Source organism: Gordionus sp. m RMFG-2023, chromosome 2, assembly GCF_954871325.1.
Source record: "Gordionus sp. m RMFG-2023 chromosome 2, tfGorSpeb1-WG-v2, whole genome shotgun sequence".
Lineage (NCBI taxonomy): Eukaryota > Metazoa > Nematomorpha > Gordioida > Chordodea > Parachordodidae > Gordionus > Gordionus sp. m RMFG-2023.
The window spans coordinates 6,348,700-6,420,788 of record NC_088776.1 but is presented as its reverse complement, the minus strand read 5'-3'; the positions used below and the strand labels follow the sequence as shown (position 1 = coordinate 6,420,788).

The 72,089-nt window shown below is 27.0% G+C and overlaps 6 protein-coding genes and 1 long non-coding RNA gene across 12 annotated transcripts in view; 4 read left to right on the top strand and 3 right to left on the bottom strand.

Annotated features, from left to right (window-relative positions):
- Positions 1-4,418: 4,418 nt before the first annotated feature.
- Positions 4,419-10,081, bottom strand: LOC135923331 (ubiquitin thioesterase OTU1-like). Its single transcript, XM_065458017.1, has 5 exons — positions 9,998-10,081; positions 9,576-9,742; positions 8,646-8,843; positions 8,151-8,442; positions 4,419-5,140 (listed from the first exon to the last, which is right to left on the bottom strand). Exons 2-5 carry the CDS (start codon positions 9,730-9,732, stop codon positions 4,654-4,656), a joined length of 1,134 nt encoding a protein of 377 aa, XP_065314089.1. The 5' UTR covers positions 9,733-9,742; positions 9,998-10,081; the 3' UTR covers positions 4,419-4,653.
- A 1,631-nt stretch (positions 10,082-11,712) lies between these two features.
- On the top strand, positions 11,713-32,645 carry LOC135924589 (6-phosphofructo-2-kinase/fructose-2,6-bisphosphatase 2-like). 4 transcript variants are annotated; one of them, XM_065459664.1, is made up of 13 exons: positions 11,713-11,853; positions 11,951-12,076; positions 19,087-19,183; positions 21,387-21,453; positions 22,052-22,186; positions 25,041-25,126; positions 25,208-25,305; positions 25,537-25,676; positions 26,106-26,279; positions 27,473-27,707; positions 32,128-32,255; positions 32,348-32,429; positions 32,489-32,645. In XM_065459664.1, exons 1-12 carry the CDS (start codon positions 11,778-11,780, stop codon positions 32,408-32,410), a joined length of 1,425 nt encoding a protein of 474 aa, XP_065315736.1. In that variant the 5' UTR covers positions 11,713-11,777; the 3' UTR covers positions 32,411-32,429; positions 32,489-32,645. The 4 variants fall into 4 exon arrangements, with proteins under 4 accessions (XP_065315736.1, XP_065315735.1, XP_065315734.1 ...); XM_065459663.1 differs by having other exon boundaries at positions 25,537-25,682; positions 32,489-32,643; XM_065459662.1 differs by having other exon boundaries at positions 25,537-25,688; positions 32,489-32,643.
- A 4,129-nt stretch (positions 32,646-36,774) lies between these two features.
- LOC135923373 (small ribosomal subunit protein uS12) lies at positions 36,775-37,655 on the bottom strand. The gene is made up of 4 exons (XM_065458073.1): positions 37,580-37,655; positions 37,375-37,534; positions 37,135-37,255; positions 36,775-37,004 (listed from the first exon to the last, which is right to left on the bottom strand). The coding sequence occupies exons 1-4, from the start codon at positions 37,581-37,583 to the stop codon at positions 36,858-36,860; spliced, it is 432 nt and encodes a 143-aa protein (XP_065314145.1). The 5' UTR covers positions 37,584-37,655; the 3' UTR covers positions 36,775-36,857.
- A 16,990-nt stretch (positions 37,656-54,645) lies between these two features.
- On the top strand, positions 54,646-56,551 carry LOC135923760 (uncharacterized). Of its 2 annotated transcripts, XM_065458686.1 has the most exons (5): positions 54,646-54,847; positions 54,969-55,042; positions 55,787-55,884; positions 55,931-56,076; positions 56,118-56,551. In XM_065458686.1, the coding sequence occupies exons 1-5, from the start codon at positions 54,766-54,768 to the stop codon at positions 56,426-56,428; spliced, it is 711 nt and encodes a 236-aa protein (XP_065314758.1). In that variant the 5' UTR covers positions 54,646-54,765; the 3' UTR covers positions 56,429-56,551. The 2 variants fall into 2 exon arrangements, with proteins under 2 accessions (XP_065314758.1, XP_065314759.1); XM_065458687.1 differs by lacking the exon at positions 54,969-55,042 and having other exon boundaries at positions 55,743-55,884.
- Positions 56,552-56,930: 379 nt separating this feature from the next.
- On the top strand, positions 56,931-57,340 carry LOC135925468 (uncharacterized). The gene is made up of 3 exons (XR_010571646.1): positions 56,931-57,071; positions 57,115-57,162; positions 57,201-57,340. It is a non-coding gene; the product is annotated as an uncharacterized LOC135925468 (long non-coding RNA).
- A 3,223-nt stretch (positions 57,341-60,563) lies between these two features.
- LOC135923325 (lipoyl synthase, mitochondrial-like) lies at positions 60,564-69,375 on the bottom strand. 2 transcript variants are annotated; one of them, XM_065458011.1, is made up of 11 exons: positions 69,294-69,375; positions 69,106-69,248; positions 69,034-69,068; positions 68,900-68,970; positions 67,272-67,428; positions 67,041-67,098; positions 63,991-64,119; positions 61,806-61,957; positions 61,331-61,401; positions 61,123-61,234; positions 60,564-60,796 (listed from the first exon to the last, which is right to left on the bottom strand). In XM_065458011.1, the coding sequence occupies exons 1-11, from the start codon at positions 69,306-69,308 to the stop codon at positions 60,723-60,725; spliced, it is 1,017 nt and encodes a 338-aa protein (XP_065314083.1). In that variant the 5' UTR covers positions 69,309-69,375; the 3' UTR covers positions 60,564-60,722. The 2 variants fall into 2 exon arrangements, with proteins under 2 accessions (XP_065314083.1, XP_065314082.1); XM_065458010.1 differs by having other exon boundaries at positions 68,900-69,068.
- A 521-nt stretch (positions 69,376-69,896) lies between these two features.
- The window catches only part of LOC135923274 (putative ZDHHC-type palmitoyltransferase 7), a 7,179-nt gene continuing 4,986 nt past the window's right edge, over positions 69,897-72,089 (top strand). The window contains exons 1-4 of the mRNA XM_065457937.1: positions 69,897-69,989; positions 70,035-70,185; positions 70,579-71,033; positions 71,154-71,250. Coding sequence (XP_065314009.1) covers positions 69,940-69,989; positions 70,035-70,185; positions 70,579-71,033; positions 71,154-71,250 — 753 coding nt within the window. The 5' untranslated portion in view covers positions 69,897-69,939. The remainder of the gene's footprint in view (positions 69,990-70,034; positions 70,186-70,578; positions 71,034-71,153; positions 71,251-72,089) is intronic.

Below are 72,089 nucleotides of genomic sequence, written 5' to 3'. Positions count from 1 at the left end.
ATATCACCCACACCAAAATACATAAGTATATACAGGCCAAGAAAAGAAAATACTGGATCCAAAAATTAATTTAGAAAAAATAATCATGCAGAAAAACTAAGTACAAAACCCCCTTCTGCTTTACATTTGTGAATTATAACAGAGCTATTGATAATGTTAACCATGCAGTTTTTTCAGAAAATAAGATAAATAAAAGCTGAAGTCAGTGAAGTAAGTAATTCACAGAAAAGGTGAAAGACAAAAATCAAGAGGTAAAATTGAGAGATGAATAAATTAAATAACCTGAAAAATACAGAAAAAAATTATGAGAGGTTTAGGTAGTTCGATTTAATTTTTAGTAGTTTTTTTATAGATTTTTTGTTTTTATTTAGCCTTAGGAATTGCTTCAAATTTAAGTTAAGATCCATTATGTCCTTCAAGGCTCTGTAGAACCATAATGTCTTATATTTGCAATATGTTTTCCCATTAAAGGGAGTATAACCAATTAATGGCATCAATAACAAGGCTATTGTTGCTATGATTTCTTAAAATATGGGCAAAGAAAGTAAGACGTTTCTTTTTTAAAGACACGTGAACCTGGGTATGGTTAGACTTCTTCCAAAGATTTTCATTTGAGATAATATTAGGGTAGAAGATTCCATTTATTATTCTAAGGCATTTATTTACAAACGTTTGTAATTTCCTAGTTTCGGTCTTGGTAATCTCCCATGTATCACCGCCATAAAAGAGAATCGGGATGATGGTTGAGTTGAAAATACAGAGTCTTGTGAAAACGGATATCTCTCTAGCTTTCCACAGTTTAAAAAATTTATAAAAAGCCGCCCTAGCATTTTGTAAACGAATTTTTAGTTCTTCTTTACAACTACCTTTATTGTCAATGGTTACACCTAGATATTTAAAAGATTCTACCACCTTAACCAACTTTCCCCCCACCACCAAATTATTCAAAAGAGGCGCCTGGGGCGAGGGCATTATCACTGTTTTATCAAAGTTAATATCCAAGCCAACCTTAAGACTAAAGGAGTTTAATATAGCGATCAAATTTTGGGTTTCTTCCAAACTTTTTGTTATCAAAACTATGTCATCAGCATAAGATATCACCCTATTTTCCAAGAAAAAAGACTGACTGGAACTTAATTCTAAGAGATTCGCAGTAGCCAGCGTATCTACTATGATTTTATTCATAAGTATATTAAACAAAAGCGGGGAAAGAACACATCCTTGTTTTACCCCTTTTTTCGTCCTAAAAGATGGAGAAACCTTATTATTGATTTTTAAGGAGGCAAAAAGACTACTATAATAACATAAATTTAAAATTCATGCAAAATGTATCTTTCCACAAGTAAACAATATTTAATAAAATATATGTATAATTTATTTAAATATATTTTTTTTTATCTTTTTACTAATAATTATATTCCAAAATTTTCTTAAACTTTAACAATGTTTATAAAACAGGGACGATAACCCGAACCCTGAACCCTACCGAACTCTCAATATTATGCTGAACCTAAACCCTTTTTTAAATTTAGGGTTCAGGCTTTTTTTTTTAATTTTAAAAATTTATATATTAATTTTAAAAAAACAATTTTTTGATCATTTTTTCGTTTAATTATTTTTGCAATATTTAGTAATTTTTTAAATTGTATTTTATAGTGGAACTAGTTACATCTTTGATAAAAAGTAACTGTAACTAGTTATATTTTAAAAATTGTAACTTAACTGTAACTAGTTATAACGGCCAAAAGTAACTAGTTACTTTAAAAAATATGTATGCATAAATCTAAATAATATATTCAAATAATTCATTTTATTTTTAATATGTTGCGATAAATTTAATTTATTTTTTTAAATTGTGTAAATGTGAATTAAAAGATTTTCATTTCCTTCGGAATAAATAAACCTATTTTTTAATATTTGAGGATTTCAAAAATACCATGCAACATCTACTAAAATAATTTCCAATCGGATTTGTGGATTATGATGATGAAAGCGATGTGGTACATAATAATATTAAATGTACAAGGATATGTCTTAAGTAAATTAATTTCATGATACAATTTTTTAATACTAGTATCTTTATATGGAACAAAAGTCTGTTGAAAAGAAGTGTTGAATGTAAATTAAGACGATTGGTCAAGAGATGATTCTGAATTCTGGACCAAACTTTTACCTGGAAGTGACCAATATTACCTAATAAATCTTATTAATTAAAATAGAACAGACTATGTAGCAATATCAAATCTAAATTAAGTTAATTGAAAATAAGTTAATTCCCCTTTTTTCTCCCAAAGCTTTATAATCAACTCAATTCCTTAAGTATAATTTATTTTCTTAATCACCTTATTAAATATATCTCACAGAAATTCTACTTGAAAGTGACCAATTTAACCTGATAGATTCTATTATTAAACAGAAATTATAACATCAACTATTTATAGGTTAAATTAATTCATTGTAAGAATAAACTATAAGTTTTTTTTCTCCACTATGTTTAGCAATAATCTCTCTAGGCATTTCAATTAAAATAGGTTGATAAAAACCTAAGTATATTTCAACTAAAAATTATATTAATTAAAAGGTAATCCAAAATATTTTTTAAAGTTTACTAAGGTCAATAAATATTGTAAATATTAATCATTTTATAATAAATGTATAAACATTTATTATTTTTTTACTATCACCCTAGTCTAAAATCTCTTAGCATAAAGCAACTTTTTCTAATTTATCCTTAGTTAAATTTAATATTAAATATATTTTTAGATTTTAAGTACATAGGAATCAGGATAATTATATCAATTTGGTTTAAAATTTGTAACCAGATCATACTTTTTGTGACTTAATTAATATAAATTTGTAATGTATATTCTCTTATCTCATTAAATTTGAAAAATATTGGTCTAAAAAACATTTTTCTCAGTGCCTATATAAAAAATTTGGATTAAACATTAATCTTAAATGTTCCAATCTTTTTTTACTATTGGTCTCTTTAGAACTCCCTGCTCTATTTATGCATTATATAAATTAGGGTTTAAGTTATTTTTTATTTTTACATTAAATTTAAATGTTTAATCACCTGTCTAACAGTTAGCAATTTTAAATGTTAATGTCAATATTATATTTTAAGAGTATACAAATCTTTCTATATTATCTTGTCTAAAATACTTACTTCTATATTAGCTATGTTTAGTAAAATTTTATCCTAAGATAAAATTATTTTTATTTCCCTAAATGTATGAGGAATAAAGTTACTTATAATGTAACTAGTTACTTTTGGAAAATAACTGTAACCAATAAATATTACTTTTGGAAAATAACTGTAACCAATAACTAGTTATATTTTTGCAAATAGTTATGTTTCAAAAGTAACTTTAACAACACTAGTATTTTAGTATTATAATTATGATTATAAATTATTTTTATGGTGAAACTAATTAAAATAAATTTTACAAAAAAAATGATGTTTCTATTATTCATTATTTTTCTGGAGTTCAAACCCTGAACCCCAGCCGGGTTCCGATTTTTCACTGAACTCAAACCCGAACCCATTTTATTAGAAGGAGAGTTCTCGTTCCTGTTATAAAATGATACTCAGCCATAAAATTTTTTGGCTAAACTTCGAGATTTTGTTAATAGATGTCTGAGCCTTTAGGCCATTTGTGATCAAAATATACAGGCTTGTATACTATTTTCCTGGATAAAATATTATGTTAACCGTTTTTAAAAATCGGCCCATATTCGAGCCGTTTGACAAAACTAGCCAAAAGTAATGCCTCACATTGAGCCAAGAAATATTAGCTATTATTTTCCCAAAAGCAAACATGATGCCTAATTCATTATTCACTGGAATATCTGAAAATTTGGCAAATAGTATAGAATTAGCTTGTATTAATGAAGATATTGTACTTCAGTGTAAGAAAGAGGGGTAAACGCCAGTGAAAAATTTAATTTTAGAAAAAAAAATCTTATCGTATTTTCAAATTAAAAAAAATGAGAAAGTTTGTTACACCAAAAATAAACAGATAATTTTTAACAATCCCCCTACATAGATCTGAAAGCGGCCCGATTACGATTTTAGCCAAAATATTAGGTCCAAACCTTTCTGCCAACTATGGGCTAAAATCCTATTCGGGCCATTATTATAAATGGACTCGAGTAGAGCCGTTTAACCAGACAACCCCTATACTAATGATTTCGATCTTATAAATAATGTTTGTTTTTTAAAAAAAAATTGCGAAATACGATTTATTAAATTTATTTTATTTTATAATATAAATATACATCGTTATTTCTACATTATAATTAGCATCAGGGTGTATATAAAAGATTCATATTAAATGAGAGGCTAAAGGAATACGAGTATATAAAATGCCAAAGTCAATATTCTTAGAAATAATAATAATATTAAGTTATTAATGCAATAATCTCTAGTCGAAAAGTCACATAAATTACAAGATTAAAATTGCATTTTTATATTAACATACATTTCATAATTAATAAATAATGAAAAAATATTATTTTTCTTTACAAAAAAAAATTAGTATCCATATTTTGGCTTTTTCCATATATCTGTATTAATCTGAATTTTAGTTATTTTTTGCCAATTTTTTTTCCTTCGCTAAATGCTACACGCCAAACAAAAAATGTTGCAAATCATGTTTTTTTATCAATCTCGCCGAATCTCAAATGACCAGTGGCCTGAGCGTGACTGCTAGCCTGAGTTTCCCCTACCAACAAAGCGTTGCAATCGTAACATTTAAGAGTGAAATTCGAAACGGAAGTAAACTGACGCGCGTTTTTGGCTTGATCCGCTATCTCGAGGGCTTGATCGAGCACGAATTCGTACTGAGGCGTAGTCGGGAATTTCGTTTTCACGATTGTTATAGGCTCTTTATCATGGATATTTAGTAAATTGTTTGGAGCCTGCTCGGGGAGGCGAAAGGTTTGGCATTCCATGACAAGCGGGTCGTAATGTATTCCGTCGTAAAGGAGGAGTATCCTTTCGGTGTAACCGGCTTCCTGGCCGAACCGTTCCAAGCGACAATTGCGAATATCGACGACGGTTATTTCGACCCGGAAATGGCGGGAGAGTAGGGCTATCTCGACGGCCCCGCCCCAGGACTGGTGTGAGAGTATCCATCTAATTATTAAAAAAACGGTGTTATTCTTTTAAATATTTAACTTATTCAAAGATATAAAAACTTAGAACTTTTATTATACTCAGATGGGGATTTGCATAATTATAAAGGGGGGGGGGCTTAACATAATATTTTGACACAAACAATAGTTTAAAACAGTTATTTTCAGCAAGACGCCAGGTATCGAGACTATGAGCTAAAAATCTCTTTTTTTTCTTTTCTTTCATTCATTCTTTGTTTGATTTTCTTCAAAGGAATGGAAAAGAAGGGGGTGAGGGGAAAAGAATTGTGATATCGGAGTCTAGCACTGGTATAAAAATCTTATATAATAATCAATAATCGAAGGATGATTTTAAGGTGGGAGAAAAATAAATGTTGTAATTAAATTAGAAGTTTATAAAGTAAAAAAAAAATAATTATAAAAATCTATTATTTTATTTATATATTTTTTTTAAAAATGATTAATTTCGGATTAGTGCGTAATCGATCTCGTGAACAAAGTGATAAGATTTTTAAAAAAAAATGTAATAAGCTATTTTAATATATAATATATACATTTTTTAAGGTAATTCCTAATACCTAGTCAATACACCTATAAATATTTGATTTGGCATATCAAAATATGTCTTTTTTTTTAAAAAAAAATAATAATTTCGCATAAATATGGATTATGTTTATAATATACAATATAATGATATTTAATTATTGTCTTCGTGAAATATTAGTTATTTGTCGTGCTTAGACACAATGAGCTCTGATTAAAAAAAAAATTGGTAGCGGGAGTGATGATACCAATTTCTTACCTCGTAAAATTATTTTTTATCTTTTTTTGAAAAAAATTTATGTGAACACAATGAGGATCTTGAATTTTAAGTAAGCCCAGCGACCTGAGAAAACAGGCTCACTAGGAGCTTGTAACCGACACATTTTTTCTGTATAGAACTAAAAATCTTTAGTTCTAATTTTCTTCTTCTTTTTTTACCCAAAAAGTCTAGAATATTATATAACGATGAAAATAGAGGATAAAATAATAAGACTAACATTCATGTTATAAATCTTTCGGAATATCTTTTTTCCCTTGTGTAATGAATGAATGTTCCGAATTTTTGTACATAATTTGCCGAGTAAACAACACCCTCATATTCTATTATTTCTTCGATATGTTCCTAAAGCAATCATTTGATCGTATAGTGAGTGCAGTGTTGTTAAATTAGCGGGCGAAAAGTAGATTTTATGTTAGCGCGCTCTTTTTATTGAAGAAAAAAAAAGCTCTAAAACTACTTCGCTACTTTTAAATTAAATATAATAATTATTTATACACTCTCATTATTTTGTAATTAAATTAAAATCTACAATTATATATAAATATTGAAATTTAAATATATATATTTTTTTGTTTTATAATAACCAGGGATGGATGAGACGAACAAGAGTATATTAATCCGGATTTTAGACTGAACTGGCCATACATTAATCTACTCAAGTCTAAAGATAGGGTAAGTAGATACATTAAAAGATTAAACGCTGATTCCCATGAAGTATAGATAATACAAATCGAATATTTGCATTAAATTCCCCTATAAACTTAATTTGAACGATTGAGGGTTCTGAAAGATCCAAAAAACTCTAAAATAAAAAACTATTTCAACTTGTATATTAATAAATAAATGTAACGAGTAACTCGTTTTTATTTGAGTAACGGTAGGGAAAAATATTTTCTTTATAAATAATTTAAGCCGCGTTTCAGATCAGCCTAACAATTATTCATGAAGAAGATGATTTAACACTGCCCTGGACCCGGTATGAACCATCTTTTACACCAATAAAGAAAATTAAGGGTACAAAGTCTACACTTCTTAAGTGTATATTGTACCCTGATTTAAACATTTCAACCTAGATGTCCAACAACTCAAATCTATAAAAGCATAAGAGACCTTCATGGGCCGAGCCAACAAGGGGGCCCGCCTAATATTATATTTTTAGTGAGCCTGGCCTGGGTTTTTGATAAAAGGGTTAGGACTAAATTTTATTTTATAAGGGAAAAAAATATTATAAACTTTTATTTTCAAATAATAATAAATTTTAGTATTGTCATCAAAATGACTAAATAATCTATTGTTTATTTTCAAATAAAATAAATCAAATTTTTAAATATGGACAAATATGGGCCGATTTGGGTCTAGGCCTAAAAATTATTACTGCAGGAGGACTTGATCCAAAAATTAAAGCCCATGAAGGTTTCTGAAAAACATATGATGAATTCAGATTGAATTCTGATAAAGATATAAAAAAAATTTTTGATGAGGATCTAGATGAAGATTTTTGAAGATGATCTAATAAGATTATTAAAAAATAAAGGTCATTTCTTAAATATTTTTTAATAAATCATCACAATTTAAATATTAAATATAATGCAACCTTCCAATCCACTGCGCCCGTTAAATATGTAATTAGAACAGCGAAAGCTGTGAAAGCGCTCATGTTTATCTTATCAAAATTTTAAAAATCAATTGTTGTTAATAATAAAAAATTATTACAAAAGGAACTCATATTATTTTTATAAATAATATTTAACACTTTTTTAAGTAAACGAGACGCGTTACTTTTTTGAATAGCCAGTAACGCGTTCCTTTTTTTAAAACGGAACGTGCAACGCGTTTCTCAATTCCATAAATTTTATATTTATAATGTAATATTATAAATATTGTAATTTATTCGACGATTAATTCATTTATAACAATAAACATTAATATAAATAATTATAATTTATAAATAGGATAATAAATAATACGAAAATAAAATATTAGATCATTTTTATAAGGCGCTTATAATTACAATAAAAGTCCGACAGCGTTGGTGTGGCGGCACAAAATTCTAATTATAGTTTCGCACAAGCATACGATTATCAATTCATCATTATTTAAAACGCCAGTCCATTATAAATACAAGTACAAAATGGAAATGAAAATAAAAATATATACGTTTCTCTCTTAAAAAAAGTTTTAAAAAAACCTAGCGTATTCACTATTAGGTTTCCCCAGTATCGCTGGCGTCAAAAGGTCCTTCAAATACAAAAAGTCTTCAAGATCATAGGGGGTGTTTTCGAATAGTAACGAGGAACCGCTCTTAGGTTTAAATATTTTGTCATCCGGATTTTCGAATAAAAGAACCGCGTTGCTGACGATAGTCCTGTACTTGGCCACCAGAGCGGGGGAAAGATCCATTTTACCATTGTTGAGCAAAAAGTTAATGCTGGTAAACAGGCAAGAATTGTCTGCCGGAACGACCCTTTTCATAAGTATACCTATATTTAATATAATCATAATTTATAGTCGAGTAATAAATAGTTCTATTTTTAGTCATTAATGTTATGTCCGGAAAAAAAATTAAATCGAGTATTTCACCAAAAATTAAAACCTGGCAATCAGCTGATACAAGTTACATAATTTTAACTATTATCCAAAGCTAGTAAGTGTTAGATGAAGGTTAAAAAAAAATAGTTGTAACCTTGTTGTTGTACTTCGGCAGTATTAGCGTTTTGAAGATTGCTCTTCATGACATCTTTAATGTCAGCATTTGGTTCAGAGAGCTTCGATTGATTATTGGTCAGCTGCTGTTGCACGAGCAAAAGATCTCCAGAAGATAAAATTAATTCAGATAGGCGTTGAGAATCGTCGATGTAATCCAATAGTTTAGGTGGGTAACCTTTATTAAAATTTCAGAAATTATTGATTTTTAAAAAACAGCATCCCCTCCCCCATAGATTCATTATAAGTAGAGTTTAAAACAAGAAATAACCTTGTGCTGTTTTGGGGAGGGAGATGCTGGGGTAAATGGCGCCCCTAAAAATATGAAAGTAACCCTGCATTATTAACTAGTGCGAATAGTTTTGATGTTGAAAAATAATATAAATATGGCTTCTTTTTTTGAATAGAAGATATCTACCTCTACCTTATCAGTGATTAAATAATTTGTTATATAAAAAATTCCTTTTTTATGGAATGTAGGCTCCATAAATATTTTCTTAAAAAACAATCTTTTATTTCAAACCATAAAATTTATAAATAAATTAAATTTACAACCAATACTTGATAATATTTTGTGTTAAGTAAAAAAAATAAGTCATCAACAATGACATGACTAGCCTTTCCACGAAGAAGGATGGGGCTTGCATAAAAAATTGAAAAATTTCAGGGCACCCTGGCAACCCAGCTGGTCCCAAAACAAATTTTAGACATGAAGTATACCAATTGGGGCATATGTAAGATTAAAATTATTATGGTATTTATTATTTATAAATCAAAGTAACTATTATTTTTGTAAAATTTAAATAATCCCAATAGCTACCTACATAAACAAAAAATTATTAATTTTATGTGAATAATCCATAAATTTATATTAATTTGAAAAGTTTAAATATAATGAAATATTTGTTACCTTTCATGATATTGAAACTATCTACAGGGTACCCTGTTAAATCTGATATATTTTTCTTTAAATCTAAAACATTTTGTGATGCTAAAAGTAATGGTAATGGATGAACACCAGTGTTTGTTCGAATTCTTAATGTCAATGAGCTAGCAGTATTTGTCATGTTAAATACTCTATAAAATTTAATGGAAATATATAATTAAACTTCCGATACATAAATAGTAAGCCAAAAGTTTGTAAGATATGTTTTTAAAAATTAACATAAAAAAAATATTTAAAATAGGTTGTAATTATTTAAGTAGCATATTTAAAGATTTAATAATAACTTATATGTTATTATTATGTTTATTAAATTTTGACCCCCCTCGCTCCCCTTACTCCGGTTTAGATATGCAACTTTATGCCATGGAAAATATTTATAATATTACTTTAAAAATGCATTGATTGAACCTATAGTTAATATCACATCAGCTGTTGTTCTTGGAAAGGATTTCGGGCTAACCGAATAATTAGTAGAATAGAATGTCAATTTAAATTATATGATAGTTCATTAGAAATTTATTAAAACTCTTATTAACTTATATTTTTCTTTTAATTTAAACGTGTATCTTTGATTATGTGATATAAATGGTAAGAATTAGATTATTGCAAGGAATTGGTAAGGTTCAAAATATTTTTGTAGCATTGATTTTAATTTGGTAGAAGCAAGCAATAATAAAATATTTAATTAAAAATTAAATTAGGTGTGCCTTTATTTAATGCATTACGATCGATATATTTTGCTCATTTAAAAATTTGAAGAATAATATTAAGTTTGTTTATGTTCAACCCGAATCCAGATCAGTGTTGTTAAACGCCTCGATTTGTGCTGATTTTTAATAACGGCTAACAACATTATTTCCAGGAAAAAATTGCCAAAGCGTCGAGATTTCGCCAATGGATGTTCAATCCTATGTACCATCTGTCAGCAAAGTCTTTTAGCTTGCATAATATTTTTCTGAATAAAATATTGAGTTAGCCGTTTTTAAAATCGACTCAAATTGAGTCTTTTAATAACTTACCAGACATAATTACCAAGAATGCAAAAACTGAAATTTTATATGGCTAAAATAAAAACATGGATAAATAATAGCACCTGAATAAATCATTGGGGAAAAAAAATCATCTGCTGGATATGCCTAATTTAATTTTAATACTTGAATATGGGCATGTTTAAGTTCGCTTAAACGACTAATCATTAATGAAATTAATAAAGGCTAATATTTTTGATGTTTATTATATTATTTTATTTACTTTATTTTGTTTTTACAACGTTTATTTTAATAATAATATATTTACAAAATTTTAATATGTTATTTTACCAAAATTAAGCATGAACATTTATGTATACACTATTGAATTAGAAATATATTAAAAACAAATAAGGACAGTACATATACTAGAAAAGAATGAATGCTTAAAAAATTGGACCGGCGGAACTCTGCTAACGAAGGTAAAATCTTTCATTGGGGTCCCCTAAGATCTGTCTCATTTTTTTCCTATAATTTTAATAAAATCGAAGGCCTCACTTTCAAAAATCCCTTGGGTATTGGTAATGATTGATATGGACACAGTGTTGGAGAAACCAGCGTTTTTGTTTTTTTAAGGATTTGCCATTTCAATGTCAGAAAATGTTAGGTTAGACTAAGCTGCAAAATTGACATAGGTATAGTACCAAGAAAGCGGGAGTCTATTACTTCAGGAAATTAAGTATATACAATCGGGGCCTATCTTCGTTTTCACAACTTTAAATTAAAAAAATTGACCATATTTATTACAAACTATCGTTAAAGCAAAAATATTTATTTAAATTAATAATATGTATAATAATTTTAATAAAAGTTTTAAAAAGTATTTTTGAATAAAAATTATTATGACTTTTCAGCATTTAGCGATTATGTGTAGGTTATTAATTAAGAAAAAAATATGTGAGGAAGCATTCGATGAAATGCATGAAATTAGTGGTAATTACATAGCTTAATAATTATTTTAAAGTATTTGAAGTTAAAAATATTAATTTATTGAACTTATTGAATGATAAGTTTAATAAATTATTATATAAATTTTAAAAATATTTTTTTAATAAATTAAACAGTTTTTAATCCATCCATAACATACGTTCATCATATTTAAAATTTGTAAATATTTTAAAAAAAATTATATTGTTTTATGAATAATAATAATAATTATACTAATGCTTGTCCTTCACAAAATTCTTCTTCGTGCAATAAATTACCGATAGCAGGTTTATATTCAAATTTTTAGATATTTTTTAAAAAATGATAATGGAAAGTAATTTATTTTATAAAATTATGCTAATTATTCAATGTAAAATTTTTAAGGACATTATGATCAAATCGTTAAGACTCCAACGGTCATAGTATTGGTTGGATTGCCTGCTAGAGGGAAAACATATGTATCGCGTAAATTAACTCGCTATTTGAATTGGATTGGGATAAAAACAGAAGGTAAATTTTTTATTATTTTATTCATGCATTAAAATATACTCACTTTATAACCATAAAAGTATTCTCTCTAATCTACCCATTCCATAGACTAATATAAGTCTATGAGCTAGCCACTAGTTAAATTTATATATTATAAAATCCAGGCGTGTATGCAGGAATTTGGTCTGGGGAGGGATAATAAAATTTTTTAAGAAATATTGTTTTTTAAAAATATCAAGCATAAATTTATTAGGACTAATAACTATTTCTAATACACAATTTTAAATTAATGTAAAGAATCACTTAAATGACTCAAAATAAAAATTTGAATTTTTTGAGCCTTTACACAAAAAGTTTCTTAGGAATAATTGCATTTTGTATGTTATATATTTACAATGTAAAATCCAATCTTCGTTGTGATTGAGCTAATTTTTTAATTATCTCAACCTTGCTTGTCGTCAAATGCCTATGAATATTCAAAAGATTCAAACCTTTCAATCTACTTTCAGATGTTGTACTTCTTGGTATGTTTTTCAGAGACCTGCAGGCCCGGCCCGTGGGCCAAACAGTATTTTAATTTTTTAAATATACCCGGGCTGGGCCCAAATTTTTTTTAAAAAACCCAAGCCGGGCCTGAATTATTTTAAAAAAACACCCAATCCGGGCTGTATTTTTTAAAACAGCCTATATTTGAAATCGTTATTATTAGCTATAAAAATCAAAAATAAATAATTTATTTTTTAAAAATCCGGACCGGGGCTGAAAATTTTATTTTAAAAAAAGCCGGGCTGGGCCTGAGAATTTTTTAAAAAAAGCCGAGTCGGGCCGAAAATTTTTTAAAAAAAAAGCCGAGCCGGGCCTGAATTTTTTTAAAAAAAACAGGTTGGGCTATAAAAATTCTTTAAAAAAAATCGGGCTGTGCCCTGCAAATGGTACTTCTGCAGGCCTCTGTTATTTTTCTTAAAAAAGAGAATATTGGGAATTTAATCTATAATGTGTTGAAATAATGCAGAGCATCCATAGCATTTTTTAGGACTATATCAACCATAGTTAATCTTATAAACATAGTTATTCAGCTAATAAGGCATCAAACAAATATTATTTTTTTCTATCACCATCTTAAAAAGGTTGGGAAGGCTTTTGTGGAAGTAATATTTGCAGATTAGTAAATGCTGCATGAAGAATTAAAAATTCATTTATTTGGGTTATAAATGTATCTGTATTTAAGATATACTCTTCTACTGATCTTATATTAATGTTTTAACGATGAGCTTGCCTTGCTACAAGTCGAGGGAGACAAATATTAAACACTTATAGCTCTGCTTTTGACTCAACAAAAAAATATGAAATTCTTCATCAACATTAGCCCTAATTTCCTTGAGTTCTGATAAAATGCTTTCCGCTATTCTCATCTTCTTAATCAAGTCAATGTCATGTTTTTGAAAAGTAATACTTAAAATAGTTGTATAATTAAATAATATATTCTAATGAGAAATAAAATTTGGAATAAGCATTGAATCCAATAATTTTCTTGCTTCTGAGGAAATATTTCTTTTAGACCATTGTGATATTTCAGTAATAGCAAATAATTGGCTCTTCTAACTCCTTAAAAGTTGTTACTGCTTGATGGCAGAGACTCTATCTCGTTGGACAAGGTTGCAATTTCTTTTTCCCTGTTGGACCAGAAGTTTCAGAAATAATTATTATTTGACTAGAAATTTGAAAATGGTAAAATATTACATAACTAAAAATTTGAAAATAATAAGTAAATATTACGCCGGAAAACTTGAAATCGAAATTAATTGATAAAATAACTTAGTAGATAAATGTGATAATAAATATAATTAAATATATATTTAATATGAGATACGAATAAATATTAACAAATATAAATTAATATAAACATTAATATTTTTGAAAAATATATCCGGCATCTGCATTTTTTTGCGGGGAAGTCTTCCTGCCCCACCCCCGCTGCGTACGCCAATGATAAAGTCTTATTTAAAAGAATGGTCTATGAATAAATTGGCTTTATCTTTTGGTTGTTAATTACAATTATATTATTTTTTCCTTTCACAGTCAGAGCTGCAGACACATAAAGACATTCTCTGCAAACCATACAGAGGAGATGCAGGGCATATAAGCTAAATTTTTTATATCTTTACAGATATATGGGCCTAAGAAGTCTTTTTTGAATATATCAGAATCATATTGAACCTTTTTTTGAGAAAAAATAGATTGAACTTTTTAAAATAATAAAATATATTATTTCTTTGGCATGTCTTTACCTTTGTTTAGCAAAAATTATTTAAATAAAGATATTTTGAATTTGATTTTATAATAGTTTAAAATAAAATGTTCAAGGTCATTATTACAGGTTGATTTTAATTAATTATATATTTTTAGAATTAGAGAGATTAATGATTTACTTGTTTCTAAAAAAAGGAATATTTGCTCTCTTCTAACAAGAACCTGACTAGAACATTTTAGAATCAAAATGCCTTATTTCTTGACAAGCAATTTTTTTAAAAAAAAATGAATTAATTAATTTTTAGAATCTGAGCTTGTAAATCTAGTTTGAATCCTATCTAATCAAACTCGATCAGATTCTAATCTAGATTTGAAAATTTATTTTCAGCTAGAATTGCACCTTTATAAAATTTTAAATTATTTTGCTATCTTTATATAGATGATATTTTTAAGAATAATACACAAAATTGGGTTAATATTGCAGTCTTTTAAAAAAACAAATTTGGATTGGATAGTACCGAACCTATTTTCTAAATTAAAATTTCAGATTAGGCTTGAATCTTTGATACACAAAATAAAAACATCTTGAATCAGATGGTTCAGACAAATTTTTTTTTTATCACAGATTGGTTGCGACTTAAAAAAATAGGTCATCGGGGTTCTATTAAAATGTATTTTCAATACGAATCAGACACAGTTATAATGTTAAAATGCCTTCTCAATGAATTATTACATTTAATCTTATTGCTGCGATAATTATAATGCCAAATTTTAGCATTAATATTTTTTTTTCCCAGCAATGAGCAATAAAAAAAAATTTTTATGTTTGTTAAATTTTTAAAAAAAATGCGTTTGAATTCGCGTTTTTTTATCATTAAAATATTATGAATTTATAATTTTAAAAAAAAAGTATATTATATAAAAAAAAATAAGTTTAATCTTATATATCGTTCATCAATGACGGCTTAGAAAAAAAAATTTTTAGATTAAAATATGGATATTATATAAAGTTCTTGTTTTGTTTAATTTAGCATATAACATCATTTATATACCAAAAAAAACACATGTGAAAGAAGGAATTGGGAACGAGGTTACGATTTACAACCGGCTGAAAATTAACATAGATTTCAAAATTTTTATTCCACGCTCTTATAACGTAGTGCGTTATATACATTTTTATCAGTCTAATCTGGACCCGGAACCTTTATAACCAGGTCATAATTTACGAACCGGAAATGAATTCTTATTTTTGTACAAGAACCGGAACTCCTTTTTTTAAAAAAAAATATTCGCAACAATGGCCTTGTCGATCAAACGATGCGCAAATTTGCATAATAGGTCATCTTTTAAACAGCTATGCTATCGTTTGAGAGACATCGCAACACGAGACCTTAGATAATATATTTTTAAAAAAACTAATTTGAGGTTTCATTCGCTAAATTTATGGAAAGCGGGAACAACGGTGATTTTAGAATGATTCTAATTAATATGATATGAAGCGTAATTTTAATTATTTCATTAAAAAAATGATAATAACTCAATTCGAGATTTTGAGGGAATTACAAGGGTTTCTTTAAAACACTTCCTTACCCTGAATTCACAATTAGATCGAATTCTCATGCGGAGAATACAGCATATTTTTTGTATTTAGCCGCGAATTCGCGCTACGCTAACCATGAATTCAGGGCTATACCTCTTCTTCATTTTCCCCCCAAAATACGAATATTTTTAATTTTTTTTTAGAAAAAAAGGTACAATAAATATGCCTATTTCTACGGCTATTTTTTTTTATATCTAAAATATTTGCATTTTTAATTTTTTTTAAATTTTAAATATAGTATTTACTTATCAATTTTTATTGATTTTTTTTTTAAATAGTAGACTCTGCAATCTCAGATATGTTAGGCTAGTGTCTCCGAAAAATCGAGTCGAATAATGAAATATTCGCGTTTGATTACGAATAACGGATAATTCGGTTATTTTTTTAAATAATTGTGATTAAAATTAAACTGTATTTTTAAAACCAATTTTTTTTTAAAAAAAAAGAACCATTTTTTCCTGCATAAAATTTTCCCTAATTATTTCTTCTTTTGGAGACACGTGATCAATTTTTTGTATTCGTATTTGTGCCTATGGAAGTTAGGTTTACTTGTTAGATCCAGAAGAACCCCTATTATTTGATTTCTTCTTGATTGCATAATCTTACAATTTATAAAATTCTTTTTTCAAAATAATTTTAAGCCTAATTTTATATAAAAAATAAAATAAAACCATTATTTATCCTTTTTTTAAAAAAAAGGTCAATATAATGTAAAATTAACATATAATTGTAACTAGGGCGGAGCCCTACACTCTAATAAATCCTCCATGTTATTATCCTTGCCATAATTATAAATTGAAGTATAGCTCGCAGTCGCAACGTTTAGAAACCTGGACTAAGAAAAAGATGGCCCTGATGACTCCCTAAAATGATGGAGAGACCTAGGTCATGTTTCCGGTTTTAAATCCTGTCAATTTAGCAGCCATAAACTTTAAGCGCAAAATAAAATATCTAAGAAATCCTACGACATTTAGAACACTAATTAATACACATAAATTGGAAATTTCAAAAATGGATTCTTGTTCCTGTTCGCCACGCTTCCGGTTTCCAAATTCTGATTTACTGCCATTAAAAAAATATATATACAAGAATTTTTAATCGAATTTTTTTTTAAACAAACAAAACGATATCTTTAGCGGAATAAATTATAATTAACGATTTTAATCGTAAAAATTTAAACTAACAATTTGTTTTGTTTGAAGAATCTTACATAAATATTTAATTTGTTTTTTTTAGTGTATGTATATATATATACACTATTTGTAATATAATTTAATACAGTTTAATTTATTAATACATTTAATACACGTTCCATATCTAATTAAATATTCAACAAATATTTTTTTTTATAAAAAAAAAAAGTAAACTTTGATGAGTAAGGTTAAATTTAAAAATGGACGTTATTTTTGTTATGTCATTATAACTTTCTGGATCTGACGGGAGGGTTACCCTATTTCCGGAACCCTAACCCTGATTCGCGGTTAGCCCAAAATTATGATTTGGTCATTTCTAGAAACAATTTTTTGCCTTAAAAAAGGCAATCAAAATCCCGAATGTATTTCATTTAAAAAAAAAAAATACTGTCGATTTATAACATGTGGGGATATCTCAGTTTTCGTAGGCCGGCCACATGTCTCCGAAATATCTCGCAAACGCCATTTTAAAGATTGATTGGTTTTTCTCTTTATGAAAGCTGATAAGGTCTTAGGTCGTGTTCTAGTTCGGCATATTTCTGAACAGCCTTTTGTTTTAACCGCCTACATAGTCCGTCATTCTTAAAATAGTCTTTAAAATAAAGGAAGAAAGCGGTTATAGAGATTTACTTAACGGACCACGCGCCTATTTGATCTTACTAACTTAAAACAAATCAAAAAAAAATAGGGTATTAAAAAAAATCTCTTACGCCTGCCTGGGTCTAAAAACGGAGAAAAATTTTTAAAAAAAATAAGACGAACCAGAGCACGCCTTATGAGGTTGATAAAGTCTTAATTATTATCCAGATATAACATATAATATTTATTATATCGCGAAATATATGATTATAAAGTAAATTTACTTTAAAAAAATACAATTTTGTAAGGCTTCATCCTTCAACCCCGACTATTGGGTTTATCAAAATCTCATAAATAATTTTAAAAAATATAAGAAAGAAGGTGAGTTAATTTAAAAAAAAAAAAAGAATGAATTTTAAATTCAAAATTAAATATTATTATAACCTAGGGACAAAAGATATAAATTATACAATATATAAAGATAAGTTAAAATATATTGCCAAAACAATTCGAAGTTATACCACACCTTTTTTCGGTATTTATAGCAGGAACTTGTAAAGGGTCGAAACTTCAGGTTCGGCCTGGTTAAATTTAATTTTACATATTTTATATTTTTGATAATTTTTGGCCTTGCCTAGAATTGGGTTAAATAGTTTTGTTAAAAGCCTCGATTTGAGCCTATTTTTTAAAAAAGGCGAACTCGATAAAAAATACGTCCTAAACCTTGAAATTTCTTTAATAGAAATTCAAACCTTTGTAACCATCTATGAGCAAGATCTTCGGGCTTGCGTAATATTTTTGCTGGATAAAATATTGAGTTAGCCGTTTTTTAAAAAAATCGGCTTAAATCGAAGCCGTTTAACAACACTAGCGGTAAATAAATATTAATCATTTATTATGAGATTCTTCAATTGATTGATATCGGCGCCGCCCGAATTTTTAATTATTTTAAAACATGGTCATTTTGGGAACCGAGCTTACGGGCATCTGATTTATATAATGGAAGGAAGGAAAGAAAGGAAGAAAGAGAGAAAGGTGTTTCCACTTATATCGTTATTATTAGTGTTGTTAAACGGCTCTGAGCCGATTTTTAAAAACGGCTTACTCGATAAGCCAGAAAAATATTGCCAAAGCCTCGAGATTTATTCCTAGACTTTTCTTCCTTCTACAGCAAAATCTTCAGGTTCGCGTAATATTTTTCTGGATGAAATATTGAGTAAGCCGTTTTTAAAAATCGGCTCAAAACGAGCCGTTTAACAACACTAGTTATTATATCATCGAAAAGATTTGATTCTAATCGATATTAATCGGGTTAAATTTTATTAACGGTCGGATTTAAATACAATTTGAATTTTTTTTATTTTGGCGCGAAATTTTATTATCAATTATTTGATGCATCACGTTTGAAGTTTTCAATCTGGGAGACTACAGGAGAGGGATGGTAAGCTCCTACATTGGCAGCGAATTTTTCGACGAAAAAAACGTAGACGCTACGAATATTAGAAAGTGATTATTGATTGATTTATTTTATTTTTAAAAAGCTACTGTTATTTATAGTTAAATTTCAGATAGTATCTCGTTACATTTTGAGTTACTTTTATAAATAAGTATTTTTATTAAAACCATTATTTTAAATACAATTTTTGTCATTATTATATATTAATTTTGTTTATCAAATTTTAATACTAAGGGATTTCAAATGAAAATATAAATTGATTTAAATAAATAATAGCTGAAAAAAAATATAAAATTTAATTATTTATAAAAATTTGGGTCTAGCGGTATGCTTGTTTTTCTCTAAAAATAAACTTCCTTAGACTAAAAAAAGAAGCTATCTAGCCTTATTAGATTTGGTAAATCATTCAAATAAAGATAATAAATGAATTATATATATATTATTTATTTAACATATTTTAATAAGCAACTTAAAAATTGAATTAGTTACAATTCAAGTTATATTTCAATAAATGTAACTAGTTACCGTTACCCAGTTACATTCTTATAGACGAAAAATAATACTAGATCTAATATATCTTAACACAATTTTTCTTTAAAGTATAAAAAAAAAATTTTTGTATAAATTTTAAAAAAAAATTAATTTATCATTTTTCTTCTTTTTTTTGATAGTTAAATGTATACGATATCATGATGTCAGATTTTTATTTTTGTTTTATTGAGATCATTTTTAAATTATTTTAGTTAATATATTATATAAAGAAAGAAATGGGCATCTTTCTAAGCCTCGAGATTTCGATAATATATTACTAGACCTTTGTTCCTTCGGTGAACAAAATCTTCAGATTTGCGTAATATTTTTATGGATGAAATATTGAGTTAGCCGTTTTTAAAAATCGGCTCAAAACGAGCCATTTAATAACACTAATCTACTAAAATAAGATTTTAAATATAGCCTAAACTAAAATATTTCACCAAAAATTAACGTTTTTCTAATTCCTTATCTATAAATAACACTCTTATTTATTATTTATTTTTCTCTATATTATTTCATTTTTTTAAAAAATAAACTTATTTACTGGAAGCCGTCTCTTTTTGGCACTATATATATTCCTTTTCTGAACCATGGTAATATGAAATCAAAATACAGAAAATTTGTGACTTAGTGAAATGGAAATATATTTATAAAGATAAAAGAACAAATGAAGATTGATTAGCATGCGGAGAATTCTAGCAAAGGTTACAAATCACATTGAATCTCGTGTCCGAAATTTCGGACTCGGGGGAAAATTATAATTTGTTATAATTTTATATTAACTAGTTTAGTAGTAGCGAGATGAATCTCTAATAATACGATTGGAAGGAATCTAACTGGATTTAAAGGAGAATTTGAGTTAACTACTTTGAATTTAAATGACGGCCATTTAACTTTATTTGGATATTCATTCAAAGCCATGCAACACTTACAAAATTTCTTTTATCTAGTAAAAAAAATGGAGGAAAATAGCAAATATTTATAGCAATAATGTGTGACAAACCAAAACGAAATCGGAGTCGATACGATGGGCCAAATGATAGGCTGTTATGCGTGGCAAGAGAATAACCCCAACATGAAAACGTGCTGTTTTTTATAATATGATAGATATAAGTGCACTGAGTTCTTACATAATATGGATTTCCTTATTCCCAAATCATTATAAAAAGCTTGCGTAAATTTTTTTGGTACTTTTTAACAGATTCGGGCAAAGAATTGGCAGGGTTAAATGAATCGGGTTATACTAGACCAATAAATATCAACAACGAATCATAAAATATATTCAAATGAAAGAGCTCTACGTTATAAGCCCGTGTAAATAGGATAGAAAAAATAAAATACTATATAAAAATTGTAATCAATCTATTTGTTGTGAACATTTTTTTTTAAAAAATATTATATCCCATTTGTAAGGATTAATCACGTCCTACAAGATTATGGACATAATATGTGATGTTTTAATGCTCGCTAATGTGGAAATATATTGATTGAGAAACAAAAAATTCGTGTAAATTCTTCATATTATAAATTACAGGGCCAATTCGACAATGCTTGACCAGGTAAATTTTTCTGCTCAACAAAAGAGGGGGATAATATATATGATAAACGACCATTATTTTTACCTAATAAAAAAAATTATATAAAATCGATAATTTATCAATAATAAATGTTTGCACAAACGACAATAAAAAAAATATATTTTTGGGAAAAAAAAACAAGTTTATGCGCCAAAAACGCTCTGGAAGATCTCATAGTCACGTTGCAATCGGGGAAAGCGGAAATCGCCGTGAGTTGAATATTAAAATAAATTTAACAATCATTCGATTTAGCCAATTTTAAATTAAAATTTTTCGCCGAAAAAATATTTAGCATCCAGAGTTGGGCAGGTCCTTTTGAATAGGAATCTAGATACAGATATAGATTCTTTATATAAAAAAAATGGATCTTAGATACAGATACTAGTATCTTATTACAAATGTCAAAAAAGATAAGATACAAAAGGATCGTGTATCTTAGATATAAGTATTCGCGGTAGTGCCCAACTTTGGGTATGCCTCGAGATCTCGATTATACCTTTCTGCCATCTATGAGTAAAATCTCCAGGCACGCCTAATATTTTTGGGATAAAATATTGTGTAGGCCAATTATTTTAATCCAACCGTTTAACAACACTATTTGGGAAGGATAGTTTTCATATTTTTTTTTCCACCTTCTTTAAAATTTTTTAATTAGTTGAGTTAACTCTACATATCTTCCAATAAATTATATTATCATTTTTATATGGGACCTGGAAAAAAATTCCTTCTAAGCTCTTAATCCAATATTTGTAAGGTTTTTTTTTGTTGTAGTGAAATAATAAGTCTTATAAATAATTTTTTTTGTAGGTATTCGACGCCACCAACACGACCCGCGAACGCCGCAAGATGGTGTACGAAATATGCCACGATCAACACGGGTACAAAGTGTTTTTCATCGAATCCGTTTGCGAGGATGCCTCTATCATTGCTCAAAATATTTACGTTAGTGTCTTTTTTTTAAATTAAAATTAATTTCGTTTTCCTTGAAATGAAATGAATATTCCCTCAAAATTTTTCAGCCCTTTCCCCCACCTCTGTTTCCGGTTCCACTTTCACTCGTTGCTATCATTTATAATTTAAGAAATTAGGGATTTTGGGGATAGAAAAGAAGAAAGCTTCTATCCTCTTAGAAATAATCGCATTTTATCCAGGAAAATATAATATTTGGATTGTTATTGTTTTGATTTTACTCTTTCTTTATTTTGTAATATCATACATCTTAGTCCAAATTAGAAAAAAAAATATACTAAAAAAAGAATAATTAATTATCACGTTGTCAGGCATTCATTGTTTAAATGGTATGTCTTGTTTGGGTTTATTCTAAAGAAATAAACTTGAAATTAAATATCATTAATTTAATATAATACTTGTAACATTTTGAAAAATTATAATAAGAATTGGAAGATTAAAATCGTTGTCAAATAAAGAAAGGTTAAAATAAAATGATACTAAATCAGACTAATATCCTCGATTATATATATACTTTTCTATATTTCATTTACATAATGTTTTACAAACAAACTGAAAAAATCTTGAACTTTCTTTAATTTGAATAATCATTCTTTTTTATTCCTCTTTCTTTAAATCATTTGCATTCGAAATTTAATTTCTTGAGTAGATTTGAATATCCTTCGGCTTTGTAATTTGGTTTAACAATTACAACACCCTTCCACTTAGATTAGTCCCACCATTCTGCGAGTAAGGCATGGTTCCCGATACATTCTTCTAGCTCCTTTAATTATATCTCGTTTTACTCCCACATTATCCTAGTCTTTGCTTGTTTCTAACGGTTTCTAGTAACTAATGACGGTAAACCACTGACGATAATTTGTCTGCTAGTAACGATGGTTTCCACGACTTCTTGTTCGATTTTTTATCCTATACTAAATTTTTGATAAGCAATTGGCTATAATTTGTCAACGATTAACGATAGCATCCTGGTCTTCTTGTCAATATATCCACTTTGCCTTAAGATCTCTTATACGATAATGATTTCTTGTATCTTTTGATCCAAAATAAAAATCCGATCTCTAATTGAGCTCGATTGCGGCATAAATTTTCTAATGACGAAAAGCCGTTTCTCTTTATGAAGATTTTTAGGTTAATCAACAACCTGATATTTTGCTAAATATTATCAACTTAAATAACAGTCAACCATATATCTTTAATAAAAATTTATAACGAATTTCTTTTAGCTACATCGATCACTTGTACGTATAACGATCTCTTGTGACGCATTCTTTTTAGCTAAACGACTAATTCTCCGAAATACGACCATTAATATTGATACCATTGTTTTATTGCTCTCATTCTTTGTCTTAGTGTCGATAGTCATCTCATACATCCCCTTCCCCCTTTATTTAGAATCTCTTTTCAGAGTTAATTAGACTGACTTTTGATCTTCTAAAGCCTGGATCAATCGCTGTAAGGCACCTCTGTACCAATATGGTATTGATATTTATATTGCTGAGGCTAGTGGGAGAGTTAATTAGACTGAATTGTTGAAATTGCCCTGTCTCCACTCTCTAACATCATTGTTTTGTATGATTCTTCTTAAATCTTATTCATGATTCAAAATAAAAATCCGATCTCAAATTGAGCTCGATTGCGGCATAAATTTTCTAATGACGAAAAGCCGATTCTCTCTATGAAGATTTTTTGGTTAATCTACAACCTAATATACTAATTCACATTAATCCTTGAGGCTTTTTTATCTCTCGCAGCCCTTAAAATAAAAGTTAAACGTAAATTTTCAATAAGAATTTAATCAACTATTTCCTAACAATAAAGTTATATTCTAATCTTATTCACCGAATTTTTTAATTATTATATCTCAGCAACCTATTAGTTAAATATTAACTTTCGCAATTTATGTTTCTATTTCTTTGTCAAAGTTATTTCTAGTGATCACTTGATAATAATTCTAAAATCTAAAATATCATAGTCTTTATTAGTTTCAAAATTCCATTGGTTTTTAGTTTACCAGTAACTTCTAAATATAAAATTCCTAATTATCACCTTTAAATAACTAAACACAATTATCTCTATTACTATGAATGTTACCTTTGTCTTTAATTTTAGATTTTATATTCCTACATAAACATTAATCTTAACAACATAATTTTTCCTTTTCATCTTTATTTACATATTTTTCTTACGTTCTTCTGGAATTTTTTTTTGTATTAGAATACAGTTTGACACATCTCCTTGTTGTCCCACCGGTCACAGACTGAAGGTTGTAAAGGGCCGGTCTCCTCCGCTCTCCAACACCATTGTCACAACGACAAGTTTTTCATTGTGCATCAAAACTCTTTTCAATTTTCTTATAACTAATCATAACTATTCAAATATAATCTTTTTATCACGCGTTATAACAATAAATCCACAAAAATTCTTTATGCAAATTACATATAAAGTACAACAAAATCCAAAAGAAATCTTTATGCAAATTAAATCTAACATTTACAACAATACTTAAAATATGATTGTATCTGAAAATATATCGATTATTCTATGCCCGATACAGCTCAAAAAATATAGCTGGATAATTATGATAGACCTAGATATTTTAAAAAAGTATCTAGATAGCATTTATCTATCCTTTTAAATGTATCTAAATTGGATTATGAATGAGTTAAACGGAATATATGTTAGGTGATTAGTTCTTTGGTGTTCATTAATTCTTGAGTATTACATTTTATTCTTTCCTTTGTTTGCATAGGTGTTAAAGTTTAATCGCTAAAATATGATATATTTGTATATAAGTTTTTTTAAAAAAAATTATATTAATCTCAAGGATGTTAAAGTAGGCAGTCCCGACTACAAACTAATGTCTCCCGAAGACGCTGTCAAAGACTTTTTGCAAAGGATAGAACATTACAGGTATTTTGAAATTTCCATATATCATGAAAACGTTTTATATAATTTTAATTTTTAAAACAAACATTATACGAAATATTATAGGGCTCATTACGAACCTCTCGACGAGGTCCACGACAAATCTTTTTCTTTCATCAAAATCTACAACGTCGGCGAAAAATTCTTGGTCAACAACGTCAAAGGTTTTCTTTCATACTTTGGCTCATATTGTTTATGTGTGTGTGGTTACCTTAAGTTAGAGCTGTTTGGTCTGCTTTCATAGTTTATTAACTAACCACCATCTTGGATCTTATGCTAGCCAAGAATCCTTTTTCAACCTATCTAGGACGAACAGAAATAATTTGAGAAATTTTTGTTGTAGATTTTAACCATTATTTAAATATATACATTTATTTTTTTAAATTTATTCGCAGACCACATTCAAAGCCGCATTGTGTATTACCTTATGAATGCCCAAGTACGATACCGAACAATTTACCTAACGAGACATGGTGAAAGCTTGGATAATGTGATAGGGAAAATTGGCGGTGATTCAGACCTGTCCCCTAGAGGGGTTAAAGTTAGGGTTTATTTTTCATTACCTAAATATGGGCGTACTCTAATACATATATGTGCAAATCGAATTGCTTTATTTTAACATTTGCACAATTGATAATATTTATATTAGATTGTTTTTATAAATTAAAACGCAATCGGTAAAATATTCTTTAAAAAATTGACTTTTGTTATTTATTTAACATAATCTGGCTGACATAAAAATTGTTTTAACCAAATGTCTTTAATTTATTGTAATCAAGTTCCCTAACTATGGGGGAGGGGTCACTTTGTGGCACTCCATTTTAGTTACCCATATAAACAATTTACATTAAATTTTATGAAAACCTATGGCCAAAAATACTTTTTTGCACTTTTTTTCAAAACCATTTTACGATTACATATTACTTTCCCATCCCATTCCTCCAAACTTTCCAAAATCAAAAAGTTTGCCCAAGAATTAGCTTCCTACTTTGACATTGAACTCCGTAACGCAAGCGACTTCAAAGTCTGGACCAGTCAATTTAAAAGGACCAAACAAACTGCTCAACCACTCTTACATTGCAAAAACATCAAAACCCTCGCCCTCGAGCAATGGAAGGCCCTCAACGAAATCGACGCTGTACTTTTATAAAATACTATATTATATTTATATTTATTTGAGAATTCCACATTAAACAACCTAAGATAAATTTGTTTCAACCACAACCCTAAGCTCTAGCTCTGTGCAAGCCGGCCATATGCCAGGCTCTGTTCATACTTTAAAAAAAAAATCTGGCCGGGTTTAAGAATGTTTTTACTTCTTTAAAACAATTAGAATTTCACTGGGTTGGATAAATTAATTAGTGATATTAATCTATATAACTTTATATAAAATACGTTTACCTTTGAGTGGTAAGGTTAGAAAAAAAATAAGGCCAGGGGTTGGGTGCCTCATAGCTTGCCCTCATATAAATATCATTCAAATTTCTAATTAAGTGGTAATATTTTCTTTTATTTATTTAAATTAATTATGACAAATAATTTATTATTTTTGTGAAGAACGTCAAATTTAACAAAATTTCCTTTAATTTTTTTTTACTATAATATAAGATAGGCAATAATTTTTAATTTACTAATGAGAGCTGTACCAAGTAGCGTCGTTAGGAAGGGGTGCATAAGGACTTGAGCGCTCTGGTACTTTGAAGTACCTTCAAAATTATTGAATTTTTAAGATATTTTTTTGATTTAGGTAGAATAAATTTTATGTGTGCTCAAATGTTTGTATAATATATTCCTTGTGAATTGTAATAATTTTAAAAAAATTTAACGGATTTTTTTTGGTTATTTTAATGGGTTTTTTTACCCCTAGAATTATCTCCTTTTTATAAATTTTTGGAATTGTTAAAAAATGAGCCACCAGTTGAAAAAGCTAGCGCCATTGACTATACTCTATATAATAATCCACAATCTTTCATCTTGCGCGAAATTGTGATCAGATAGATCGATCAGATTTTCGGACTAAGTCCCATACGCAAATAAAAACCTTTAAAAATGTTTTTTTTAATTTTAAAATATTGTGTCACTTAGAAATTAAGAAACTGTTCTCTACAGTGCTGTAAAAGTTACGTAAAAATATCATGATAACCCTTCAATTATTTTAAAAAAAAATTCATAGACTTAATACCGCAAATACCATATCTATGAGAGAGGGGGGAGGTGACATTTATCCCTCTATAAATGTAGGGTTTCCAAACGGATTCATTCTTACAATTCAAGATATATTTAATAACTCGTGATTCTTTAAATTAAAACCCATTTTTTCCTAATTAACAGGGCGTGTGCGAAGAAATGACCTACTCAGAAATCCACACCAAATTCCCAAGCGAATTCGCCTATCGCGACTTGAACAAATACGCGTACCGCTACCCCATGGGGGAGTCATACGAAGATCTCGTGGGTAGACTAGAACCCGTGATTATGGAACTGGAAAAACAGAGTATCGTGTTGGTCATAGCCCATCAGGCTGTACTTCGTTGCTTGCTGGCTTACTTTTGCGACAGGAATCGAGGTTTGGAATTTTAAATTTTGACATGAGCTTTAAAGGTAGATTAAGGTAGTAGTTTTTAACTAGATTTAAAAATCTTCAATGTAATATAGTTCTTTGGGTGAATTATAGTACCTCCCAATAAAAACATTTTTGAAATTAAAAAACATTCTAGAATATTTTGGGGGAATTGATAACCATATATGCTAGAACTTTGTGATAATTATTAATTTCCGATCATAAAGATTGTTAAATAATTATGTCGCCATTTAAGATTTGTTACCTTAGTCTTTAACTTTTGCTATATCTGTCCAAGTTTGTGATATTTGGAAGAGAATATAAAGAGAACTGGGGTCATAAAATACTAGGCACAATAATGCGATATTATTTGCCAGGGTATAATTTTTTTGATTTAAATCAATTTTTTTTTTAAAAGGTTCATTTTTATATATACCAAAGCGGTAAACGTCATTTTTACACCTTCTTAATTATATAATATCAAAAGGAATACCTTATAATTTTTATTTTAAATACATGAAAAAGTAAGTCTTATAAAATATAAGAAAATTAAATTTACAATATGAAAAGGATAAATCTTATAAAAGATGAAAATAATTTTTATTGCGACGTTACAATCGTAGTTACGGATAATGCCCAAAACATGTTGAGGATGGGGAATACGATTAGTGAAAATTGTTATTTTTTGGAGATAAATTAACTTATAGATGCGATGCGCTTTTCATATTTTCATACATATAGCCTATACTAACTATTTAGTTAGAGGTAAAAAAATGTAAAGGAACAAATGTTAAATATTTTGGGCAGAGAGAACACACTGACAGATAGTGTAATAATAAAATATGCCTAAAAGTAATAAATAACTGCCCCAAAAAGGATATTAAGATCAACATAATTCTTGAATATATTGAGAAAAAAAAAATTCATCGAACTTATCAGATTGTGTCGAAAAATGACCGTAACACTTGTTAAATAATTAAATGACAAAACAAATAAAGGTCTAGTAAATTGATGTTCCTTTCATAATAAATTATGTTTAAAATCTTAGTGGAGATCCTATTTTACTAGTGATAATACGGAAATAATCCTAAGCTGCCACACCTAAGAGGTTCTTCAAATTTTGGCCTAGTTCAATTCAAATTTTGAATAAAGTTTTAAACTAGAAAAGGCTGGAATATCAGTAATTTTATTAATATATTAATGATATAATCTTATATATTTAATTTGGGTAACTAGCGGTATCTCGGGGAAATTTTTCATCTTTTTTTATAAATTTATTTTTTATTTATTTTTAATTTATTTTTATTTATTGTTGTTATTTTTAATTATAGCTTTTTTAAAAGACTATAATTAAAATATTATAATGGAATATCGGTAACCGGTATCTCGGGGAAATTTTCGATATTATTATTTTTTTTATTGTTTTTTTTTAAATATTTTTTTTATTAATTTTTTTTATTTTTATTTATTTTTTTTATTAATAAATAAAAAAATAGATAAAACTAGATATTCATAATATACTAGAGAATTAAGATTTTTTCTTGAAATTTTCAATTATTTAAGATTCTATTTAAGATTTATTCTTAAAATTTTCAATTATTTAAGATTCATTTAAAATTTTTCAAATACTAGATATTTAAGATTTTTTTCTTAAAATTTAAATTTTCTGAAACTATATAATCATAATATACTAGAGAATTAAGATTTTTTCTTGAAATTTTCAATTATTTAAGATTCATTCTAAAAATTTTCAATTTAATTTAAAATTTTGAATCAAATACTAAATAAAGATAAAAATATAATCATAATATACTAAAGAATTAAGATTTTTTCTTGAAATTTTCAATCAAATTCTAGATAAATAACCAATTTATTTGAATAAACACTGATAATATAGTTATATGTATAATTTTTTTTCTTAAAATTTTCAATCAAATTCTAGATAATTAACCAATTTATTTCAATAAACAATGATATTATAGATATATATAATTTAAGGAAAAACAAAAATAGTTTTAACATATTTATATCATTTAAAAATTTAATTAATTTATTTAAATTGGACATATTTTTAATTTTGCGAAAATAACTGTATTGACATATATACAAATGAGTTGAAGATTTTTTTCCATTTCTGGGTATGCTTGCCTTAAGATCGCTTCAGAAACGCTCAATGCGTTGAGTATGGGTTGATATATCATTAGGGTCTACAAAATTTTGACTGTGATTCACTGAGTAATGGTCATAGCCATTTTCATTTAGATTGTTATAACTTAACAAATATTAAATTTTAAGATTTATCAATATTTAAATTACCCCTTCCATTTGTCCGTCATTATAGTTGAATCAGTATGGACATGTTTGCTAATTATACCTAGAAGGGTATCTTTATCTCTTTTTTCTGTATGAGAAATAAAAAAATTCCCATCATTTCTTGAAATTCCTCCTACAACCCAAATGGCATTAGATTTTAGAATCCTCCCTGTGTTATTTTTCCTTTTAAAAATATGGGATTCATCTATTTCAATCACATGCCCAGGGCCCCCTATTTTGTCAAAATTAATTGCCTGTGTATGGCAGCAAATCTTTCTAAATATAGCATACCTAAAAAATACTTATTGACAAATTTTACAAATAAATATATACCTTTTTCCAATGGTACATTGTGCTAACTCTATTAAAGGAAGGCTGTCAGATATTGACGTCAAGGACACAAAAAAATATATTAGATGTATAAATTTGTTAACAGGGATATTAACATTTTCAAATATAGAGCCTAATTAATAAAATAAATTTATAAAATAATATATTGTTAAACCCTTCCATATAGAATTGCTGCTTGTAAGAACCATAGCTTTTTTAAAAGACCACGAACTTCTAGATAATCACACGTGTTGTAATAATAATATGATAATGTAGAGAAATGCAGCATCTTATAGAGTAAGATGCAAAATATGTACAAGCAGCAATTCTATATGGAAGGGTTTAACAATATATTATTTTTTAAATTTATTTTATTAATTAGGCTCTATATTTGAAAATGTTAATATCCCTGTTAACAAATTTATACATCTAATATATCTTTTTGTGTCCTTGACGTCAATATCCGACAGCCTTCCTTTAATAGAGTTAGCACAATGTACCATTGGAAAATGGTATATATTTATTTGTAAAATTTGTCAATAAGTATTTTTTAGGTATGCTATATTTAGAAAGATTTGCTGCCATACACAGGCAATTAATTTTGACAAAATAGGGGGCCCTGGGCATGTGATTGAAATAGATGAATCCCATATTTTTAAAAGGAAAAATAAAACAGGGAGGATTCTAAAATCTAATGCCATTTGGGTTGTAGGAGAAATTTCAAGAAATGATGGGAATTTTTTTATTTCTCATACAGAAAAAAGAGATAAAGATACCCTTCTGGGTATAATCAGCAAACATGTCCATACTGATTCAACTATAATGATGGACAAATAGAAGGGGTAATTTAAATATTGATAAATCTTAAAATTTAATATTTGTTAAGTTATAACAATCTAAATGAAAATGGCTATGACCATTACTCAGTGAATCACAGTCAAAATTTTGTAGACCCTAATGATATATCAACCCATACTCAACGCATTGAGCGTTTATGGAGGGATCTTAAGGCAAGCATACCCAGAAATGGAAAAAAATCTTCAACTCATTTGTATATATGTCAATACAGTTATTTTCGCAAAATTAAAAATATGTCCAATTTAAATAAATTAATTAAATTTTTAAATGATATAAATATGTATAAAACTATTTTTGTTTTTCCTTAAAATTATATATATCTATATTATCATTGTTTATTGAAATAAATTGGTTAATTATCTAGAATTTGATTGAAAATTTTAAGAAAAAAAATTATATATATAACTATATTATCAGTGTTTATTCAAATAAATTGGTTATTTATCTAGAATTTGATTGAAAATTTCAAGAAAAAATCTTAATTCTCTAGTATATTATGATTATATTTTTATCTTAAATATTTAGTATTTGATTCAAAATTTTAAATTAAATTGAAAATTTTTAGAATGAATCTTAAATAATTGAAAATTTCAAGAAAAAATCTTAATTCTCTAGTATATTATGAATATCTAGTTTTATCTATTTTTTTATAAAAAAAATAATAATATCGAAAATTTCCCCGAGATACCGTTAGTTACCCACTTATTAAATTGCTAAAATAAATTGATATTCATAAGATATTGGTTCTAAAATGTGAAATCATTAGTAAACTAATTTTTGATTATTATAAAAAATTTTTGATTTATCAATGATTTTAAATCGTCTTATTTCCTGTGATAAACACTAGAAACTTTGTTTTGATAGGAATATCTTATTGATTTTTAATTTTTCTTAAGCTTCAAACAAACGTAACACGTTTTTTTAGATGAATTACCTTATATAAAGGTTCCGTTACACGTTGTGATAAAATTAACCCCAATAGCATACGGTTGCACTAAAGAAGATATTATTATATCCGTCCCAGCCGTTGACACACACCGAGACAGGCCAAAGGTTTAAATTATAACCGATTTTATGTTATGATTATTATAATTTCTATTTATGAAATAATTTTTATTTAATCACAATATTTCCTTGTATTATAGAAAATTAGTATACCACCAGAGAATGTTACAAATAACAATGGTATCTGCATAACGAAAACTTAACATTTCTTATTTTACTATGGTAATTTTATTTTTAATTTCTCTAGTATTTTTAATATACACAAAATATATTTGATTTAGTTCTAGTCACAAATCAAGATTATTGCTCTCAAAAAAATATTACGTCCAAATCTCCAATCATATCCATCAATATTAAATAATTATTATGTTGCAAAATATCGTTTTATACTTCTTAACCTGTGTTATACATAAAATCATATATTTTTTTTACGAAAATTATTTCTTCGATTTTATTTTTACATAAATGATTTTTACATGATTATAAATAAAATGCTTTTTTATTAAATAACACCGAATACTCTTGAGAAATAGGGGAAAAAATATCGCCATATAATATTATCTTAAAGGCTCCTTTAACAAAATAAACATTTTTTTTTTAAATTTATGTTCCATGAGAAATTTAGGAATTATTAGTTAGATATTTTATATAATATTAAAGAGTCTAAACCATTCTTTTTGAGTTTCGAGCTTTTGGTGATATATAAACTTGTATAAATACTATATATAAATCGTAGTCAGTATATAGTATATTTCTGATTTACAGAATGTAAGTAATTATGATATCAAAACTACTGGAATCTACATTTAACATATTCCCAAGGGCTATTTTTAATTTGAAAATGATTTGAAGGGAAATGAGGATGTCACACTCAAGGGCCTTTAGCAAAATAAAATCTTTAATCTAAACTGTCTCCGTTATCCCATCGCGACCTGTAATTATAAAAAAAAGCTTATGGGAAAGAATCTCACATTCAAAATATTTTATTTACTCTTTTAATATGTATTAAATTTAAATATTTAGCAATAATTTTGATAATTTAATTATATATATATATAAATATGAATGATATGAAAATGATTAGTAAATATTATCATTTATTTCCGGTTAATTAACATTTAAAATTAATTGCCCTCAGCTGAGAAATTCTGAATCACCTTGAATTTCATATCCCATTTCTAAAATGTATACTGTTAAAGTGCATATTTAAATTATAAATAAGTATAATAACCCATTTAAAATTAATATTAAAATTTAACATTACCCTAAAATCTTATTTAGTAAATACAATTTTATAATTATAATTTTAGAAGAAATAATTTTGGTTTGGGCTGAGTCAGGTCTATTTATTTTTAAAAATTTCAGGCCAAGCCAGGCTTAAATTTTTAGATATATCACATTTTGTCAAATAATATATTTTAAAATTCTTGCAATAAACAAGGCACTAATTTTATTTTCAATCAAAAAAATATTAAATTTTTCTATATTTAAATAAATTAGGGCAAGGCAGACAAATAATTTTTATTTCTGATCGAGTTTTAGGACAAATTAAAAAATATTTCATTCAGGGTCAGGCTGGGCAGGATAATTTTTTTAAAATTTTGTGCCAGGTAAGGCTTGAAAAATAAGGTCCTGTGCAGATCACTTATAGTGTTGTTAAATAGTCGAGTTTTTACGACTCTGAACTCAAGTCGAAGTAGCAAAACTCATTTCAAATTAAACTTGACTAGATTTTAGGCTAAGTCGACTCAACTTAGCCGTTTAACAACACTAATCACTTAGTTATAGTGATCTGGCTCTTAATTAGCCAGAAGAAGTCTAATAGTCTTACAATTTGTCATTTAAACTCGATTTGCAATTAATATATATTTTTATGATTCTATGAGTCAAGTCATTTGGCTCAACCCTATGTGTGTAAGTGGAAACGTAAAACTTGAGATGAATAATATTTCAATGGGATATAGATAAATTTTATAAATAAAAATTCCATATAAATTGTAATGAAAAAATATTTTTTTATAAAATAAATGAGCAACAAACTTGTATTTTACTTTCAAATTAAAACTATAAGCTTATAGCATCAGGCAGTCAAAAATTAGAATCTTTTTTAAAAATTTTAAGAAATTATTAAAACCTGAAACAGTATTTTTTTGAATATATTTTTTAATAGTATAAACCTGATGGCACAAAAAAACGTTACTAAAGAGCTGGACAAATATTAAAAAGTCAATTTTTAGTTACATAAATATGCTGGAAAAAAGTGTAAATACAATCCTTTTTTAAAAAAATTAATTTGTTTTAAAGAAATTTATATTTTATGGTCAAAAAAAATATTATTATTTTTATTTTAAACTTTAGGATTTGAGTCTAAATTAAATTTTAGTATAGTGTAGGTTGCAAAAGCAACCCTATTCAAAAATCTATTTTTTTTGTTGTTGGTTAAAAGATGCATGTAATTTATCTTGATTATATATAGACATTTTCTTTTAGTTGTAACTTATAGATGATAAATATTAAATTTAATCTAAAAGAAATATATGTATAATTTAGCATTTCTTAAATATTCATTAATTAATCTTGATTTCAAATATCAAAATATTTAATTATTACTATTAAATTTATATATATATATCCGTTAGAGGGCACAATATGTATGAAGTGTATTTTATTTGTTTTATATAAAAAATATTTTACCAGCATTTTTGAAACACTTGAATAAAAAAAATTTATTTTTTCCTCGATTTTAAATATTCATTTGGATATTATATAAAGTAATTAAAAATAACATACAAACAGTAAAAAATAACATTAAATCAAATGACCACAGTCCAAATCGTCTTTACTATTCAATTAATATAATTTTTTTTGTATATTTTTAATCAAATGACCACAGTCCAAATTGGCTTTACTATTCAATTAATATAATTTTTTTTGTATATTTTAATTTATGTTATTTTTCAAGAGTTATTTTTAGTTTTAATGAATTTGTTCCAATAAACCAGGGATCCAAACTGAACCTGAACCATTAAAAATTCTTTTCAGCATACTAGTTGAGTGTTTTACTAAAGGAGGAGATTTTTCTGATAAAGTTTATCATTAACATTTTATACTATATGTATTGTATTTTTAATATAAGTTTCACAAAATTTTAACTTCTGCTGAAAAAATTATTATTTCCTTAACAGATATAGCAAACAAACGAGATTAATGTCAGAAATGGCATAACATCCAATCATAAATTTGCTGCATTATTTTCTATAAAATTTTTCAAAAAAACAGGGTGAGATATTAGCCAAAATAATATTATGTAAGTCTTGAGATTTAGATGGCAGAAAGGTTTGGACCTCTATTTGCCAAATCTCTAGGTTTACAAAATATTATTTTGACTAAAATTTTAATTGGGCCATTTTATAATACTCGTATTTAAAATATTTTTCCAATGATAAATTAAAACATAATAAATTTTAAGCCATTAATAATTCACTTAATTAACATATAATTAAGGCAATTTTTATATATTTTTTTACAATATAAAAAAATTGTCACTGAAAAAAAGTAACCAACAAATCCTTCTAAAATGAAAAATATCCTTTACTAATATAAAAACTCAAGCCCCTGTTCACATAATCATAAGTAAAATAATAAAATACAAAAAAACAACACTTTATCTTAAAATATCCTAAGTGATAAATGCAAATTGAATTCAGCATACAATACTATGAACCCTTCCATTTAATGTTCAAGGCAAAGGATGATTGAATGAATAAGATATGCTAAGCAAACGTGTTAGAAAATGACAAGATTCTAGGTTAGACTAATAGCAATACCCAGTCCAGTAGCATGGAAAATAAAGGGGATTAGAGAAAACCTAGCTGGAAAAGAGGAACTAGAAGAATTTTTTTAATATATATTTGCTAATGATTAATAAAATATGTAAAAAACGTATCAGTGACATTTGGGAAAATGTATCTATATCAATAAACTTAAAATTTGCTATAAAACTTAATATATTTATAATTTTTTTATATAAATTACTTAAGATATCAGAAAAATTGTCTCAAATTTATAGAATAGGTATTCAAAACATGCTGAATATATATTTTTGATAAAAACATATTTCTAAAAAATTATTTAAAACACATATATGAATATGGGGGAAAATCAATGTTATCTGAAAATTTAAAGATAAAAAGCCTGTAATTAAATTTTGCAGTTAGGTAATATTCATTACTTAAGGATTGGGTAATCATTAAAAAACCAGTCACATCAAGGGCAAAATTTTATTTTAAGGTAAACTATAGAATTTTTGATATACATTTTAATAAAATTGTAACTATAGTCATTTCATAGTGATCATTGTAGTATTTAAAATAAGTGAAAATCTTAATGAGCTTTTACAATAAAATAACTTAATAGCTTTTCTTTTATAAGGGTTTTCCAATATTAGTTATGTTTAAATTATAGAAATAACAAAATCTTATATATAATTAAATAGCAGCTGTAATAACTTATCCAACTTATATTCCCATTTAAATAGATATTTAAGATATAATAAATAGATAGAAATGATTATTAATAATACTTGATTTTCAATATTTTATTCAATATTAATATAGGATTTCATATAAATACATATTTTTATAAATAGCTCTAGGATCGTGGCCTTTCTTTTTTGCCTTTATACAAAGCTAATAATGACACATTGGCAACTTTAACGATTTTAAATCTGACTCCTGGAATATCACCAACAGCATGACCTTTTCTACCAAAGCCTGCAACTAGAACTTCATCATTTTCCTATATTAAATGTTACAATTTGTATAATATTGAAATGAATCATTTAAAATATTCAGAATTTTAAACTCCTCATCAGTTTATAGGTAAAGCGTATATTATAACAATCATCATTATTTATAGGTTATTTTACTTCTATATAGTTCAAACATCCATCTCTAGGAACAAATGCTGTTATCTTTTTACCGTTTTTAATAAGTTGTACTCTAACACATTTCCTAATAGCGGAATTTGGTTGTTTAGCTTCAACGCCACTTTAAAAAAATATTTAGATAATTACATATAAATACTAAATAAATCAGAGCGGAGTATCATCATAAGAATATGACAGGGATAACAAATTTCATCACATAATTATTTAATAAATTCTTACATTTTTTCTAAAACTATTCCTTTCGCATGAGATGCACCTCCAAATGGATTGGCTTTTAATGCTGTACCTAAATGAGCCTTTTTAAAAGATTTGTCATTCCATCTTTGTTTTTTTCTATGATTTTTTAATTTCCTAGCAGTTCTTAAACCTCTTGGCTTACCTATATCATAACTTTAGTAAATTAAATAAAAAAACTTAAATTTACCCATGTTTTAGGAAAGTTGTAATAAGTAATCTAGTTTGGTTATCATAATTATTTTATTTCGAATTTAATTTTCAAATATGTAAATCATGAATTTCAAAACAAAAATACTACAATACAAAGTCATTGTATATAATTAAGATTAAATATTTAAATAAAATTTAAGAATAGTATAATAATTCATAATTGCAAAAAATTCAATGATTAATTTTCTTTATACTTATATATAAAAAATATTTATGGAGAGGGATTAATTAAATTTTTTTAAACTCTAAATACATTATAACCAATGATAAAGCAGATCTAAATAATAATATTTTAAAGTTCTTTTCCTATTTCCAATGTCTATTTAATGAAAGAAGAAAATCCTTTAGACAAAGCTGCGTAGTGTTTTGATGTGACCTCTTGGAATAATAATACTAAATATTCGATTTTTGTTAAAATTAGCTATTTTTTATATTTGTTTATATTATTATATAGTATGTACGTAAACCTATTGAAATGGGGAAAATCTAAAAATGGAGGAATCCGGTCAGTGCCTCAAATACCCCCCCCCCCCCCACCACCAGGCCTATGAACCAAAATATAACCCTGAAAAAATATTTCCTAAAAAGGAAGCAGAAATATTAGTAAAATAAGCCCCCCCCCACCACTCTTTATTACAAATATGAATAATATTATGAAATTTTTTAAATATTTGATGCAACATTTATATGTATTAATTTGTTTTTCATAAAACTCCGAATAATCAACTTATAGAAATTTAAAATTTTGGAAACAGAATTTTAAGTTATATCTTAAATTGTGGGAAAAGACGAAAACATTTCAAAAATGAAGAGAAAAATGATTATTAAATTATTTAGAAAAGGATCTTTCATATTGCTACGCAAATCAGTTTAATTTGTTCATTACTAATATTATTAAATTATAAAGGAAATCATAATTCTTATCTATTTCAAAGTTAAGAAGTATTCCCCTCGATCCTTTGTTATTGATGTATTGCTTCAAAACAGCGGTAGGGTATGGGGGGGGGGGGGGGCTACGTTATTTTAAAATATATCATTAAAAAATCAGTTTTTTATTACAAATATTAAAAAATTATTGATTTATACTATATAAAAAAAACAATCTAAGAAATGTAATACCACCGATTTTAAATCAAATTGAAATATATATAAATATACTTCGTTTTATTTGGTTGTTATTTTGCTCTCGTTTTCAAATCTATCTATTATAGAGACTAAATCCTGACTAATTATATATTGGTCTATTTTTAATCTAATTCTATTCTTGAACATTTTGGATTTTTTTTAATAGTATATTTTTAAATAAAAGTGGGATTTCTGAACAGAACAATGACATATAAAATATTTACCCTGATAGAGTAAGATATTCACGATTTGCCTTTAATTTTTGTAAAGGAGGATAAAATAAAATGAACACTATTCGTATATCAAAGAAAGAAATGATTAAAGAATTTATATTTAATAAACATTTATCTGATTATTTAACAGATAACACTTTAATACAGTTTGAAGTTTTTCACGCCAGTGGGTATAATTTAAAATAAGGTTTGTTACAACTTGTTTATTTTCGAAACTAGTGATTATTTATTATTCCTGGCCTAAATGAGGCTTGAAAGAGTTTCATTAGAATTATTTTGAGGTTATCATTATAAGATTTTTTTAAAAAAATATCATGAGATTATTTAGGCATAATGGGTTGGTAAATATAGCAGACTTTAGGGTGGTTAAGTTTTGGGAGAAGGTTTGCACCCAATAAATTCCTAAAAAAGAATTAACTAACTAAAAAATTATTAGAAAAAATAAGGTATATATCTATATTATAATTTTCCGATGTCCTTACTATGTCATCGTGACGTCATGTCATCGCTCGTCATGTCATCGCTACGTCATGTCATCGCTACGTCATGTCATCGCACGTCATGTCATCGCTAGTCATGTTTAGGTACGTATTTATTTTTATTTTTTTTATTTGTTGATTTTATTTATATATTTTATAAAAACAGTTGAATGGTGAAGTGTTTTATTAAATAAGTAAAATAAGTAAAGTAAGTAAAAGTATCTTTTATACAAAATATTACGTATATATATATAATGAATTCAATCCTTCAGGTTATGTAATTTACAAACGAAAAGTTAATATTATATTCAATTTAAATTCAATTTACAATTACATTTATATTACAGTTCTCCCCACTATAAATTGAATTCATCGTGATAACGTAGTGGGGGTTTCGAAACTCTTTTTTCAAGAGTTGTATTCTCATGTTCTGCCTTTTCCACTTCTTCGGTCAACGTAACGGGTATTTCCTTCTCTTTGTATGTGCATCCCTCAATTGATCTGCATGCTTGTTTTTAACAATCCCCTCTGATTCCACATCGTACAATATTGCGCTTTTTCGTTGTAACACTTTTCCTTCATGCCACCCTGCTGTCCTTTCGTTTGCTATCCAAACTTTTTGCTGCTCTTCAAACTCCCGAGGTTCAACACTTCTATCTTTGTAGTACTTTTGTTTCCATAGAGCGTTTTCCGTCCTTTCTCTCGTTGATAATTTCCACTGATCTAATGTCGTCCTAAGCGACCTTCCAAACATCATCTCGGCAGGGGATTTACCAGTAGTTGCATTAGGAGTATTACGGTGAGTAATTAAAACATTCGCTAAATTTAACTGGTCCGGAGTTCCACATCTACTTCCAGCATAGAAACGCGTCATTATCGTCCGTATATATCGTTCAGCCAAACCATTCGATTTGGGGCTATAAGGGGCCGATCTAAAATGTTTTATTTGTTTTTAAAAAGAAACGTTTTGAATTCAGATCCAGTAAACTGAGTACCGTTATCTGAGACAATGTAGCGAGGTAACCCAAATCTAGCGAAATAATTACGCAGATTATTTATTACACTCGCCGAATTAATATGTGTTAAAATTGCAACTTCAACCCATTTGGTAAAAGCGTCTACGCAAATTAACCAATATTTTCCAGATACGGGGCCTGTCAAATCAATGTGTAATCGTTCCCAAGGTCGGGTAGGAATGTTCTAATTGTATAATGGCACTTCTTTAGCTCCCGGCTTTCCTTCTTGACAACTCTTACAACATTTAACAAAGTCTTCAACATCAGTATCGAGATTTGTCCAAAAAACGTAATATCTACACAATGATTTCATCCCCACTATCCCAGGATGTCCTCGATGAATCACATATAAAACCTCCTTTTTTAAAATATCTGGAATAATAATTCTATCATTATAAAATAATAATCCTTCTTCGAACGAAATATTATCTTTAATCGAAATATATTTTTTTACAATCTCCGAATAATTATTTATATTATCAATATACCAATGATTTTTTATTAATTTAATAATCTCTTTTAGGTTTATATCATTGCTCGTTTCACTTACGACTTTACTGCGAGTGAAAGATAAATCTTCTATTAAATTAATTTTTAATCCTCTGATTTCTTCTTCGAATTTTTTTGTAACATCATTGGTTTTTGCTTTCTCTACCCCCAAACGGGACAGAGCATCGGCACATTTGTTATGATTACCTGGTCTATATATTATCTCATAATAATAATTTAATAGCTTAGTCGCCCACCGTATTAAACGGTTATTTGTTATTTTGTTAAGATCTCTTTTATCACCTAAAATATATTGTAATGGTTTATGATCAGTAACCAATATAAAATGTCTTCCAAAAATATACTGATGAAACTTCTCGATAGCGAACATGATCGCCGAAGCCTCCCGATCAATTGTGGCATAATTCTTTTCAGCCGCCGAAAGTGTCCTCGATGCGTAAGCAATCGGTTTCTCCTGGCCAGTAAGAAATCGGTGTGCAATAACAGCTCCTAGACCATCTTCGGAAGCGTCACAAGAAATCACGACAGGGATATCGGCTAAATAAGGAATTATTGTATCTTCTTTTGACAATATATTATTAACTTTAGTAAATATTTCATTTTCTTTAGCTGACTAAAACCAACCAACATTTTTACTCGTTAGTCAGTGTAAAGGCGCACAAATAGAATGCAAATTTTTAATAAATGCCTCATGATAATTCACCATTCCAAGAAATGAACGTAGTTCTTTAACATTGGAAGGTGTTTTAAAATTTTTTATAGCGCTAATCTTATCTTCTGTAGGGTGAATTCCGAAACTGTCAATAACATGACCTAAATAAGTGACTGACTTTTCTCCGATTTTAATTTTATCGGTCGTCGTGGTCAGTCCAGCCTTCTCAAATCTTCTTAATACTTCTTCCAAATTAACTATATTATCGGAATTATTCTCACCTGCAATAATTATGTCGTCTAAACATACACTAACCATAGGAATTCCCTTTAATAGGTTTTTCATAAAGCGTTGGATATTATCGGAGCGCTAGTCAAACCAAATGGAATTCTTTGGTATCGGTAATAACCGACATGTGTCGAAATTACTAAAAGGTCCCTACATTCTGGACTAACTCCGAATTGTAAAAATGCATCTCTTAAATCTATTGTTGAAAATATTTTACCACCCGCGATTTTATTTGTTAGGTCGACGAAAGTTGGTAGTAAATCGTTATCGATCGCTAGATATTTGTTGATTGTTAAACGAAAATCTCCGCATATCCGTACGGCACCGGATTTCTTTAAGATATTAACCGTTGGCGTAGCCCAAGTGATTGGAGTTATTGTTGGATCCACCTTCTCGATAACGCCTTCGTCTAAAAGTCTGTCCAACTCAGCTTCAATGGTTCGACGCAACGGAAAAGGAACTCTCCTTGCTGGTAATGCAATCGGTAACGTGTTCGGTTCTATTCGGATCACTGCCTTTTGAAGTTTGATTTCACCTAATTTTTTTTTAAAAACTTGAGGGAATTTTGAAGCAATCGTATTTAAAGAGGGAACATTCATATTTATTTTATTAATACGAACTTCTTCCGGTAGTTTTATATCAAATTCTCTAATGAAAGGCATCCCAAAAATAAGGGAATTCTCCCCTTTAACTACCCAAATAAGTAAAAATTTCGAAATATTTTTTACTTTGACTTCTACGGTACATTTACTTAGTACTTTGATTTGGATATGATTATATCCCACTAATTTATAAGCCGGTGATAGTTGTGGTCTGCCAATACGATTCCAGGTGACCTCATCCATCACACTACACGCGGCGCCGGTATCAAACTCCATAGCTAGCTGCAACCCATTTATCTTCGCATCGATGGTAGCTTTATTTGAAAATGACAGGCGAGGTGTCCGTGGCAGAATCATTTGTATGGCATGGGTTCTACAATCTTTCGCTATGTGGTTTCCTTACCGCAACGAAAACATATCACTTTCTTTTGAATAGAGTTAGGTTTGATACTAGGTCTATAATTATTATTAGGAATATAATTGTTACTAAAGTGTTTATTATTATTGAATCTATTGACGTTTGTATAATTATTATTTCTAAAATAATTATTTTTCGAACCCTGTGTTGGCTTATTTTTAATTATTTTAATAACTTCAGTCTGGGTTTCATTTTCCAACGAAGACAGCGCGATCGCTAAACGCACGGTCTCTTCAAAAGTAATATTGCCTTCGATATACTTTGACCGAAGTTCTTTGTCCAACTCAGGTAAGCCTACTCCTAGGATAAATATATCTCTTAAAAGTTCATCAAAAGGCGGTTTAAAATTACAAAGAGAACAGACAGTTTTAACCCTAATTGAAAAGTCAATAATCGTCTCACTGCATCTTTTTAGCGTAAAAATTTTTTTCCTATTTACGAAAATGCTCGAACTATCCTTGAACACCAAATTTAAGCTTTTTATTAAAGTATCATAATTTATCATCTCTAAATTTATTGGAAAGTGAAAGTTCTTAATTTTGATAAGATTGTCTGTTCCGATATAGGCTAAAAGCAGGTCTTTTTTTGTATTTAAATCTATAATATTTCTTACTTTATAAATTAACTCCAAGTTAAATAAGTAGTCCTGAATATTTACTTTTTCTTTGACGAATTCTGGAATATGGAATTTAATAGGAACTACTTCCATTGAGTCTTTAACTTTAATAGGAACTACTTCCATTGAATCTTCAACTTTAATAGGAGCTACTTCCATTGAGTCTTTTACTTTAAATTTAATAAATCAAATAAATCTTCTCTAAAAATATCGTCGCCAATGAAGTGTTTTATTAAATAAGTAAAATAAGTAAAGTAAGTAAAAGTATCTTTTATACAAAATATCACGGTATATATATATAATGAATTCAATCCTTCAGGTTATGTAATTTACAAACGAAAAGTTAATAGTATATTTAATTTAAATTCAATTTACAATTACATTTATATTACAAATGGAATTTTGAGAATTGATGGTGTACATATACCTAACATGGATTGAGAGATTTGAAAAATCGTCTTTGAATTGATATAAACATTATTCCCTCAACTTTCTAAATATGAATGAAATAAATGATGTGAATAAAAAGATTCAGGCTAATATTTCACTTAATCCTTTCTTTATTTTTTAGATTACCTTATCAATTTTCATCTCATATTATCAATTACACATTAATAAAATCTATACAAGATACTCAACTTGTATATTTATTTTGAACATACTCACAATTTTTGTCAGTACTTACATTACAATTTTTTATTTCATAACCAATAATTAAGAAGATTATATTTAAATAGTCTTATCCTAACCTATTTATAATCTCCAATCCTTATAAATAACTCCTTCTTTATTTTTTCCCCTCCCTTAAAGAATTTATTTATCACTAAATTTTGTTATCTCATTCTTTTCTTTCTATCTCTATTATCTAACCACTATTTCTAAAAACCTTATCAATTCCTTTAATTTAATTTTTATTATTTTTATGATACAATAATTTATACCTTCTTTTACCCCCCTTTTTTTATCTTATTTTTTAATTATATTACTTAATTAACCTTAATCTTAATAACATTACATTCATCATGTTATTTTTTAACTTTTAGAATATCATAATAGGTAGGCTTGATAAGTCCCTTAAAAAATTTTTTTGATGATAGCCCTCCAACTACTAGAAATATGCATCTAATATTGACCCATCTACCGGTTTTACAATATTTTAATGTTTGTTTAATTTCAACATAGTTTATTTATATTTTTGCCTGATTTCTTTATTTGTCTAGGCTAACCCTAATCCTTCACATTGCTACAAAGCATGATGAATCTATTATTAAAGATAAGCAAAGAAAATAATGACGATTAAACAAACGCCTTACCCGTTCTAGAGTTACTGGTAGACAAAATAATAAAGAACTACGCTTGAAATGAACTCATCTGGTGGAGGTTTATTTTGTTTTTTTTTATCTTATGCTTTATCTCTATGTTATTTTCACCCATTTCTCCAAATGATATTTCTATCACCACTACCACAATCCCTATGCCACCTCCGCCTATTTTTTAACAAATATAAATATTTAATTCTGTACTATCATTCACTTCACTAGGAGTTAATATAAATATTACTTTATCCGATTCTTTGAGAAACTTTCATGAATATTTGGAGGAATGTTCAAACTTGAATGTACAGTACGGCCTATTTCATCAACTTTATTAATGGAAAAATATGCAGTAGTTTTGTCGTGGCCTTTAAAACAATACTTACGACCGTTTTATGGTTGAGTTAACATTGTCGTTTATGATTCTATTTTAGAAGGGGATACCAATGCTGACATTGACAGAAATATCGTTTTGCGTGTTCAAACTTGAATGTACAGTACAGCCAATTTCATCAACTTTATTAATGGAAAAATATGCAGTAGTTCTGTCGTGGCCTTTATAACAATACTTACTACCGTTTTATGGTTTAGTTAACACTGACAGTAATGATTCTATTTTAGAGGGGGATACCAATGCTGACATTGACAGGAATATCGTTGTGCGTTCTTCTTTTACCAGTATCTCAAGGCATAGGCATATCATCTTTATCAGGACATATTGTGTTTTGTACACTGCTTTGGTAATCCGTCATTACTTTCATCTACAACCCTAAATGATATAAAATTATACATTAATTATTTCCTCTCCAAACGACCGCCCAGATTTATTTTGTCACTTTTTCCTTCAAAAATTAAAATGTCAAAAAGGATTTACTCTTAATTTTATCAAATACATAATAAATATTCCTCATTATTTTAAAAAAAAATTATCCTAGATTTATATGTCAATAAAAAAAAATATCTTAAAATTATATATAAATAATTTGCATATAAGTTTCATTATTAGTGTTTAGTGGCATTTTTGTAATTTAAATAGACAGCATTTTTTTTACTTAACATAAAAAAATATATATCCCTTATCAAATTCTTTGACAAATAATTTCAGAAATGCAAGACATACATTAAATTTATCTGAAAAACAACAGTAACCTTATATAATAAACAACTTATTTTTTAGATATAATTTTAATTGATCAAAAAAGTATAAGAGTCGGTTATTTTTATTTTATTTGTCATGATTCTCTAATAAATGGTGCCCAGGCCTTCCCAGTTTCCTTTAATACGTAATTTACATGTTTTTTTTTCCATATTAGACTAATTGGTAAATCAGATATTTTCCGTTCATGTGATGATATTAAAAATTTAACTATCTCCGAGGCGGGAAAAAATTTTCAAAATTATAATGGGTAGGACTGGGCTTGGAACCTCAAAATTAATATTAGCTTGCACCTGACTTGGGAATATCTTTTACAAATTATTAAGGGTTGAGCTGGGCTTGATAAACTTTTTTATAAATATAAGATCTTGGATGCTTCCTAATATTATGAGCTTGAACCTGGCATGACATCTATCGTAAAATATGAATAAAAATCTCATTCCCCGTCATTTTTGACGGGCTTTCTACTAGTATCAATGATGGTTACGTGTCAATACCGCAAAAATTTTAGCGCAAAATGTATTATCGCGAATGCATTACAGCGAATATCGATTAACGCGAAATATTATTATAGCGAATGCATTACCGCAAATGCATTATAGCGAATATAATATTGCGAATGCATTACCGCGATTGCATTAGCGCTAATGCAATACCGCCCCAAAAAAATTTATCCTACCCCAATAAAAGCCGCCTAATCCCTACCCCCCTCCCTCAAAAAATAGAATGCAAACTGTTCCTACCCCTCCTCCTCTCCTGTTGATGTAGACGCTGTTTGTTTGTGCGGGAAACATGAACTTAATCAAAAATTTATTTTCTGAAAGAAGTCAGTACTTCTCCACTCCGATCTATATTAACCCGTTTTTAATGGATTTCTCAAAAATGGGTTTCTGTTTGTGATATCAAATGGCCAACCAATTTTAAATTTCTGAATAAGGGAAAAAAATTAATTATACAAATTATTATCCTTTCCTTTGGTTGGAAAAGTGAAATAAAAATACCGCCCACTTCCTCCCACCACGAAAAGGGAAATTATTTTACATTTAAATTTGAAAAAAAACGTTTTATGGATATATAAAAAATAAATTATAATTATTTTGACTATGCATCATATTTTTTTATCGCATTATATTTTTTTATATAATAAAATGTTTTTCTTGGTGCCATTATTAAATACTATAAAAAAATAATTAAATAAAAAAGTATATTGAATTTATATTTAATCCAAAATTAAAATTAAAATTATTTTCCCCATCCCTGAAAGATCATATTAAAATATCCCACCCAGAATTGATTTGCCAAACTAAAGAATAAGAAATAATGCCCAAATATTTATTGGGCATAAGAAAACTATAACGGAAAACAAACATTTAAATAAACTCATACTTTGATATGTGATTAAAAATATTTAAGTTCAACCAATTAGACACTAGTGTTGTTAAAAAGCCCAATTTGAGTAGATTTTTAAAAGCGGCCCGTTAAAGATCTTAGCCAAAATAATTGTAAGCCTCAAGATTTTGCAAGTAGAAGCCTAAACCTTTTTGCCATCTACGAGCAAAATCATGAGGCTTACACAATATTATTTTGGTTTTTAACAACACTTTTAGACTCTATTAAATTCATGGAATGGACAAGACAAACTGCTAAAAAAAAATACTTGCATTCTATTAATGAAACATCGAAATTAAAACTTATCGCTAAATTAAAAAAGTACATAGCAAAATTTCTCTTTCCATGGATATTTAGAAAGGATTCAACTCTTTATCTTATTCGATTACTATACATTTTACTGCCTCACCCGCACAATGGACAAGATATAAAATTAATTATAATCTTTTGAAACATGCGAGATTCAAAAAAATGTTAAGGCAATGACACATGAAAATGCTAAAAATTTATAGCAGATATAATAACCAATCATAACATGGAAAAATAGAATATGCCATTCTATAGTCTCATGGATGCCTAGCTCATGTCATATAATCATTTAAGAAGAGCTTATTTTTAATCCAAAATTTTAAAAATACAAAAATTGGTGAAAACACTTTACCTGTCGCCCAATTTATGCATAATTATATGAATATCTCAGGTGGCGGCACTCGATTACCACTCGAAGTAGTCACTAGATAGAATTCTAAGTTCAGGCATAATCTTAAATGTTATTTTTATAATATATTTTATTTTTAAAGGTTTGGAGAAGAATGTCTTCCAAAAAATGAATTATATATTAATGCCAATGAACATAAATATTTAAAGGATATTAAAACCTTCTTTAAATTTTTTTTTAAGATAACATGTGAAGTTTCATCGGAAAATAATTCTTCGCTTCGATGGGAAATTTATAGATAAAACATTTAATTCCCACGTTAAAGAAGATATCAAAAAAGCGACGATGCTAACTAAATGCAAAGCCTATGATGGCTTAATTGATACCCTTAAGATACATATCTTCTCGCTAGATCCCAAGACAAAACTAAAATATATTCCCAATTCTAAGTGGAGTCACTGGGGGAGGGCGCGCAGGAGCTCGAGCCCCCTAAAAAAATTGAATAGCCCCCGGAACCAAAAAATTTTTTTTTTGATGGCTCCTTAATATCCCCTTGAACTAAAAATAAATTTTTTTGATTGTTGCTCCCTAAATGATTTCTTTTATAATTCTATTAAATATATAGATTTAATTTTATTATTTAAAAATTAATAAGACTATCTAAATTTTTATTAAATGAATACTATTTTAATTATTAGATTAGATTTTTCACTATGTCAGCTTAATCAAATTCTGTGTTAAATAAAATATCAATATCACTCACTAAATATTAATTTAGAATAACAGTTGAAGCTTGATTGACATTTTTTATTTACATTATTATATAATCCTAATTAAATAAATATAATCATTTATTAATTGAAAATTAACAAGTTTAATATTGTAATTAGCTAAATCTCATTTTTAAATTTAATTACCATGCCTCTTCTTAAAAATATTTTCAAGGTCCTCAAATGAGTATAATATCTTTTCTTCTCTTTTTTTTGTTATTTTTTTTTTATTTGAAAAAGAATTTAGAGTTAAATTTTTAATATTTGATATTATTAAAACTATTAATAATTTAAGATATAATATTAGAGGTGGTAAAACAATAATATATAAAATCTAAATTTTGCTGTGTAAATAACCTATAGTGTCAATTTATTGAATAATTTTTTCTAAAGATTTTTAGTGTTTTTGTTTCATCAATTTATCTAACATAATAAATTCTGATATGAGTTAACATTGTGAATGTCATGGTTATGACTGTAAATTAACCAGCATCTATTATTTGTGTGGCTATGTAATTTAAGATTATTACTACAGCTGCTGAGAGCATATGATTGCATATTTTAGATAAGCAATAATGGTCAACTGTATAGTCGTTTATATACAAATGTCATTAAAAATGGAAGATGATCTTTTAGTAATTTAATATCTCACAATAATTTTCTTGATTACATATCTAACTTCCATCATGTCATCTAAGAGGAAGCTGTAACTACCATATTGATTTGGATTGGTCGTTTATATTCTCTTCTTCGAGAATTGTTAATTTGGTTAGGCCTATAAATTTTTCCTTATTGGTCCATTCTATAAAACATTTTCTAAAATGGTAATAGAGATTTATATTTAGTATCTTGTCGATTTCTAAAAACCATTATCAATTTTTTATATTAGCAATCGAGAATATTTAATACTGTTGTAATAAATAGATTTTGTATTAAAAAATATTATTTTTAGAAATGCCTTGTATTGTTTTGATTATTTATATGCTAGTTTATTTTGTATGCATAATATAATAAATGACAAAATATGAAATTCAGAATAATTGTTCAGAGTTAGCAAATTTTAAAAAAGTATAATATATAAATATAAAACTTGGGCGAAGGCCGGGCAAAAGGCAAAAGCGGGCCAAAGGCCCACAAATGTAAAGGCTAGCGACGCCCTTGCCAATTCTCTATTAAAATATAAATATGATAAAGAATTTAAACTAATACACATTGCTAATAACTGGCCATTATACCATCAACGCCATATGAATTTAGTGATGACATTGATTCACAACCTTACTAAGTTACTTTGCATAATAAACTGAGAAAGTAAGTACAAATACTTAGAAATATAATTTACCTTGTATTTTTATATTTATTTTCAGAGATGCAAATGATAACCCAGACTCCATGAGAGATGAGATCGTGGAATATTTTAAGGAGCCTATGCGCCAAAATCGACAAATATTTTGAATGGTGAGCGAAGAACGTGTCATATATCCCACTTTGTCGTTAATGGCTAGGGACTATTTAACGCAACAATCTATAAGTGTTGCCAGCGAGAAGACCTTCAGCAAAGCGGTTGATTATATGACCAAAAAAGAAATAGGATGGCTTCATAAATAATGCTTATGCCTGAGTTATTGGGACGTAGATCTAATGGAATAAATGTAAATATTTATATATACTTTGTTGTGCTTGCGTTTAGACCGTATAAACACATATAATTAATTAGTCTGAATAATATTTTTTAAACCTTAAACAAGAATTTACCCCCCCCCCCCCTCTCCCTCGATCGTTAAAATTTAATAATAATTTTTTAATTCTTCTAATATATATCTTTATATTTATCTTGAAGCTTTCCGATAGAAAAAGATTTGGCAAATAAAAATGTTGTAATAATTAGAACATTATTATTTGTATTTGCATTTAATTAAAGTGGTTTATATAAATTTGAATAGTTACGTAAAAAATCTTTTTTTTTATATATAAATTTAAATATTAAAATTTGATTATGAATACGACGAGATTATATAATGTAAATTTTAGAAGTATAAATATAGCGACAAAAAAATGTAATATTAAGATAAAATTTTTATTAATTTTTAGTTTGCTTTTTAATTTTTGTTATGTTAATTTATAATTTATTTAATTACAATTAATATTATTTAATAAAGTAATTAGTATTTAATTTTAATTATTATTTTATTTGTATTCTCTAAATTCTCATATCAAACATTGTTGTCTAAACTCCTATGTACTATGATGTGCCTAAACCTTCAGTATAATTAACTCTGAAAAGAAATTCTAAATAAAGGGGGAAGGGGATGTATGAAATGACTATCGACACGATAAAGAATGAGAGCAAAGAAACAATGGTATCAATAACCAGGCAAATGGTTGTAGTTCGAAAAAGTATAGAATTAGTCGTTTTAGTCTCAAGAGATCAGGATATTTACTAGAAATTCGTCATAAGAGATCGTTATATGTACAAGTGATTATTTTAGCTAAAAGAAATTCGTTAATTTTATTAAGGATATACGTTTAACGGTGAATTAAATTGATAATATTTAGCAAAATATTAGGTTGTTGATTAACCAAAATCTTCATAAAGAGAAACGGCTTTCATCATTAGAAAATTCATGCCGCAATCGAGCTCATTTAGAGATAGGATTTTTATTTGGAATCAAAAGATACAAGAAATCGTTATCGTATAAGAGATCTTTATTACATAAAATTGGTACCGTTAGGATCGTGACAAAAGTCAGTATCGTTACAAAAGAGCATTATCGTTATAAGCTCTTTATCGTAGACATGATGAGATTAAAATGTTGCTTTCGCGAAAGATGGGGATAACTCAATGTTCAAGCTATAATCGGACACGAACGGTTTTTAGAAATTAAAAGACAGCTGTAGTTATAAATTAAAATATATTAAAGATTAAGAAGAATAGATTTGGTGGAGATACAAGGCTAAGTCGAAATCGAAAGAAAGTTGTTCATTCACAGAAGGGTGGAACCAACGTAAGTGGAAGGGTGTTGTAATAATTTGAATATTATTATTTGTATTTGCATTTAATTAAATAGTGGTTTATATAAATTTGAATAGTTACTGAAAATAGCTTTTTTTTATATATAAAGTTATAATTAAAATTTGATTAGGAATAAGACAAGATTATATGATGTAAATTTTAGTGGTATAAATATAGCGATAAAAAAATGTAGGATAAAGAATAAATTTTTGTTAACTTTAACTTTAATTTTTATTTTACTTTTTAATTTTTGTTATGTTAATTTATAATTTATTTAATTACAATTAATATTATTTAATAAAGTAATATTTATTCAATCATTACAACGCTAGAAATATGCAATTTCATCAACCAGGAGTTGTAGCTTGTACCAAGTATATTCACTAGTGTATAGATCCTATACATGATGTATACCCGTTTTATAGTGGACGGTGCCACTATGTAGTCAGCTAGCATAGTAAAAAGAGAGGAGTAAGAAAGAGGGGATCTATTAGTTCCGTTACCGGCAAGATAGTGTTAAGAAATTGTAACCAATATTAATAATAATGTACCTGACGCATGGTTAGATATTTAAGAGATGGAAAAGAAGTAATTCTTATGTTAGGTAAGTATATCCTTGGAAGATAACGTTATGTCTATATAGCGTGTCCTATTCTGGAGGTATCCAACTTCCCTGTAATTGTAATCTCAATCCCTGAAACCCATTATCCTAAAGAGCTTATTATCTTTGTCTGATTTTTTGCTTCTTTTTACATTCATTTATTTTTGTCATTCTAGAGTCAATAGTTTCCCCATAAATCCTTGTTTGTATTAAGCAAGCAATGCTATCCATAGGATTATATTTAAAAAAGAGTGGGGATTAAAGGATAGATTAGATATCAATAAGGTAATATTATTTAATTTATTTATTGTATGTTATTTATATTCTCAAAATTCTTATATCAAACAAAAAGAAAGTCGATATCTTTTTATATTATAATATTTTTATTTAGATTTTTTTATTGAAATTGTAAAATTTTAATTTATGGTTTTTAAAGATTAAAATAAATAAAATGAAAAAAAAAAAATTTCCAAGCTGATTTCTGAACACGACAAAAATTTGGGTTGTAATTTTTTTTAATAAATAGACAAACCCTGGTTCGAACCAGTTCTTGTATTTTGTTTTGAAGAAACCAATAAATTAATAAAATTCTTAAAAAGTCAGAGAACACCATTTCAGGAGAAAAATTGTTTGAGGTTCAAAAATTCAGGGAGTTTAAAAAAAAAAATTAATTAAACATCTTAATCCTCAAAATTTTCCCCCTCTTAATTACCTAATGGATTATGTTTAACATTATTTTTGAAGATTATAATTTACCATATTTAAATCAAGAAAGAGCTTAGGCAATAATAAATACGGTAATTTATATATATAACATTTTTGCAAACGGTTTTGGGTATTGTATCGAGAAATTTTTTTTTATTTCCAAACAAAGGATAGTAATATCTGGATTATCTTTCAGACATTTTTTATTGTATAAAAATCAAATTTTTGATAAATAGTGTTATCAAGTTAGCTAATAAATAGATATTTTAACAATGTACCTAATAAACATAAATATATACTAGGGTTCTGTAATGAACTAAACTCTAGTAGTAAATTCCTACTGCTTTCTAAGTCAGCTATAACATATTATATTATTGATTAATAAAAATATATATGATCATCTGAATCAGTATAATTTACTAGGTTTTGATAAAAGCTGAGTATATTTGTATTGAAAATTAAATAAATTGGTTTCGTAAATTAACTCTTGTGTTTATTTTTTAAAAATAAAAAGATATAATTGTACATGATTTACAAGGAGGTTAGTTATAGGTCCTGGACCCGAATTAAAGTTTAGAAATTAAAAAAATTTGGACAATTTGGGATCAAGGATTAAATAGAAACCGATTTAAAGGCGACCCATTAAATCTGGGGTGATATGAACTGGGAGAGGGGGTTCGGATCTCTTACAGAAAATCGGTTTCCGATTAAGCTCATTCGGGTCCAAAACCCTAATTTGGCAATCTTATAGATTTTTTTCTCCTAATATTGTACAAAAGTTAAAAATAAAATGTTAAGATCTAGACCAGCCCATTTACCCATGCGATGCTCAAAAAATCTTTTCACGACAAATATATGATTAACCATATTTATTTTTAGGTTAAACTCATATAGACCATATTAAGGTAGGATTAGACTTATTTAATACCCATCCATCATCATATTAATATTTAGTGCCGATATTCTTGACCGCCTTAGTAATTTCGTCCACCGAGAAGTGGCGCTTGGTTTGCTACCTATTCAATATATCTAATTAAGGATCGATGTATACCTCTAAAAACCATATATTTATATACTTTAATAAGGTCATAAAAAAAACTTATATTTATAGGTTCGAACCATTCTTCTGTTCTTGGGGTGCGTGCTCATAGCTAGTTTGGTCGATTTTTAGACCTAAGCACTGAATCTGGGTTATATACAACCAACCGAAAATAGTACTTATATAAGTAATCGAGATTCATAAAATTTAAGTTAATCTATTTATTAAGTTCATGTCTCAAGTTCAAAACTCCAGTCTCGACTAGAGTTCACAACTCGAGTTGTAAAAACAAGTAGATTAATCGACTCAAAACTAGACTTGAGTCGTAGTTAAGCCGACTGGGTTGAATGGTTTAACAATACTAGCTCTTTGTATTTTAAAATTAAACAACGGAAAAATAATTATGAGTTAAATAATATAATTTTCAAATTTTAAATATGGCGGCCAATATTTTTGAAGGGAGAGGATAATGGCTGCCAATATTTTTAAATGAGAAATTAATACTAGCAATTATATTTATCGCAGTCATTTCATCCAAAAAGATCGATTTTCAAATTAAACATGGCCTCCAATATTTTTGATGCCAAAAATTAAATATAAAAAACAAGTTTGTCTTTGTAATATGCAGAGGAAATTAACCGCCAGCATATTGCATGGAATAGGTTAGGTAAATAATGCACTTAAAATCATTGATTGTTGATAATGCTGTGATAAATTCCTTTTTTTATACTATTTATAAAACATTGTGAAATAAGACATTTAAATATAATTATTTTATACCAGGTCTCTACTCTACTTATTATACTCAGGAATTGGGATATAAAATAGATAATCTAAAACTATTTACACGTTATGAGGTAAAAAACAAAATTTTATTTTACTTTGAAGTTTAGTATTGTGGTTAAAGTGCGGCTATTTAATATTTACTTCAAATAATAACTTTTTATAGAAAAAATTTTGTTGTTTAATCCCAATCTCCTGTTGTGTATCAATATCCACTCTCAAACTTTAATATTTTCATTGCCTCATGTCTTGGCTTACCATAAAAAAAAACAGGGTGGAAACAGAAAAATGTAAATCAGTTTAAATTAAATATAATGTCATTATTTTGACATCTTATTATATTGACAATGTTATATATAGAAAGGTTAAAAAAATAGGTCAATATAAGTTTCTAAAATGTGTAAAAATTCAAAGGGTCAAGGAAATCTTTGGGCCATGAAAAATTTAAGGCATCACCTTAATAAAATAAGCTCAAATTTTCTTCAAGTTAAATAAAATTCTATACAATCATGTTAAAAAAATATTTTTTTGTAAATTTGAATATTATGAAACCAAAAATATAATTTAACAGAAAAAAAGTAAACTAATATTCAATTATTAAGTTTTTTATGTACAATGTTGAAAATGAATAATAAATAAACATTCAAATTTTTTTTTAAAACAAATATATATATATAAAAATTATTATTAATACTTTTTAAAAATATATTTTAAAATATAAAATGATAAACTGTAAGAATTATTGTATTTTAACTTAAATATAGTTCATTTTAGGGATTTGTATTTTATTCTTAAATTTTCTTCTGATATCTGGACAGGATTTTAAACAAGAGGATATTGATAAACAATATGCCCAAAAATTTTGTACCTCACGTAAATTTGGATCATATGGTGATTTTTATTTTGGATGTCAACGGTAAATATACATTTTACAACTTATTTATAAAATTAACTTTTTGCAGGTACATAACTTGTAAAAGTAATTCTGATCCTACTGTTATTGAATGCCCTCGAAATACTTTGTTTGACAATAAATTTCAAAAATGTGTTCAAGAACAAAATGGTAACTGCTATAAAGTTTGTGATAAGTTTGATGACTTTATTGAAGGTTAATAAGTTATTTTTTAAACATTAGAAATTAAATTATAGGTAAAACTAATACAAGATGCCAAACATTTACCAAATGCTTTGGAGGTAAACAATATGATGGCTCATGCCCTAAAGATACAGCATTCTCTAATAATATAAGAGGCTGTGTGGATAAAGAAATAATAGACACTGTAACATGCTCAGATAAATTAATAACAGTACCAGCACCTCAAACTCATTTTGCACCCAATTCAGGTGATGACACAATTGATAACACATTTGATGACATTGGAGATCAAAGTGACTCATCCGAAGCTAATTTTGAAAATTTGATTGATGATCCAGATTTTCAAGATTTATCAAATGATTAATATTATATAACTAATGTGTTTTAAAATGTTATCGAATGTTGCAATTTTTTAAAATATTACCAAATGACAATATTTTTATATTATTGCTTATTTGCTATGTAATTTAATAAAAAGTCACTTACATTCCATGCTCATATATTAAATTACAACTTGATTACGTTGATTGCATTTTTTTTAAAGTGGAGCTATCAGAAACCACTTATTAAAAATTTATTAGGGTTAGGGTAAAAACCCGAGACTATTTAAAGTTCGAGGTAATCAGTATAGTAGTATATCGTTCCTGGAGGTAAACATAAATAAATATTAAAGAAAATTAGTTTGATTCACAATTGTATATAAATATATTTGAATAGTTGGGAACCCAATTTTTCATTCTTTTATACCCCACACCCCTAGATGGAATGATATAGTTAAAAAAAGTTAAAATTATACAAATCCTTCAATCATGCTAAATTAAAATTTTTCGATATATTACGATATTTAAAAACAAATGTCTGCTGAAGAAATAGATAAAAGTTTATTGAAATCACTTTTGCAGGAAAAATTTAAATATAACCAAAAACAAATCGAATATTTGAATGTTGGTGAAAATATTTTGACAAATTTTCGAAAATTGATTACTGATCAAATAAATTGTATTGAAGTATCAATTTTCTTTTTTATCTAGTATATTACTAAAATTATAGACTAATCAACGGTTTATTATTCCACAACTGATGGAATGCATTAGAAAAGTAAAAGAATTTTTATATACCATATAATTATATTATAGGAAGAAAATTCCAAAAACAAATTACTTATTGAGTCTTCATCAACTGATAAACCTCATGAAGAAATTATCATTCCATCTTCCATTAATTCAAATAATATATTAGATAAAACTATGAACATTAAAGAGTTTTTTTGATTTCAGTATTTTATAAGAATATTTTTAAATATCATTATTTATCCTCATCAGAAAGTATTATTATATAATTTTTATTATGATTAAAATGATAATTATATATTACCAATGAATATGTCCAAAAATAGGTGACAGCTTTTGACTAGAGCAAATTTCTTTGGTTAACCAAAGTTAATGAGGCAGATAACTAGTAAAAATAGGCTTAACCATTTCTTTATTTTTTTCCTCACTATTTTAATCTCTCTTCATTGCCTCCATATATATCTTCAAATCCTTTAGAAATAAAGAGATAAAAGAAAATAGATGAGCTAAAATAAGAAGTTTAAAAATGAATTTAATAAAGAAAGAAATAAGAAGCAAAAAATAGTATGAAATTGACAATAAAAATATCTATTATTCCTTGATACAGTAATTTATAATTTAATATAATATAGATAGTAAATTTAATTAAAACTAAATGAATTTAATAAAGAAATAAATAAGAAGCAAAAAATAGTATGAAATTGACAATAAAAATACCTAGTATTCCTTGATACAGTAATTTATAATCTAATATAATATAGATAGTAAATTTAATTAAAACTTACTAGATTTATGTCATTCCAGATTTTCTTTGATATTAAAGCATTTATCAAATCATGGTTTTTTGACCACGACAAGTAGAAATCAATTTTTTTTTACCCAACCTAAGTTTTAAGAACAAATACCTACCCAACTCAATCATAAAATTAATTCCTTATTATTTCTGACTTGATAATAAATGTAAACCTAAAAAAATTTCCCTAAAATGAATTTATTATGTTAATAGATAATTTAAACTGATAAAATAATGTACAATCAAATTAAGAATTATTAATAAATTTTCTAAACTTGATACACCAAAAATGTTTTGACTTCATCCCAAAGGTCTTGAGTTTATTTTTGTATACCTCTAGAAATGCTCCTGTCTACAAATTATTGATAAAGGGCATAAAGGTCTGCAATGGGTAGGTTTTTACCCTGACTTATCATGTCTACCCATACTTTTGGTGAGTGTTATTTTCTAAAATATTATCATAAGTGGGTAATGGGTGGGTTAAAATTTTTTTGAAATAATGGGTGAGCATGGGACAGATGAATTTTTAATATTTTTCAGGCAAAATGAGCAGAGCAGACTTCAATATATTAAAAATAATAGTTTTATTTCAAAATATTGCATATGTTTAATTAAAATAAATAGCCAAACCAGCCATTAAAATTATTTTTAAATATAATCTGGTTGGTTTAAACAAAATTTATAGATAAATGGGTGGGTGGCAGGATGAATGTGAGTGGGGCAAGTTAAATTTTTTGAACAAATAGGACTAAGAGCTGGCTTGTTAAAATTATTTTTTAAAACAATGGGCGAGAGATGAATTTAAAAGGATTTTTTATTATGAGCTAAAGATCTGCATTGGTATCATTGGGCCTGGCCTGAAATTTTTTTAAAAAAAATTTGTCATAGCCTGAACTAAAATTATTTAAAAAATTTAGCTCATCTAAAACCAAATTAATAAACGTCAGAGGGGATTGAACCAGGCCTTGCATATCACTAATATGAGAAGCACGATCTAAATTTATTAAGAAGTATATTTTATGTATTCAAGTAAAAAAATAAAATAAATAAAGAGTCAAAACTAATCAATTAAATAATTATTAAGCATTGGATGGGCTGGTGAAATTTTTTCAGATAAATGGATGGGCGGGTCAATTTAAAAAAAACCATAGGCCAGGGTTGCCAAACCTGGCTTGGATTTTTGTGCAAGTCGGCTTCTAGTGCACACATATTTAGTGTTTCAAAACGCAAATAATGCATTTTTTTTTGTTTTAAATTTAGACATTTCTTATTAAAAAAAATAAAAATTAACAGTTCAATCTAAACATAGCTGCGTTTACGTTTTTTTATTTGCGTCTTTAAACGTTGCATTGAAACGTTTAATTTATGCTCACTATTACCCATTAAATTTTATGCCCGGCCTGTTATAAGTGTTTTTTTTTAAAATTTGCCTAACCTGACCCCTTATTATTTTTTAAAAAATTTGCCTTCCCTGAATCAGGCCAAGCCTGGTCAAGTTTTATGAAAAGTCCAATTTGGGCTATTAACTTTTTTTTGTACGAATTTACCAACTTATTATATTTCTTTTAATATCTTTTTTTCTAATTTTACTTTTAAAAATTTAGATAAGGTTTTTCTATTTAAAACATTTTACTTTAAGATGCTCTTCATAGGTCATGTCAATTATTTGTGGTTTTAGTATGATTTAAAAGGATAAGTGCGGCAGCTTTACTCTGATTTATTGTTGCATTTAATATAGAATGATGTATTAGCTTCAATATTTATTAATGGTATCAGATCTTCCATTTTTTTAATCAACTTGGTAGGTCTGGTACTCCTATAACAAAGAAGTTAAATAACTCCCAATTAGAGTGTAAATAATTTTAATAAAAAATATATATTAAGATTGATTTAGTGCATTTTTCAACAAATATGATAAAATATAATTTATAGACAAGACTGTCCTGGTTTGACTTTTGATACTTATTTATATTTTGCGTAAACAGCTTTTATATTAGGAGTAGGACACCCTATTTTGGGGGTATTTTTAAAGTGTTTGGTGGCTTTATTTCTGAAATTTATCGAAAGTGACAAATATGAAATAGACCAAAAATTCTGCCTTATACTTTATTACCATTTATATTAAACATTTAAAATTTTGATGGGTGACAATTTGTTTCTTTAGCTATTCTAAATATGGGTTGAAAAAATTTTTTTTCTAAAATATTTAAATCACCCATTGTAAAATAAAATTAGCAGTTTTTTTAAAAAAAAACAATTATCTCGGAGAGAATTTAAACTAAAACAAATTAATATAATATAAAAATGCAAAATAATAGGGTTATATAAAAATGTAATGTAGGATTTATGTATCTAGATACTTTAACATCTCTGACTCTAATTGGGTAAAACTAGTGTATTTATACAGCATTGAAATGACAATTTATAAAATGGTATACGAATGGTTAATTCCTGTGGAATGGGCGCTTGTCCTAAGACCAATGTGTTAACTCATGTATACAAATGTTTTTTTTTCTTCGAGTTTCAAATTTATAACAAACAACAAAATTTCATTCTTCATTATTAGAAAATAAATAATATTCTTATTTATTTGTTTATTATTAATAATTTTTTTATGTTTATATAAGGTATAAAAGAAATTTTCTGTTAAAAGAACAAAGTCGTGCATGATCTGTTTTAAAACATATAATTCGTTAGCATAATAAGATTAAAAATATTTATTATGATTATAAATATAAATTACTAATTTTCTTTATGGAAATAAATATAAAATATACAAGTAACAAAATTCATTTTCAGCTAGCATTCGATTCTCGCAGCTTGATATCAGCTTTTCGGCTTTTTAAAATGTTTTTGATATAGAACTCTCCTGCGAAAAAATAATATATATGTGGTTAAACAAATAAATTTTTTTAGTGTTTTATATTTATAAATCTTAATCTAGAACAGCAATGCAACAATTTTTTTTCCCTATTTCAAATTTCATTGTAAGTCTCCATATATTTTTCGGGTAGAGCTAAAAGGTGTGCTGTTTCCAAAAAAATCTTTCTCGAAGATGTATTTTAATTAACTTCTTAGTGAACTGCTAAGAAGGTACATATAATATCAAGACTAAAATAAACTAAGCAGGGCCAACCTTAGCTCTTATTTTTTTGCGGCATTACATATAACATGTAAAAATATATATTTTTTTACCGGCTTTGTAAGAGGATCTAACGAGTGGACCGCTGGCAACGTATAAAAATCCCATCTTCAGCCCAACCTCTTCCCAATATTTAAACTTTTCCGGCGTAACATATTCTTTTACCTGTAAATGGGATGTTCAAAACAAAAATTATAAAATTTTTATAAAAGTTTGTCAAAAAATTTTCTTTAAAAATTTATTTTAGTAATTAGGATTAACTTTTAGGTGTCTTTTAGTAGGCTGCATATATTGTCCCAGGGTTAGGCAATCAACATTAATTCGTCTCAAATCTATTTAAGATAAGGGGGGGGGAGGTGGGAGATAAGAAAATATATAAAAATGTGACAATACAAGATTTAAAAAATAATAATTACCATTCAAAGGCTTCACAAACATATTGTAATATAAAATTGGTATTTTAGAATCATGATCCTAGCTAGCTAGATTGATGTTTTATAAAAAAAATTGTCTATTAGTTAGCACAAACGAACTCTTAAAATAAAATTAATTCCCATTTTGGAAAAATAAACAATAACAACAATTAGAATTCATTATTTTAATGGAATTCGCTTTTTTTTAAAACTCTTCCATACATATTAAAACCTCCATAAGGTGACTGGGGTGAGAAGAGGGAGATGGTCAAGATATAAAACATTTTGGTGAGGATTTATGATAGAATTTTTAAATAAATTACCTTGCAAAGTTTTTAATATTTCATCGTCTCTTTCACCGAGACCTAACATTAAAGAGGTTTTGGTGATTATATCCGAATGAGGTGAATATGATTTTGCTTTTTCTAAAACAGACAGAGATTGTTTGTAATTAGCTCTGGGGTCTCTGACAAATCTAAGCATTATTTTTTTTTTCAAAAAAAAATATAAGTCCTCTAGAAAAAATGGGTTTTTTAAGGCCCGGCCCGAATATTTAAAAAAAAATTAAAAAAATTTTTTTTTAAGGCCCGACTGGGAATTTTTAAAAATTATAATCGACCTGGTATATTCAAAAAATTCATTATTTCGTATTTTATCATATTTTACGGCGAGTATTATCATTTAATAAGCAAGTATATTAGCTAATGTTGTTAAACGGCTCGTTTTGTGCCGATTTTTAAAAATAGCTAACTCAATATTTTTGCCAGAAAAATATTGACTAAGCCTCGAAATTTCGAAACTATATGTCTAGACCTTTGCTCTTTCTATGAGCAAAATTTTCAGGCTTGCATAATATTTTTCTGGAAAAAACTTAGTTAGCCATTTTTAAAAATCGGCCCAAAATGAGCCGTTTAACAACACTAAATTTTTTTTTTATATTCTAAACAGATATTTAGTATATTACAAATACTATGAATTTATAAAAAAAAATAAAAGTGATATTTTTAATAAAAAATATAACATATATAATATAATAATGTATTTAATCCTTTGCGTATTTATTCCATCGCAGGAAAACTTTAATTTTATTATGTAATAGATACTATGAGTGTTAGTTAGTGTTAACTTTCACCAAACATTATATTAATCATAACTATATATAATCATTATAACCATATCTAATTGACGAATATAATAATTCATGTTGTATAAATTTTTTAAAAAATACCCGGGCAGCCCAGGTATATTTTAAAAATTTAAAATACCGCCCGGCCCTGGTACCCGGACCGGGCTTAGGGCCGGGCCTGCAGGTCTCTGATATATATATAGTATAGGGGATCAACAGCTGGGATAGACGCATTCTGCTTGAATCGTCATTAAAAAAGTTGAAAGCTAGGATAATTTTTTTTTAACCTATTAATTATTTTATTTTTGCGCAATTTGTATATTATTTACTTTATTAATAATATTTAATATACAATATAATTAAGAAAAATTGTAAAAATAAATTAATTTGAAAATTCTGGCGACAATAAAAAAAGTAAAAGAATTATAGTATTGAATTATTTTATTACATCGCGAAAAAAAATATAAGAGTTGAAAATATGTGAAGAGTAATTTTTTTCCAAATTATTTAACCGAACCTGGGCTATGTTACATTTTTTTATTGTAGAGAGGATTTTAATTCCTTTTTAAAATAATTTTTCTCTATTAACATATCATCAAAATATAATAGGCATTTATTGTTTATTGAATAATGTTAATAAAGTAAATTATATATACAATTTGCGCAAAAATAAATTAATTATTTCGATTAAACTTATAACAAGACGATAATATCCTTGAAATACAAAGAAAAAAAAATAAATTCCCCATTATCACTCAAAATCTTTATCGATATTAATCTAAATTGCAACCTTAAATATATGAGTCGTCGATAGACACTGGATAATAATTTAACAATATTCTAAATGGGATCAGAGGGGAAACTGGCTTACCCGCGGGTAAACCTGAAAAATTGAGAATAAACGATAAAGAAGATACTCTATATTTTTTTGGTGTATATATTGTGATTTGGGAAAAAGTGAAATTTAAAAAAATTTGGGAAAATGTGGGATTTGGGAATATCCAACCGAATTTGGTTTTTTTTTATTGAACTGTTTAAAAACAAATACGATATTTCAAACGAAATCGTAAAAATTATAAGCACTGAATGTGTGTCCTGGTTAGAACTTATTATTAAACAGCCGGCTATATATCTTCAACTAAACAGCCTAAAAAAGTGAAATAAAAAAAACCAAACAAACCAAAATAGGGTGTCCTAGTTCATAATTTTTAGAAAATTTTAAATGTTATTTTTTTGAAAAGAATTTATTTTTTGTCATTTAGATTTTCCCTTTCTCTTCTGTTAAATATTTCGACTTTTAATCACGAGACGAGATGAAATCAGGAAATTAAAACAAAAGAGTATAATATTTATTTTATTATTTTTTTTAAAAAAAGTGAAACTTTTGTAATGGTTCTACCGTTTCCATATTGTGAGCAAAAACGTCCAAGTTAGAGTCCAGGACAGTTTTTATGCAATTGTCATCTCCCTTAAAATCGGGTAGGAGACATTCTATTAGTAAAGACGGTTTTCTCGTTTACGATAAAATAAAAAAAAATATAATAAACAATAAATATAAAAACGTAAACCTATAGAATTATGGTATTGATTGATGGTTATGAGGGTTAGCGTAAAGAATATTGTAATAGGGGGGGGGGGTAGATGTTGGGATATGTGTAGAAATTTAGGTATAATAAATACATTAAATTTTATAATATAAAAAGAGTGCTGCGTTTTGGTGCATGGAATAAAAATGCTTTCCATATTGAAATAACTAAATTTTGTTTTAATGATAATTAATGAAGAACAGTTACATATTTCTTTTTTTATTCCCAGTGGAATGATTATTGTAGCTGGTCAAGTGAGGTTCGCTACTTTTTTTTAAAAATACTTTCAGTTATATTTATTTTTAGTAATAAATTATTAATAGAAGGGAAATATTTTTAAAAAATAATTAAATGTGCGCGGCCAATCCACTTTTAAAAGCAACCTTAAAATAGATTTACGGATATAAAATATTTTCTGAAATTATTTAAAAAAAAGAATTTATTGATAAATTATTATAATAAATTTATTTTCCCGGCGGATAAAATAATATAAAAGTCGTTTCTGGACTATATTTTTTTTTGACAAAAATACTATGTGTTTTAAGCTAGGAGATTAAAGTGTTAAGTTTACTGATAAGGAAAACAATGTAATTTCCTTTTGAAATACAGTACAAAATATTAAAATTTTATAAATGAGTAATATCTATGTTTTTTTGAGTATATTGTTGTTGGATTTTAATTTTTTTATTCCTCCCTTCAATTGAAATTTGATTACTCCAAAATAAGTTTATATTCTTTTTAAAAGATTAAAATCCCGATCTGCAAGTGTGGTTGGTTGTTGGAACCAAAGTTAAGCTAAGTTTTTATTTGGCTTTCTTTCTTCAGTTTGTAAATTAATGAATTATATAAGTATGCAATATAAGAGTGGATCATTTGTAAAATCTTTACAATTCAATTTCGAGGAAAAGGAAAAATCGATAAATAAAATAATATCCTCTCAAAAAAATAAAAGTAAGGCCTCATTTATAGTAAACACGTTTTGTTTAAGGGGTGCGGTATTTAACGCTTTAGAAATCACAGCTGATTCCTCATAGCGATAATAATTTTTGAAATATACGTTCGCAACATGTTTGTTTTTCTCATATTTGATCATAGCGTACCTATTTATTAGCTTAATTTTGTAAATACCGCACCGTTTGAATAAAATACGTGTACTATAAATGAGGCGCAATATAAATTTGCCATCTTATATTAAGATCGGTTTCATTCATATACCCTTTCAGGGCTAACTGTTTATTTTATCGATCAGATTTTAAAACTAAACTTATGATAACATAGGGGTGCACCGATACCACTTTTTGGAGGCCGATCAGATCTGATATTAAGATATAGGACGATTACCGATAGGATATGTCTGATTTTGTATTTTTTGAATATAATAATCGTTATAATTTTTAATGCATACAATCTACTCATCTCAATTACTTTTTAATGGTATAGGATCTACAATTTAACTATAACCATAACATAAGCCATTTAAATATATTATAATGATCAGTTAGTCTATATTCATGAATCTAAAAGCATATAAAAATATTATTGATAAATCATTTATTTATATAATAACGTTAATCTATTTACAAAATAAGTAATAAACAAATATATTATGATTTGAAATAATTTTTTTTTAAAATTAAGAAGCAATTTTATCGGATCGGAAAATTTTACAATATCGGCAGACAACCAATATTTTTAAAAAAGTGAAATATCAGTCCGATCCGATAAAAAATGTAGGTAAGCCCCTAAATATTAGAACTAAATACAAATAGTAAATTGTATTATTTGTAAATTAATCGATTCGTATTTAAATAGACCTACATTAAGCCAATAGTTTAACATAGTGGCTTTTGCTGAATACATTTAGCTATAGATTACCTCATACAACAAAAATTATGTTAGAGGTATATTCCTTTTAAATTTAACATTCTAGTCTTTTTGACACATATAAACTACAAAAAAATATTCTAAATACTTGCAATTTGGCAGAATGTTTTAATTTTTGGAAATATTTTAAAGCAATTACACATTAAACATTTTCCACATGATATTATATAATGGGTTGTTATTTATATGTTAAATAAACCTATATTATATAAGCAATCATGGGTTGTAGCATTTTGGTCAAGAATAATAATGAGGTAGACAATATGTGAAATACCTTAATAGGATTTCGAGACCTAAAGGAATAGATAAACAGGTAATCGCCATTGGAAGTCTTAATATATTTTGGATATTACTGTAAAGACAATTTGAAAAAAGAAATATAAAATTATGAAAATAGTTTTTTATTTTTGTTAGTTAATTAATAAGGTTGTAGAGATATTTTTTTATTTGATTGGAGCGAATTTTCTTTTAAAATATCGGTTATCGGCTAATATTATTAAATTTACACATTAAATCCGATAAAATGGCGTCTTAATTTAAATTTAACAATATTTAGGAAAATAAATTTATGTGAAAATTAAAAGCATTCTCATAAATTAAGTGATTTTTTTTAAAAAAAAAACAACTAAATAATTCAAAATATTTTAAAATTATAATATACATAATTTATTTTTAAAAGAATGTATAAATTAAAACACATTAAATATTTATAAAGAACAGAATCAGATGTCTGATCGGTAATGAGCCACTATAAATTTATTATTGGCTATATCGTATCAAATCAGTCTCCAAAAAAGTGGTATTGGTACACCCCTCGCTTATTCGTTTAAAAAAATGGTTCAAACTTAAGTTTATCTTTATTTAGTTGTATAAATGATAATAATTAATGAGTACATAATTTTATCCAAGTGGTATGATATGACAATAATAAAAAATGTTAATGTTTGAATTTTAATACTTACTTGATTTTTAAAAGTTTGACTGTATTGGCAATATGATTAGATCCAAAATCTGCTAAATCTGCATATTATTTACATATACAAAAAAAAATTATTTTTTTAAAAATATAATTTTAAGTTCTATTTATGTTTTCTGGGAAAAATTTCCTTATTCTGCTTAATAAATATTGATATGGCATTCCCTTATTATTAATATATTTGTATTTATAATATTATTATTTTAAAAAAAGTTACCATCTCTATCAACTGATGTTATGACTATATATTCAACATTTAAATGCTGTATTGCTAAGGCTGTATTCAATGGTTCATTGGGATCAGGAGGACTAGGATTTTTTGAGGTTTTTACTGAGCAAAACCGACAACCTCTTGTACACGTGTCTCCTAATAGCTAATGAGAAAAATGTATTTTTTTAAAAAATGAGTATTTAATAATAATAATTATTGTCACTTTTGGTTATTATATGAATGTATATGTCATATTAGGAATTCATCATTTATAATAAGGGCAATTTTAAATTTGAAAAATCTGATTTGACAAAATGTGTTCTAAAATATATAGAGTAACTCATACACATGATGTGAGTTCAAGACTGCTTAAAACTTGGGCCAGGCTGGGCAATTTATACTTAATATATTTGGCAGGGTATATTGATAGGCCAGCTCTGGCATTAAAAATTTGACAAATTTATTTGAATTTCAGGCTAATTTTTGATTTATCAATTTGAAAATAAATTACAATAGGCATATTTCATTATATTTTAAGAGCTGTCTAAATGATATAATAAATCTATAAATAATATAGTAAATTTTTTTTTGAATTCATAAATAATTAAACAATTCATTTATATGATCTAATTATAATGCACAATATTGATATCAAACAAAATTTATTTATAAAATAGTAATTGCAGAAATAAATAGCCATAAGATTCTTATTGAGAAAAAATTAGATACAGATTAAAAATATGAGTCTAAAAAAGATTAAAAAAAAATATAAAAGGCTGGGGAGAACTTCATATAAAACTTTAATTGATGCTTCATTTTTTTGGAAAAATTTTACAGGCTGGGTAAGGGAAATTATAAAAAAATTATAACAGGCCAGGCCTGGCAAAAAATTTAACTGGCCAGAAGAAATTTGCAGACCTTGAATCCCAATACAATTTAGATATAATTATATTTTTTACAAAAAATTTGAGCCAGAAGAAATATGCAGACATCGAATCCAATATAACATGAACCCCAATACAACATAGATATAAATTTTTTCCTATTAATAACAATAAATGAGCAGAGAAGCAACCAAAATTCAATTCATTTGCAATTTTATTTAAAAAATAAAATTATGTAAAATGTGATATAATATTGTTTTAAACAAAGAAAAATATTTACTAAGACAGTCATATTTAGCTAGTGTTATTAAACAGCCGATGAAGTAATATTATGTAAGCCTGTAGATTTTGCTCATAAGTGGCAGAAAGGGTTGCCCCTCTATTTACAAATTGAGATAATATTATTTTAAATAAAATTTAATTCAGGTCATTTTTTTTAAATAAAGGCTATAATTAGTGATAAATATCCCATATTTTAAATGACAATTAACTTTTGGGGAATAATATACTGAATAGTCTTAATCATGGAGCAAAAAAAATTGAAATATATCTTGTCTTGATAATAGTTTAATTATTAATCACAAAAAAATAATTATTTTATTAAATTATTTCAAAGATAAAGGCAAATAAAAATCAATATAAACATTGGGCTAGTACCAATTATGAATTGTTTTTGCACAAATATTGAATAATATAGGATCAATAAAATATAATTGAACCTGTATAGCCATAATAAAAAATATTAATTACCATGATAGTAAATGTAGATATAGAATCTTCCCCACCTCCCCAGCATTCTCCTATATTTGGACATTTTGCTTCTTCACAAACAGTGTGTAAATTTAAAGATCGTAAGCTTTGTTTTAGTTCTGAAAATTTTTTACCAGTAGGTATATTTGTTTTAACCCATGTTGGCAGTCTAAATTTCTTTATTATTTAAAAATACTATTAGTAACCTTAATCTAGAACTAGATGGTTGAGATGGTAAAATATTTTGACTAGTATTTGAGTTTTCTGCTAAGAAATCTTGAAATGAAGGTCCATTTTGTAGCTTATCGATCCAAGCTGTATTTGATGCATTCCGCTTGGATAAAAAATTCTTATGCAGTTTATTAATATAGAAATTGGCTATTAATTCACTTACATGGAACTTGAACATATTTAGGAAAATTTTGAAAACCAATCGAATTTGCAAACATCTGATATAAATTGATTGACATGTCGCAGCCTCATATATGAATTTTATTATGTAATTTAGAAAAACAGAAGTTTTTTTTAAAGTATCGAAAACTTTTATTTATTTAAAAAAATATATATTAAGCCATAACATAATATATCTATATAAAATTTAATATTAAAATACTATATCTATAATAAATATAAAAATATATAATTAAAAGAAGGGGAAGAAAAAATAATTTAAAAAAAAGAAAATTTATATCATGGTCGGCAGGGCTTAATGACCCATGTATGGATATGCAGTTGAAACAACAGATTTCAATTGATATTCTTTGTCGAAGGTAGAAGTCTTCTTTTGAATAACCTGTGATTAAACGTAACCTTTGACTTAAAGTTTTGAATATTCTTAAGGCTTGGGGTCCAAATGATCCAAAGGTGTCTTAAACTACAAGAGTCAGAAAAACAGAAGCTGCAGCGAGGCCTGGACCATATATAAATTTCAGGTGTCCATTAATCATTAAAAAATGATATTTGAAGCATTTATCCATGAAAAACATATGTTGGTATCAAAACATAATAATGAATGATTATGATTTATTAAATCGATAATAATGTGGTTTGTTAAGGATTATTGTGGTTTTATACTAGCCTTTTTGACATGGTAATATTTATATCTAACAATTAATTTTACATTTTTTTTACAAAGGAATTTGATAATGTATGCTGAATTTGTTGTAATTTATGTTTTATTATGGTCTCAGCCATGGACAGCATTTAAGATAATTAATATATTATTCTTCCAAACCACTATAACCTTGGCATTTATATCTCACCTGCGCTCCATGTTAACAGATCCAGTAAGTGAATAATAATTTAACAGGCTTTTATAAGCCTAGAATTGTTTTAATTCTCTAAACTTTTATTTAATAAAATTTTTAAGATTACCATTTTGCTGATAAAATTTTATTTATTTCACTAAATATTTACCTATATTTGTCTATATATTTTTGAATTTTGAGCATGTATGATACTATATTTTTTCCATGTTATGATAAAACCAATGAATAAATTTAAAAAAAAAATCCTCCAACTTTTGCATCTCAGGTAAAATATTTATAGGCTTGCCTATAGGAGTAACTAGAGCTTCATTTTTAGCTAGACATGCTTTATTCTTTCATATGTCCATAATCTATATTTTATATATATTATTTTTACTAAGAATTGTCTTATTTTTGTATTATATTTATAAGGGAACAATCAAGCTTAAGTTACTTCCTTACAATTCAAATCCTCTTAAATCTAAAGGGAGCCATAATTACTTTTATCACTATTCTGACCCTGATATTAAGAAACTAAATAAATACAGTGATACCAGTCTAGATGAAACTAAATTGAGTTTGATGACGGAATACCAAGAAGAGAATGCACAATATTATCCAATACCCAGACAAGATGACCAAAATATCCAAAAATCACTGTTGGGACATTCCTCTAACCATGAAAATTATCTTGGTCATTATGTTAAGGAATCAATATGCCACTTTGACTCAGATGATTCAGAAAACAATACTGAAATGATTATGTCTTCACAAGATGGAAATATCGAGATGAATATGGATAACGGGGATAAAGCTTTAAGGAGAAAACCAGTGTTTAGATGTCTCAAATGTTTCTCACTTAAACCAGAGAGGGCTCATCATTGCAGGTTATAACCACCTCTGGTGACTAAAATTCATAATTTGTATAGTAACAAATTTTGACAGATCCTTTTTAAATTTTTTTACATATATTTATTTTAAAACAAAAACATATATTGGATCATTAGCACATGTAAGAAGTGTATCTACAAAATGGATCACCATTGTCCATGGATCAATAATTGCGTTGGTGAAAACAATCAGAAATTTTTTGTTTTATTTAACGTAAATTACATAATTCTATTTACTCTAAATTTATATACTATATACTAGAGGCCCACAACTTGACACTGAACAGCCCAAAAGTGGTAGGATTTTTAAATACAGACTGGACCGATTAAAATAAAATAAATGTAAATAATCAGTTGGAAAATAATATTTTCAATCCGCCTTTTGAAACCATTTTCAAAATACATGCTAAAATTATATTAATGTTAATTTTTTCTTATGAATATAAGGCTACTATGAAAAATCTTCAAATATAAAATCCCGAGATGGGCCAAATTTGGAAGGGGGAGGTGGGGACTTCTTGAATTTTTTTTAAACCAATACTGGGCTTGGAATTTTTTTCTTTTTCTTCAAATTAGGGCCTGGTCTGAATCTCTTAGGTCTCTCCTAGAATGTTGTTAAGCCTTTAGATTTCATTAATACATATCCAAACCTTTCTGCCATCTATGAGAAAAATCTCGAAACTCGCGAAATATCTTTTGGCTAAAATATTTGTATAGCACGTTATTAAAAATCAAGCCTGATATACACTATTCAATATATTTTCTTTTTGTAAACAATGGTTTAAAAATATTTTAATTTTTTTTGGACAAATTTTCACCTTCTTAATCAGGGTTGGGCACTAGCTGACTATAAAAGTGCTACTTTTTTCCCCTGGCAACTATGGCTGTAGTTTAGCTACTTTTTTTAAAATCAAGTTGTTTATAGTCCGCTAACTTTCAAAAAATATATATACTACAGATAGCTACTTTTTAACATAATGTAAATCATTCATATTTAGAAGACATACATTGCATTCGAAAGCAATTCTTAATTTTTAAGTTTTACAAAGGTTG

What these genes read in the sequence shown, in the direction of transcription:
- LOC135923331 (XM_065458017.1), bottom strand. Translation starts at nt 9,732, where the DNA reads ATGACAAATACTGCTAGCTCATTGACATTAAGAATTCGAACAAACACT. An exon ending in TAGTTTCAATATCATGAAAG is followed by an intron (nt 8,844 to 9,575) that starts GTAACAAATATT and finishes ATTTTAATAAAG; the next exon opens with GTTACCCACCTAAACTATTG. An exon ending in TGCCGAAGTACAACAACAAG is followed by an intron (nt 8,443 to 8,645) that starts GTTACAACTATT and finishes TATTAAATATAG; the next exon opens with GTATACTTATGAAAAGGGTC.
- LOC135924589 (XM_065459662.1), top strand. Translation starts at nt 11,778, where the DNA reads ATGAATAATAATAATAATTATACTAATGCTTGTCCTTCACAAAATTCT. An exon ending in CAATAAATTACCGATAGCAG is followed by an intron (nt 11,854 to 11,950) that starts GTTTATATTCAA and finishes AAAATTTTTAAG; the next exon opens with GACATTATGATCAAATCGTT. An exon ending in CAAAGGATAGAACATTACAG is followed by an intron (nt 25,127 to 25,207) that starts GTATTTTGAAAT and finishes GAAATATTATAG; the next exon opens with GGCTCATTACGAACCTCTCG.
- LOC135923373 (XM_065458073.1), bottom strand. An exon ending in GGAATAGTTTTAGAAAAAAT is followed by an intron (nt 37,256 to 37,374) that starts GTAAGAATTTAT and finishes ATTTTTTTAAAG; the next exon opens with TGGCGTTGAAGCTAAACAAC. An exon ending in GATGTTTGAACTATATAGAA is followed by an intron (nt 37,005 to 37,134) that starts GTAAAATAACCT and finishes CATTTAATATAG; the next exon opens with GAAAATGATGAAGTTCTAGT.
- LOC135923760 (XM_065458686.1), top strand. Translation starts at nt 54,766, where the DNA reads ATGCCAAAAATTAAATATAAAAAACAAGTTTGTCTTTGTAATATGCAG. An exon ending in CAGCATATTGCATGGAATAG is followed by an intron (nt 54,848 to 54,968) that starts GTTAGGTAAATA and finishes ATTTTATACCAG; the next exon opens with GTCTCTACTCTACTTATTAT. An exon ending in TTTTATTTTGGATGTCAACG is followed by an intron (nt 55,885 to 55,930) that starts GTAAATATACAT and finishes AACTTTTTGCAG; the next exon opens with GTACATAACTTGTAAAAGTA.
- LOC135923325 (XM_065458010.1), bottom strand. An exon ending in ACGGTAGAACCATTACAAAA is followed by an intron (nt 61,958 to 63,990) that starts GTTTCACTTTTT and finishes AATAATGCTTAG; the next exon opens with ATTTGTCAGAGACCCCAGAG. An exon ending in AATATTAAAAACTTTGCAAG is followed by an intron (nt 61,402 to 61,805) that starts GTAATTTATTTA and finishes TATCTTAAATAG; the next exon opens with ATTTGAGACGAATTAATGTT.